The sequence below is a fragment of the Macaca mulatta genome, chromosome 12 (genome assembly GCF_049350105.2).
Source record: "Macaca mulatta isolate MMU2019108-1 chromosome 12, T2T-MMU8v2.0, whole genome shotgun sequence".
NCBI classification, from domain to species: domain Eukaryota; kingdom Metazoa; phylum Chordata; class Mammalia; order Primates; family Cercopithecidae; genus Macaca; species Macaca mulatta.
Window position 1 is genome coordinate 97,812,955 of NC_133417.1, and position 72,089 is coordinate 97,885,043.

At 34.6% G+C, this 72,089-nt stretch overlaps 1 long non-coding RNA gene across 1 annotated transcript; it reads left to right on the forward strand.

Moving 5' to 3' along the window:
• The first annotated feature begins 5,455 nt into the window (after positions 1-5,455).
• Positions 5,456-32,652, forward strand: LOC106992681 (uncharacterized). The gene is made up of 4 exons (XR_013402332.1): positions 5,456-5,639; positions 6,395-6,478; positions 8,901-9,019; positions 31,326-32,652. It is a non-coding gene; the product is annotated as an uncharacterized LOC106992681 (long non-coding RNA).
• Positions 32,653-72,089: the final 39,437 nt, after the last annotated feature.

Sequence of the window (72,089 nt, forward strand, 5' to 3'; positions counted from 1 at the left end):
ACAACAACCAAAACACATTTATGTTCATTTAGATACATACAATCCAAATAATCTATGAGGTTTGATTTTCCCAATAAATGATAAAATTAACTAATCACAAAGATAATTTTAAAAGGGAGGTAAAAGATCAGAAAAGAGAAAATATGCCACTCAGCTAACTTTGAAGATTGAGGATGGGACCATGAACCAAGAAACATAGGTGGCCTACAGAAATGGAAAAAGGAAAGGAAAAATTAACAGATATCTGCTAAAGTCTCCAGAAGGAACACATCCCTAAGACTTCTGACTTCTAAACCTATAACAATAAATACGACTGGTTTCAAATCATTAAGTTGTGGTAATTTATTTTAACGGTAATAGGAAACAAATACAAATTTCCTGAATGGAGACCAACTAGATTCCCTGTACATTTTCCAGTAGCTTCAAAAACTCTGTTGTGTAGTTCGAAAAACTGAAGGACTTGGTTTAGAAAGTGAGTGAATATATGCTATAAAAAATGGTGTAATATTTTGTATAACTGGTTTTCTCTGAATTAGCCAGAAACATAAAAAGATTCATCTAGGATTTTATTTAACTCTACTGAGGAAAGACTTATGGAGCTTACAGATCCTAGGAATTTGCAAGACAACATTGAAGGATTGTAGTTACAGTAAGCTTATACAGGTGAAATCCTGAGTTTGGTCCTCATTTGTTGCCAATAAAACAGATAAAATCCTTTGTACATTCATATTGTTGTTGCTGTATTTTAATATTGCTTTTGCAACTGCACCTATACTTTTTAACATCCAGAATCTCAGAATTTAAGGTTTTATGTTTTTTGGAGATCAAACCACCTAAAAAGTCTAAATTAGATAGAAAAACATTGTTCAAAAAGCAACTCTTCAGTCATTATTTCTTTAAAGCTGATTTAAACATTTCTCAGAATTTTAAAGTGTTAATGAAAAATTAATAGTTATTTAAGCCCAATTTACAAGAAAAATAATTACATGTTTTAAAAATTAGATTTCTAGGAGCAATGTGATTATGTTTGGATAGACTCATAAAAGTGCTACATTTATTATAATTTAGAAAACTGGTGGCACTTATATATCTAGGTATCACATATATAAATATTTCCCAAGTCCTTTCCTTGACAAAACTTCAAAGCAAGTGCAGAACCAACTTTAAAGATTCCCTAGTGGCACAATTAGCACTTCTAGATCTTCTTCTAATTAATCACGGGGGACACTTGACTAATGTGGATTTAACTCCTAATTCAAAAGTTGTCTTTAAACTATAGTACAACTTTAATTTTTTAAATAGTCACTCATTAGAATTGCATAGCTCAATACTAATAACTTTATTTTTGAAGAGGTGAATTCATGTTAACATTTTACCAGCTTAAATGTCAACACCCCTTAAAGCTATTGTGGTAACATCAATATCTACTATCTATGAAGTCATTTTTAAAAAATCAGAGTTAAAATTAGTATTAATCACGCATTTTTTCAAAGATGTAAAAGAACATATCAATTGACAGTTGATGAATTTTTCCTTCAGGATTACTAAAAGCATCACCAAAGAGATACAGCAACTTAAAATACATGTTTAAAAATTTGTGTTAATTTATTTGTAACTTGGTTAAAAAATCCACATGGAATCATATTTCTAAAATAGAATTAGAGTAATTATAAAATATGACTTATTTTGTACTTTCCATCATTGTACATATCTGAATATTAGATCAATATTTTTGTACTTAATGACTTTTAATCTGCTATTCAAAGTATGATTATATACGTAAACCGGAGATTGGTCCCTTATATCAATGACTTTCACACTTTTAAATATTCATTGATTCTATTTAGACTTTTATTTCAATTTTATATCCTCACACTAGTATATTCTGAGTCTTGAGGTTTAAGGTTACTCGTAAGCAGAGGCAGGCATAAGTTTGCAGCAACAGGATTGCCAGTAACTTGAGAGCAAATCTAAATCCATCAACTCAAGAAATAGCACCGACTATGTGAATGGCACTTTTCTACAATTTGGAGAAACAATGGTTAAAAAAAATAGAGCTCCTGCTTTTATGGATCTTATATTCTAATGACTGTGAGTGAGCAAAAGGACTCTCAGTAACAGATTTGAAGAGAGCTACTGACCTCTACATTTTTTCATGGATTAGGGCTTGTATGGGCCATTCTTGCTCAAACCACATATAGATGAATATGGAATACTATTGTAATTAATAACATTAATTTACATTTCAAAATAAGTTGCAAGATAATTCATATTAAAACAATTGCAGAAAAAATCACCTGTGTGAAGTACTTCAAGAACAGAATAAAACAATGTAATTACTGTGAGCTAGAACATAGCTACTGTCATCTAAACATTACTGCATATGTTAAAATAGAAGGCTATTTATGATTGAAGTCTGCATTATTCATTGAACCTTATACAATTTTACTATTTTTTGGAGATTTAAAGCTAGTTATATAAATTTCTTCTGGATAAAGAATGGAATCATATGTTGCAAGCCCTATTGTATAAGACAATAATCAAACAATAAATAGACATGTATTTATAAATGTCTAATGTTACAGATAGTGTTATTACTTACAAAGTATTTTTTTAACCTTAGATTTATATAGCATCTCAGCATCAAGTGAAATGAACTGAAAAGTAATTATTATCATTCTGGAGATAAAATTACGTTTTTGATAATATCTGCAGTTTATACCCTTAATAACATAAATTATCTGGAAAAATCCCATTAAAGATCCATGTTATTCAACAAAAGTGCCTTACCAGTTGTTCTGCTAACAACAGTTATTTAGCAGGTTACAAGTATAAATAAAACACCTGAGTAAATCTTAGATCATAATGTGAAGGAATAATCCAAACAATTATGTCTAGTATTTTGTTGTATCAGTTGGCTGCCCTGCAATGATTCAAATAAGAACATTATGTGCTTATTATCCAGCAAAGAAATGACACAGAAGAAATTTGAGGGCAAAGGGAAACTACATTACGAGTAAAAGTAAAGATTCACCCACGATAGAAAGAATTCCCAGTGCTTGGAAGAAGGATGAAAAATAACGTAATGAAGCTGATAGGGTGTGAAAAGACAGAGCTAACCCCAGTGGGACCTTGCCTTACATGATTTGAGTTAACATTCAGAGAGACTGCCCAGCTATAATTTTAGCAAACACCACTCATCTCTTAGTCTGTGAACTGCATGAGTTTCAAGTTAGAGAACACAAGCCATTTAGTCTTCTTTTGATGAGCATCAGACAGTGCCTTTACCAAAGTATTAGCAGAGTTAATTAATTGGCTTTTCTTTTAGCATCTCTTCTTTCATGAACATTGGGCACAACTTCCATTGGCCATTCAAAAGGGATGATACTTAAACACGTCTTGAAACTTTGCTGTATTCATAACAAAATTATCCCATGAGGACACCCCTCATTTCTGCTAAACTGCCACTAACACTTTTAAAGTTTCAGGATATTGGCAAGTATCTGAGATAAAGAGTGAGCCTATGTTCCTATTCCACCAGTGACGGCAGAAAGGAATGGCTCATGAACCTGTCTACCTGTGGAGCTAAATGGAACAAACTCAACATCATTCCCCTTCCCACTTGCCACACTAAAAATAAATAAATAAAAGATTTATATTTCTGAGTCATGTTCAAAATTAATTAAAATGATGTTTGTATGAGCCCATTATGGCATTAAACCAATTCCACTAAGTAGTCTGGGGAAAACCTCATGTTATCAGATCCCTCTTATGTTCTGCCATTTCTGAGAAAAAAGATGTTCATTGCAAAGTGATATGAACACTGGAAAGGTACTAATTTCAATTTGATTCTAATTGGATGAGCGACATGGGTAAGTGATTCTTAGCATTTGTTTCTTTTTCAGTAGTATGGAATTTAACTAGTTCTCAGCATGTTAGTGAAGACTGAATGAAAATATGCATATGTTTCCATGTATTATAAATATTTTAAAATGCAAAAACTTATTCTAATGCATATATAAATGTAAAGCATAACAATAATAATACAAAGGCACCCATAAAGTCATCATCTAATTTAAAAACTAAAACAGTAACACTTGAATCTCCCCCTGCAACATCTTTCCCGAATTGTGTGTTTTTTATTTCTGCTTTCAAAATTATTGTTTTATCATATGTCTGCATAAGATTATATAGCTTTCCTTGTTTTAAGCTTTTTAACTAATATATTGTAGTTGTATTATTTGTGTTTTGCTTTTTTTAACTTAACATTATGGTTCTAAAATTCAGTAATGTGTTGGGCAGGTATAATTTGTTTATTGTTAAACTCTTTGACATTCGACTATATAAATTTCAATTTGTTTATTGACTCCCTTGTCTATAGATATTCTGCTATTTCTGTTTTTGCTGTTACAAAAATAATGCTGTTTTAAATTTTATTTTGTATACTTTCTTGAGGCATGTGTGTGAGTTATTCTAAGGTAAAAAAATAGAAGAAATTGCTGGGTTATAAGATTGTCGCATGCTCGAATTTACAAGATAATGCCAAATCATTTTTCAAAGTAATTGTACCTATTTATCCTACCGGTGTGAGTATACTGACGCCCACAGAGTTGCTTATCCTGCCAAAGGTTAGTGTGATCGAACAATAATTTTTGCCCATCAAATGGCATAAAATAAAATCTCAGTGTGCTTTTAATTTGCATTTTCTCTGTTTAAAAATTGTTTCTTTTTTAACCATTTATAATTTGCTTTTGTTGAAATGCTTGCTTATTGTTTTGCCCTCCCATTTTTCCTATTGGATTGCTTTTCTCATTAATTTATAAAAATTTTATATGGTTTAGATACTAATTATTATATTACTGAAAATATCTGTATCACTTTGTTGTATATTTTCTACTTCATGTCTTATGATGGATGAAAGTTTTAAATTTTATTGTATTGAAGTTAACACTTTTAAATTTTATAGTCAGCATCTTTAGTAACCTCTTTATAAAATTTTCCTTTACATAGATATCATAAAGATACATCTCTATAATTTCTTCTGTTTTTTGGCATATGTACATTAAGTCATTTTATCTTTTTTTGTAATAAATTGCAGTTATCTATGAAATAAATAATTTTTAAAATTATATATGCTTTCTTTAAAAATTGATCTTGGCATGCTTCACTATGAAGTTTGAGGCTTCACTGCACATTGTACTGAAATTATGTATAAAACAGTGGTTCTCAAAATCTCTGAGTTCATGACAACTTTAGTGTCTCAGGTTTTTGGTTTTTTTCCACAAAACACCTAAGTTAAATAAAAACCAAGCACAAAGCTAACAGCTTCATGTATTAAATAGTAAGCTCCCATGTTAGTAGTTGTAACTTGCATGGTGCCCAATAGATGTCACTCTGTTTTCCTAGAAATTTTAAAATATCCCTCAGTGCTCCTGTTAATTCATGGTAGTGCCCCAAGGCACTTTGGCACCCAGTTTTGGAACCGCAGTTTTAAAAGTCATAAATTGAATGAAAATGATAGCAAAGGTGGAGGTTTTTAAAGAGCTATTTATAGGTCCCTGGACAGCATCTTTTTTCAATTAGGCAGCCACCTTTTTGCTCTATGCCATAACCTGTGTCTGTAACTTCCTCTAATTGGGGTAAGAGATTTCGTTATGTATATAATAGCTGAGAATATAGTAATAATGGCTTAAATCATGGTTATTTTTAAACTGCTAACATTTAGAAGACAAAATAAAAATGCTTTGCAAAGGATAAAGGTTTTAGTGTAATTAGCGGGGAATAATGAAATGATTTGATAGGGCCACTCAGTTTTGTATAACCTTGGTGCTTTCAGTCTGAATGCAGAGGATAGATGTTGTAATCCAGCCTTTATATGGCTTCCCTGAAGAAGATTTAATTTATTTGGCCTCTTGAGAAACACATTTGGCGTTGTAATATGGTTTGCTTCCAGGTTCTATCTCCAAGGATGATTTGACAAAATCACACATAAATTTATTTTCAGGGCACACAATTTCCCTTTTAGGGAACTCACAGAGGTAGAGAGTAATACAATAACCACATGTGAATATTCAGTAAGTGAGATCCTCATAGATCTTCTGTGTATGACACTATGTGTATAATTTTGTTAATCACTAGACGTATGAGACAAGAAATTTGAGGAACCTTAACTAGAGATTAAAACAGGGATTTTTATCAAAGAAATATTTAAATGCCTTGTTTACTATTTAAATACCGGCATGGTGAATCATTGAAAAAATGCAAAAAGCATACAATTTGGGAATATTCTAAACCAAGAAGAATTTGTTATTCTGGTTGATTTTTTTTTTTCAGGCTCCCACAGGCAACTTACCTTTATCTCTTTGTGATTTTTATTTCTTGTTAAAATATACAGGAATAGTTCAGCAGATTCATAGAACTGAATGATAAAATTGTATTACGAGATGCACTGGTACTCAACGTGACCTTATCAAGTGAGGTGAGCCATTTGTTAATTCAGATAATGGAGCTTATTATCACAATCTTTTGCTTATGCTATTGTTGAGCTTAACTACTTATTCATATTTGAATATGCATATTGAGATAATATCATTTCATTAATTTCAGTACTGAACACTAATCCTCCAAAGAGTAATTGTGAAAGTTTCAGATTGTACTATTTTTAGCTGTAGTTAAAATATACTTAAAATTGTATGTTATCTTCATATATGCTTGAATAACTTATAAGCAATTGAAACTTTCAATTATAGTATACTGTTGAAGCAAATCAACTAATATATACACACATCCATTAGCAATAGTAGATAATTTTTTTAGATGTCCAGCACAGTTCTTCATAGTCATCAGCTAAGTTCCTTTTCCCTCTTAATTATTAATATTTTTTCTACTGCTCTTTGTATACTTATTCCTTCCTCTTTAGCTCCAATCCTTACAATCTATTCTTAGCATAGCAACTAGAAGAATGTTTTTAAACATAAACCAGATGATGTCACTCCGCCCCACAAAACTTCCACTGTTCTCTGTCACACATAGAAAGTAAGAAAAAAAATATATTGAAAATCTCCAAAGACTTTCTATGATCTGGTCCAGGCTCTCCCTAAAATTTCATGTAATTTCCAGCTGCTAGGCCTTGCTGGCTCTCCTTCAATCTCTTTAGCCTTTTCACTACTCTAAGACTGGGTTTTGGCTGAGGTATTTCTTTTTTTCATAGTTTGCCTTTGTCTAGATTACTCTTCCAATAGATATTCACAATTCCATCATCACTTCTATATATGTGCTAAAAGGTTTCCTTGTCCAAAATAGCTTCAGTGACCACCTGATCCAGAGTAGTCGTGATCAAAACTTTCTTTTCCTTTTCCTCACCACTTGATATTTATATCAAACATTTATTTGTGTACTTTACATGTTTATTGGTTTGTTTTCTGCAGTAGCATTATGATGACCATATTATTTGATGCCCCCTAAAATACTTTTGTGAATGACAGGGAAAGCTAAAATAATTAAGTATATAATTTTGACATAGGCACTATTGACAAAAAACAATTGGTGTTATGATAGTGTTAAATCTATGAAACAGTACTATTCAAAAGTTATTTTCTAAAATGCAATTTTCTAAAACTAAAAACAGCATATGTATATGAAACACCAAAAAGTTCCCTATATTTATCATTGGAAGATTTACAATAGTGTAAGTAGTAATTTATTTAATATATTTTTGATTCTTTAATTAATTTTATAGTATCCAACTATAATATAATGCCAGTGGTATTTGTTCAAAATATTTTAATGTTGTCTATTTATTTTTAATTTGCCTAAAAATTATCTTCCACGAACATTTTTGGTTAATAAATTTGAAAATACTGAAACCCTCATCTCAATCTCTGTGAATCCTAAAGTTTTTAATTGAGAAAATAATTTTCTTCTAGAGAATAAAGTAGCTTGTAAGCTTGGAGATATTTCTGCTAAATAAATAATGTTATCAAGTCTATTTTCTTCAATTTGAAATATATAAATATTTCAGCTCATATATTTTTGCAGATGCTATACTTTTGCCTCCAATTATAATTTTTGACAAATATTTTAGAAGTCAAAACTTGTCTTCTATTTTGTTATTTAAAATTCTATAGACTACTTTTGTAAACCTTGACACTATCAAATCATAGTCAATTTCAGTTTGATTTCATTCTGGTGCAGAATATAAGTTTATCCAAGTAAAATTGGAGCCACTTCAAAGAATTCTTCCCACAGACTGAGATATTCCAAAGCCTACTTTGCAAAATTTCAGAATTGAATATTACACTTCTTTGTACCCTCATTTTATTTGTTCAATTTTTCTATGTGTTTGTAGAAAGTTTTAATATTTTTCTGTTTTCAAGTTTTGATTTTAATTTACATTTATAATTTTTAAAGATAAGTTTTGTGAAGCTACATTCATTACATGTTTTGAATAAATACATATAATTAATTTTGAGAACTGCAATAAAAATTATAAGACTATTAAAAATGCAGTAAGTGCACTACACTTAGGCTGCTAAAAATGCAGTATCAGTAGATTACACTTAGGCTACTTAAAGTTAGTTCTTCTAAGTACCATATACTTTAAAATGATGGAGAACAAAGACAGAAAGACTGTGTTCCCACATTCTAGTTGGCCATTTTGTTTTGTTTTGAGAGATGTCACATCAGCCTTGTCATAAAACTTATTTGGTGTTACAACTTTGACTGTGAGCAAAATATACAGAATAATATATAAAATAAAATATTTGTACATTTTCACAACTGTGTGTTTAGGATGCAATTTTGAGTTACATGTATAGCACAACCAATTAAGATTTCTTTCCTTCCTTCCTTCCTTCCCTCCTTCCTTCCTTCCTTCTTCCCTTCCTTCCTTCCTTTTCGAGATGGAGTCTTGCCCTGTCTTCTAGCCTGGAGTGCAATGTGATCTCGGCTCACTGCAACCTCCACCTCCCAGGTCCAAACGATTCTCCTGCCTCAGCCTCCCAAGTAGCTGGGATTACACGTGCCTGCCACCACGCCCAGCTAATTTTTAGTATTTTTAGTAGAGACAGGGTTTCACCATGGTGCCCAGGATTAGTCTCAAACTCCTGGCCTCGTGATCCCCCTGCCTTGGTCTCTCACCGTGCTGAAATTACAGGTGTGAGCCACCGCGCCCGGCATAGCCTAGTAATTTAGTTATTATAGTTTTATTACCACAGTGAATGCTATACCAAAATTTTCATTTGGATTATTAACACAAAAAGAAATAATTTTGTGTTAAACTTTTAAACTGAATTTTCAATAGCATTCACAATCACATTAAATGTTTCACCTTTTACAGAATAAACTTCCATGAGTTTTATTTGTTAAAATTTATTGATACACACAATTAATAAAGCCTGTAAGTAATAAACTGAAATTACTTAACTGGTTGAGAAATTTTTTTTTTTTTTTTTTTTGCCAGCAGAACCAGCACATTAACAGCAGTATCTTCAATTTTCACACATGAACAAGAAAACTTTGAAGTAAAAATGAGTCTATTTAATTTAGAACAATGATTTTTATTTGAAAAGTCATGTTGCACAGAATGGTATAGAATGAATTTTCTGAAGATATATATGTTAAATCAGGGGTTTCAGGCACAATCTGCTTAAAACTTTGGAAACAGATATTGTTTTTTATTTTTTGTTTTTGTTTTTTTTTCAGTACATTTGTGTCTTTTAATTTTCTCATAGTAATATCACAGGGTCCCCATAGGTGATACTGAATATGGGCAACTGTTTTCTTTTTTAATCTGTTGTCTTAGTGTTCCCTAAAACAAGGGTTCCCAAACCCCCCAGGCCACGGAGAGGTTCTGGTCTGTGGCATATTAGGAAACAGGCTACACAGCAGGAGGTGAACAGCAGGAGCAAGAATTACCACCTGAGTTCCACCTCCTGTCAGATCAGCGGTGACATTAGATTTTTGTGAGTGTGACCCCTACTGTGAACTGTGCATGTGAGAGATCTAAGTTACAGGTTCCTTAGTTCCTTATGAGAATCTAATGCCTGATGCTCTGAGGTGGAACAGTTTCATCCTGAAACCATCCCCCTACCCTGCCCACGGAAGAATCGTTTTCCACAAAAGCGGTTCCTTGTGCCAAAAAGGTTGGGGACAGTTGCCCTAAAATACAAACCCTAGGCAAAATTTTTATTGTAACTATGTTATTGATTGTGCAACCCAAGAAATTCTTGAGGTTGGGAAGAGGATGAGAAGTTAGTAGGGGAAGGAGGCAAAACAAATATAAGGAGTGGCATATGAAACAGGTCAGAACTTTGAGACAAACAATTTCTCTGTCTAGTGAGCCATCTTCCAAGGGGTTGCTTCTCTGAGTATTTACCTTGGGGGAAGCAGAGAGAAAAAAAAAAATATCTAGTTTGTCTCGTGCGTTCAGTGTTCATCCCAGAGAGCATTAATTCCTGTAGTATCTTATACTTCAGCAACAATCAGGAACCCAGGGAAAGAAAAGGAAGGACTTCCAATGTAGGCTGAAGTAAGGCACCCATAGGGCATATCCAGCAAGGTTTTCAGTCTGTTGAAATGAGAGTGGGCACAGGATGGGAATATTACCAGCCATTGAGTGCCACCCCATTTAGAAAGCAAAGCAAGTGTGCAGAGATGGGTCATGCATAATCTGAATTTGGTACAATCCATTCATTGTGCAGGTCAGATCTGCTCACACTGTACTACGATATTCAATCCTTACCTTCAATTCTTCCCTGAGAAGAAGCATAAAAATTCAATCTTTAAGTATTATTGTGAACTGCTACGTCCTTAAACAAACAGCAAACAGACAACTTTATATGATGTTATCCAATGAAGTTACAGCTGGCCACCTTCAGCTATAATTTTGGTTCTTACTGAATGAGGTGATCCAGACCTTGGATTTAGGGGTTATTATTCTTAAGTTACTTTGAGCTTCTGGACATGTGTTCTATGCAATTAACATTTTTGATTATCACTGGATAAAAAGCACCAAGACATATCCCAGTGAGTCTACTGGGTTCCAGACATATTTCTTTTTGCCCTCACTGTGTAGTAGCAACTATATCTTCTCATGATTATCAAGATCGATGACTCCCACTAGTACATTCCAGCTGCACCAGGATTAGGAGTTCAAGGTACTTCATACATTTCTTCTCCACTTGGAAAATAACATCTCTAAACTAGCAAAGTCTAAGGCGGGATGGAAAGCACCATATTTTGAGCATGGGAATATGCTAAAAATAACTGGGAATAATGGCAAGCAGGGGATCCCACTTCCACTCTTTGCCTCCCAGACCTATGCTTCAGTACATATAGTGTACACTAGAAGACAACACCCTGGTATTTTTTTCTCTGAGCTGGCTCCTTAACTGAGTCTTTATTCTATCAGTATGATAGAATACAAGTAGTAAGCCCCACGAGTCCTGTGATTATCTATTCGTCATCATACCTCTTTTGTAATAAAGTAGGCTCCTTGTTTTAAAGCAATGCCACATGAAATGCTCTGTTGAGATGTCAGGCATTTTTTAAGCCTTTAAATGATGATGTTGATTGAAGAACTGTGCAAAAAAGGCAAACTCATGTCCAGATTGTGCATTTTTTTTCTGAAAAGGACAATCATTATCCCATTTCTGGTGGAAGGGGTCTTATTTCATTGATCTGTCACCAAGTGGCTGCTTAAACTCCCGAAAAGTAGTGACTCTGCAATGATATACATTGCTCTCAGGCTGCACATTCAGCAATGGTAGCAATAGATCAGCCTTAGTGAAGATGAATACATGTTATCACCCTCATGCATAGCCTTAATCCTTCTGCTATGACCACCCTGTTCATGTGCTCATTGTGCAAGCATTGCAATAGTCATCCTGTCTACCTTGTTGAAGAGATGCTCCCTGGAAATGGGTTCTCTCTGGAAGAAATTAATATTAGTTACATATATGTGCATGTGTTGTGCCCACTCCTGTAGGATCTTCCATATACTTCCTTCCCAGAGTTCTTTAGCCCTGACTTATTAGTCTTTCATTTGAGGACGCTGACCATTGAGTCATGCCACTGCCACAACCCAGGAATCAATATATTATCTGTACCTTTCGTCATCTCTCATTTCATGCAAAATGAATGACTGAGTTGACTGCTCAAAGCTCTGTTCACCAGGAGAAGTTCCCTTTGTTGCTGTCTCTAAGGCCAACGCTGACTGGGGCTGAAATGTGGTAGTGGTCCACTGCAAGCTTGCCCCAACATTTTGGGCTGTCTCTTCTGTTAATCAGACCAATTTCTTTCCTTCTTTGATGTTGCACATGAGGAACTTCCTGTTGCACATTTTACCTTCTATGATTATATATCATTTGCTTGCTTAAAATATTTATTGCTTTTCCCTTTAAAATATAATGTAAGCTCTATGAGGGTTACTTTTTCAATTTTTTATTAACTGATAGGTCTTTCTTGCCTAAAAGGACCTGGCATATAGTGCTGTATACATTCAATAAATGTTTGGTAAAAGAAAGAACAAATTAACTCTATCTCCTTTCCCTGTTTCAATTTTGTTCATAGTACTATTCACTATGCAACATTATACATTATAATATAATGCTTTTTTTCAGTCTTTTCCTCCTCCACTAAAATATGAAACACATAAGAGGTTGTCTGATTTGTTTAAAGCATTATCCCCAGCACCTGTAAAACAGCCTGCTTTGACCAATCTTTGTTGCATTAATTAGCAAATAAACAATGTTTTTCTCATTCCCTGTCACCAGGTAACACCCAATGCCCTGTATGTTATATAACAGGTGCTCAGTGAAAAAGTTGTAATACAAAATAAATGCATCAAAATTCTCGCCTCTGGCTCAGAGGTGGCCTCTCTCAATACTACTCTGATCTTTCAGAAGTAGAATTGACAAGAACTAACAAGATAACTTTGCCTCCTTAAACTTGTTCCTCAGGAAGTTTCAAAGGAAAATTCAAATAATTTATCAGCCAAAAAAGACTAGAAATTCTCAGTTTTTTTACATACATAGCTTTTATATCGAATCCTGTCGATTTATAGTTTAAGGTTTTCATGATTCCTATTACCTTATTTCATTGGGAAAAAACAAAACAAAACAAAGAAAAAGCCGGAAGTCAATATCTTCTGACGTGACGTGGGAAGCTATGAGGCTCCTTTGTTACCTTTACTTCACCTCAGACATAGAAAGAATTACATTCTTAAAGGATATCACATTTTTAAAAACACTTGTATTTTATTATATGCATATCTGAAATAGAAAATCTGACAAGAGGACAGCCACGGAAAATTTCCCCTATCATTACGTAGAAGATGAATATGGAGTTAATTTTCACTTTTGACACATTATATTGAGATTTTAAAATTCATTCTCTGTAAGTTGGGTTTGGAAGAAGTCGAATCTCACAGTATCATTTGAGGACAGCTCTATGAATATTTGTGAAAAATGAATCTTTTATTTGCCTTGAAAATTATGATTCAATTTGATGAAATGAAAAAAATTTATGGATAATGTTTAATCACGACTGTCATATAAGAGCTAAGCTGTCAGCAGGATGCTCTGACACCTAGAGTTAGTCACTTCCAGCTGAGAGAGGAGCCACACAGCTTCTAATAACTTAGGAAGCTGTGACTTGATATTCTGGCTCATTTAATAGATTCATTGTGTTTCATGTTCTGTATGGAATTCTGTTTGAAACCAGCCTAAATATGTTTTCATGTTTAATGTCATTATGTTCTTTATACATCTACTTTTTAAAATGAATGCAGAAATATTTTCCCAAAATTTAAAAAGGCCTTAATTGACATGAACATCATTTTGACCATGAAGCTTAAAGAGATGTTTTGTTAAGTTTTTTTTTTTTTTTTTTTTTTTTTTCTGAGACGGAGTCTGGCTCTGTCGCCCAGGCTGGAGTGCAGTGGCCGGATCTCAGCTCACTGCAAGCTCCGCCTCCCGGGTTCACGCCATTCTCCTGCCTCAGCCTCCCGCGTAGCTGGGACTACAGGCGCCCGCCACCTCGCCCGGCTAATTTTTTTTTGTATTTTTTTAGTAGAGACGGGGTTTCACTGGGTTATCCAGGATGGTCTCGATCTCCTGACCTCATGATCCGCCCGTCTCGGCCTCCCAAAGTGCTGGGATTACAGGCTTGAGCCACCGCGCCCGGCCATGTTTTGTTAAGTTAATCAAAATGTGATTACAACGATAATGTTATATATTCAGTCTTTTGCTGGGAACTATAGAGTTATCAACAATATATGGTTCACGTCCTCTACCCCTGAAAAACTCCTAAGTGAAGAGAGAAAAACTATGAACTCTACAGTGTGGCGTATGGAACATATTTACTTGTGAATGTATGTGGCAAAGACTTGGAACGGTAGCACTGATTTTAAGTATAATAATTAAATAAAAGTGATTATTTTGCTTTTTTTTTCTCCTTATTGTCTAGGAACTTTTGGTCTTCTTTCCTCCCATTTATTAAGCTACATGCTTATTATTTCCTTGTTTCTTAGCAATAGCCAGACTTTAATCCAATTGGTCATTTATTACTTTCAATTCAGTGTGATTCTTTTACTCTTCTCCTACTCAATATTTTTCAGTATTTTGACAAAAATTTAGACAGTATGCCTATTAACTTTGTAGATGCTATAAAACAGTAATTTTTACATTTTATAACAAAATTCAAATTTAAAAATGAACAAGCAGTTTGCAGATATTTAAATAGCAAATGTGCATTTAACAAGAGTAAGTTTTGTACTTGGTTACAAAATACCAATTTCTCATGTAAATAAAGGATTTTTTAACAATAGCATTGTGAAAAAGAATTGAACCTGAGATCTCATATTCAGTTTAAGATAATATGATATTTTGTCCAAGAAAAAAATGTATGTTATACAAATGGAAACTGAGTGTTTAGAATACTGAGGAGGATAATTCTGTTCTACTATAGACTGAATATGTTATACCTGAAGTCTTATGTTTGTATATGGACACTCTACTTTCAAAACACAGGAATATAGGATTATTCATTTAGAGGCTCAATATTATTAGTATAAAATGTATGGTTGAAGAAAATATAAGTATACGGTTGAAAAAGAAAATTATAAAGCACTCTAAGCACTGAACTACAATTTTAGGCCCAAATAAGGAAAACTTTTATCAAGAGCCAGAAATATTCAAAAACTGAGTTGACTACTGGAAGAAAATATTAATGTAGTGATCTTGGAGTTTTCAAACATGGACCAGAAAACCAAATATTAGATCTGTATTGTTGGCAATGTTTAGTTAGTTGAAGTAAATGTTCTTAAGTATGAAATTCAGTGAGTCTATCATATCACATATATATATCTATATACACACACATATATAAATATCCCTTTTATTTTCCCCCAACCAACAATAAATATGTCAGTTCTCATATCAGAACTGCAATCACTTGTTCATCTATTTGCTTTTTATTATTTTTGCATAACATTGTTAAACTGTTTTTCAAAACTATAGTTACAGGGTAGAACACTAATACACTTCTCTCTTCCAAAACCACCTTTGTAATTTATTATGTGAAGTTTGTTTTCTTTATAATGCACAGTCTTTGCAACTTAGTTTCCATACTTTATTTATATTAACACTTGAGTCATGCTAACTCTCTAATCACTGGTATTCAAACCCAAAATTTAATTTTTTGTTTATCTTAGCCTATTTCACCTCTCCAAGCCCTCTGTCTCTATATTCAACCATGCTTCAAGACCTATCTTCGGTTGTACAACTTCCAGAGAACCTTCGGGGATACTGAAACCAAATTTTTTTTCTCATTTTCGAATCTCTACCATGCTTAATAAAACATTATTACCACCCTATTTACTTTCATGTACAGATCCATGAATAAAAAATTATCCCTGAACTTCATGTCCAGAGACCTGGGTTCTACTTAGGACTCTACTTCCATTTAGCTGTGTAGCCTCAATAAAGCATTGACACTTTCTGTATGACAGGAACTTTATCCATACAGTAAAGATATATTTCAATTATAATAAATATTGAATGAAACTTTTTTGCCTTAGGAGTATTCTTATATTGTCGACTTGTTTAATTATTATAATATAAATTCCTCATGAGAAGAGTGGTCTTCCATTGCCTTGTTTCCCCATAATACTTAGCATTTAACTATTCACAAAATTTTTGCTTGTGTACTTTGAACAAGTACAAGGTCGAATAAATTTAAAACTAACAAGTGTTTTATAGTTTCATTCAGTCTTTGTATTTGCTGACACTTTGATATATTTTCATTCCTCAAAATAATTTCAGTATCAAGACTTTTAAGTATTTTTTCAGGATATTAATGAGATGTCTCAATCCTAAATATTGTTTTCCTTATAAATGTTGTGTAAAGAATTTATTTTATGTATCTTAAAATTATCCTTACAGTATAAACAATGGATTATTTCCCTAAACTTACCATATGACCATACTGAGCAAATAAGAGAAATGCAATGCATTGTTTTACTCATTGATCACATGAATTGCCTCCAGTTTCGAATCTCTGTCCTCGTTTATTTTTTATTTTTATTTATTTACTTTTGAGACAGGATCTCTGGGTCTTGCTGTCACCCAGGATGGCGTCCAGTGGCACGATCATAGCTCACTGCAGTCTCAAATTCCTGGGTTCAAGTGATCCTCCTGCCTTGGCCTCAGAGTAGCTGGCACATGGAACCACAGACACACACCACCACTCCCTGCTGATTTTTTTTTATGTGTTTGATTTTTAGTAAGAGGCAAATTCTCATGACATTGATCAGGCTGATCTTAAACCCCTTAGCTGAAGCAATCCTCCTGCCTCAGCCTCCAAGTGCTGGGATTACAGGCATGAGCCACTGCACCCAGCCTGGCCTTACTTTTTAATTCAGAAATTAAGTATACCACTTTCACACAAGATAATATATCAACCTCTAGTAACAGATTTCTTCTGAAGAGGTGCTCCTAACAAAACCTGGAAATGACTCTACCCTGGCACTTGCCAAGGGGCTCTGCTTATTAATGACGTGGCTTTCACTGGAACTCGATGATAAGAGACACGTGATTATCCCTATGTGATATCCACTATCTAATCCTGTCCATTCTAGGTGCTTCTGATGTTCCACCTTAGAATAATTGAATCTTAATGGATAATGACCAATTACTTTTCACTCATTAGTGTGAGGAGTGGTGTCCTCACTCATATGAAATGGAGAGCTTGCATGCTTGTTTTCAATAAACTAACAGGCATGGCTACCTGTCACCACTACTAAGGAGGAGTCTTTACCAAATTAGAAGTACTATTTCAGGTATTTGTGCATGTAGATTCACTGTTGAAAGAAAATGATCTATTGTCATTCCTGACATCCCATCTTGCTTCTGCATAATATTTTCAATCTACAGAAAAGAATAAAGAGAAGATAGATCTCTTTAGTGTGTTGTTCTTTTATAGCTGCCTGATACTAAAGCAGATTTCAAAAGTTGCAGGCCATCCTTTTTTTCAAACATAATTAGAGGAGTTAGTCAAACGTGTATGCATATTGTAGCTGTCAACTATTGCCAAAAACACAAAATTTCAGAGGCACAAAATTTCATTGGCCTACAAAATAAACATTTGCTTTTGATCCACCCATGGTCAACTGGGACAGCTCATTCAAATCCCACTCTTGGAATGGTTCCACAATTCCACTGGATGGCTCTACTATCTGGTCTGAGTCTACCTGAGCTTGGTTAGGGAAGCTTGGCTTCACCTAAGTTCATTATTCCTGAAGGGATAGCAGCTACCCCAGGGTATCTTTTCTCACAACGATAACAGAGCAAGAGGGAAGAATGAGATGTCTTTGAAGGTTTAGGCTAAAAACTGGTGCACTTTCACTTCCAGCAATATTTTTTGTTTAAAAATAAATCAAATCGAACAACAGTGAAGTAAAGGGACAGGAACATTTACTCCAACTTTAGTGGGAGGAAGTTAAAGTGCATGCATATGGTGTTTGTTTAAGGTTTAAAGATCCTTTTGATAAAAACAACAAATCATAAAAACACTCTAATAGATGAAAGACAGATTCTTGTTACTTACAACTCCAAATTTTCCAGGCAGGGCCACCTAGGGAGCTGCATCCAGAGAAAGGGTAACAGCAAGCTGAAGCTATGGCGGGGCAATTTATGTATAACAAGTATAGTGGATTCAGCTACCTTCCCAGGATGCTTCTGTATTGGCTAATTTGAACAATTTCTCAGGCTGGAGGGCTTAGGGAGTGTGTCTATTTGCCTGATACCTGGCCCTGGGGCTACTGAGGGGTCTACGTAGTGGCCAAGAGTTTGAAAGCTCAATAAGGGCAGTGGTTGGCTTGGGGAGTGGACTTAATCAGCTGCCAAGAAGGAGAAGTTACTACCCTCTAGCCAGGGCCTCTAACCTGGTTCCAGACAGTGGTTAAACAACAGCAAAAACTGTTACAATCTACCCCTTAAAGTCTTGACATCAGTTTTGAGCTTGATTACTTGGTGTATTTCAATGGCCAAGTAGGAGTAAAGACTTTCACCAAGTAGAGTATAAATTGTCCAAAAGAGCATAGAAAACATTTTATTATGGGAGTAAATAAGGGAAAAACATGTAGAAGAATGAAGAGTCCTTGTAGGCCAGTCCATCACCAAGGTCTCCATTTTAAGGCATTACTAAGAAAACAGAGCTGGAATTTCTGGGGGCCCTAACAATATCTTGGGGGAGTTGTAAAATGTTTTAAAAGTATCAATTATGTGGTTTTACCATAATAATACCTTGGGTCAAGGTGGTAGTTCCAGTAGTTATCTTGTAGAAGGTATATAGTTAGTAAAGCATATGTAAAGGTTAGTGATATTTGTTTGAAACCAAGGGGGAAGAGGTGGTTGTGGTCATGTTCAGAAATGCAGAGTGGGAGGTCATGATGGTGAGTTGAAGTGGGAAAAGTAGGAGAGGGCACTGGGAAATGGGAGTTTCACTCTCCAAGGGATTCAATGGGTGGACTGATATGAGATAATTTCCTTTCTGGGGAAAGTAATAATCTTCATTAATGTTTAGAAAGGTACAGATGGTAGTAACTGCTACGAGTTCTTCCTTAAGGCATAGGAGTTTAGGAGTGTATGTTTTTACAGAGAGCCATGAGTACACACGGAAGCCAGAGGTATCTAACTTTCAAAATAGCAAAGGGAATTGGGAACAATATTTAAAATTAGTGTTACATATGTTGGGCCTTGAATTAAAAAATTAAATTCTGGGGCAAAATACAGATGCATTTAGGAATTCATTTGTCATTTTGTAACTTATATAGGGGTTCTTTGATAGGTCCAATTAAGTCTCCCAATTAAATTAGCTGTTTGGGACCTATCTCAGAGAGAAAAGTTCCATTGAATGCCTTTTGTAAGAGCCCGCTATTGTGCATTCTGGGATGCGAAATGTGTGACTTAGTCACCATTAGTAATGTCTGACACTTCAAAGGGAATAAGAAGCATCCCAGGAAGACTCTGTATTGTGGCCTTAGTATAAACAGCAATATGTGTAACCTTGATTTATATTTTGGATACTGGTGAAGCAAGAGATTTTCAAAGTTCTTTACTCTGAAGGGGACAACTCTCAGGCAATGGTTCAAAAGCTTGCAAAAATGTGGAGATAGAGCCATTTGCTGACCATGGTATCTAAGATGTTAAGATGACATAAGATATCTAAGATCTAAGGTGTAAAGATGACTACCTAGTTTGACCAAGTGACCAGACCCTTGGGTTTCATTCTTTATCTGGAACATTCTGGGTAAAAATTGGAAAGCAGCAATATTTCCCTGTACTCCATAATGTATGATAGTGCCAGTACTATTGTACACTCTACGAACTCCCACTGCTGTTCACTCAGTTAATCACAAGCGGCTCCCAGATATCCAAAGGGCTTGGAAAAGGGGTAACTTCCAACACCATGGCATCTGGCAAGCGACTGAGGACATTGGAGGCCATCCGCTCTTGCAAGTGGAATATGCCAGAGGGCTGAGATTTACTCCATTCTACATCGAGAAGTCCTTTGTAGCTGTGCCCAGCTTGTCTGGTTCTGCTTCTGTGACTCAAAACATAATTGGCAGCTTGATATAAAGAGTCACAAACTTAAGGTCTATAAAAGACTCTATTTCCAGGAGATACCAGTATGTGGCCAGCATGTTCCTCTCTAACGGAGACTAGCACAAGAATGAGTAGGATTGGCCAATTTGCATAATTTCATTGGCTCAAGGACATAAAGGCTGTCTCTAATTGTCTGATAGCTGGCCCTAGGGTGATTTAGGCAGGTGCTTACTGGGCTCAAGTGTGAAAATACAGTAAGGCAAATACTTAGCTGTTCGAAAGCGGGAACTGACCCGGCTCTAGTCAAAACAACAAAATTGGGTCAAGGTAGCATTTCAAATGTACTATATTACATAGGGGTATGAGTGAACATTTGGAGCCAAAAAATCAATCTGTTATACAATAGTCACTACTACAAAGATTCTTCAGTGTCCAAATTATTATAATTTAAGCTGAAGAGTATGTTGGGGATAGGGGTAGAATAAACTCACCAAATAACTAATAACTAATGGCTACTAGGTAACAGAAACTATGTGAGACACTGAGCTGAAAATGACTGCTGCTTAACAATGAGATCTTTCCTGTTTTTCATAGCCCTTTTGAAAATATGTTATTGTTAAATTTTGTATACTATACCGAAAATTAACAGGTTTTAAATATACATAATTATAGCCACTTTTAAAGTAATAGCTTAATTGACAGCAGTAATATGTTTCCAAAACCTATCTAAACTATGCTTTCTTGGCTCCTTTTTTTTTTTTTTTTCTCTATTTTGACTTTTTAAAACTTCTGTATTCAGTCCCTCAATCTAAACAACTATTACCTAAGTAGACTTGCAGTCAGGTCTTTATGTTCTTGTAATTTGAAACTTTTACATTTTAACAACTATTTGGAAAATCATCATCTCTTTTATTTGTTTACAATGAGTTACTTACTATAAATTTGTTTATATTTTGTCATAATCAAATGTCAAAATGACTTTGTTTAATTATCCTTTTCACTTAATAATGTTTATTTCATTTTTTTCTTTACTAAATTAATTAAAACTTCTAGGCTTTTATTTACTGAACATAGTTTGAAGATTATACAATCACATGTACCCATGTTTATTTGTATTATGAAAAATTACATGAAGTCTGTAACATGTGTTTACTTTTGAAGTGGGAAGCATGGGAAATGACAAGCTTGCTTTATAACATGTTATATTACCATGTGTCTAAAGACATATCTTCCTTTCATTCTATCAGAGACATATCTTTCTTTAATTTCATAGGCTTAGTTAAATGTCATAATTTCCAGTAATTCTAGTAAGTACTCCAATCTATCCACCAGTTCTCGATATTACACCCAATTTTCTATTTTTAAATAAAATATTGAGTTGAATATATTTCCAAACAAATAAAGCATTTATGTATTTCAGTTTAAACATAGCATTTATTCATGGTGAAAAAGAAAAATGAAGATGTGTCTGGAATTCTATTTGTTCTTAATGACCTGGGACGAAGAAAACTTTCAGTACATGGGTTTAATTATCGATACAAAGATGTGCTGCTCAGTCCTTCAAGGAAGGACTTACAAACCAGCTTGAAACTCCTGCAGGGTGTGCCTCAACCACAGACAACCTATTAGAGGTCACACACGGGTCAGGGCAGCTCCATCTGGTGAATGAATGAGACAGAGTACAAAGGCCTTTGCCATTTTGACCTTAAGAGTGTCACTTCCGCAGGCAATACTGCATAACTCCTTGCTAGCTTTTCTGATGTTTTGTCAGACCTGCATCTTGGTTTGACTTCTTCCTTAGTCTGATACTGACATCTCTCTTCACATGTAGTGAGTCCTAATAAACATCCTGTACCCTACACTTTGCTTCTATTTTCAGAGAGCACAATTGGTGACATATCAAAGTATGAACACTCTAGAGTCTATGATTACAGTCCTAATTCATGTCTTGAATTTCAAGCATTAGCAACTTCAGGAAACTCAAGTAGGTCAGCATATTTTCACTATAAATCAAATATGCAGAGTTGATGTACAATCGTTGGCCCTTGTTGGAATTATTTAGAAAGTCCAAAGTCTCTTAGAAACCAGAAAACATGTCTATGGATTTCTGTTTATTAATGCATTAATTTAAACATCTGAACATTATTCATTCATTCACCCACTCACTCATTCTTTCAACACATTTTAATCACAGCTCTATGCTGGCTGTCTTGTTAAGTGCATGGTTACAGAGATAAATACATGATCTCTGTCATTAAGACACCTGATGATGACAGAGATAAATATAATACATAATTTAAAAAGTATGTGTATTAGAATTACTTTTAGTGTTTTATCCTTTTTTTGTTTTGTTTTGTTTTTGTTTGGCTGCTGTAACAAATTACCACAAGAATAGTGGTTTAAGACAACACAAATTTATCGCTTGCAATTCTGGAAGGATGGAAGTCCAAATTCATTCTCACCTGGCTAAAGTTAACAATTTTGTGGGGCTGGCTCTTTCTAGAGGCCTTGAGAGAATAATCTGTTTTCTTGTCTTTTTCAATATTCAGTAGCTATCTGCATTTATTGGTAAATAGCCTCTTCCTTTTACTCCTCCAGTCTTTCTTTCACTGTCACGTCTCTTATTCTTACCCTGACCCTCTTGCCTTCTGCTCATATGGACTCTTGTGACTACATTGGGCCTACCTAGATAACCAGGATGATCTCCAAAACCAAAGATCCTTAATTTAAGCACATCTGCAATGTCCCCTTTACCATGAAAGGCAAAATTTGTAGATTCTGAGGATTAGAACATTAACCTTGGGGGCCATTATTCAGCATACCATGCTACTTAACTAGGTGGGTAGAGACAAGGGCAGGTACGAAGTCAAAATATTGCTGCTAAGAGCATCCTAAGGTATTGAGGAAGGTGCTGAATAGTAGGTCAGTCAACTTTGCCAAAACACAGCTTTTAAGTAGAGTGTTGAAAGATAACTAAATGTTTGTTAGTGAAGGGTACAGCAGAGGTGAAGTATACCTTCTAGGATGACAGAGTAGCTTCTGCCAAGGCATGGAAATGACAGGAAATGTAAGTGTTCATGGAATTCTAGCTGTCAGCCACAAGACACATACTTTTCTTACACTTTATTTCAGAAAAATAGCATGTTTCTTACAATTACTAAGTACATTTAATGTAGCCATTAATTATTCCTATATATTTTATATTTTCTATTAAAATATGAATATAATGTAATTTAATAAACTTGGTTTATATGATGCTAAGAAAATATTGAGAGATGAGACCAAGGATCAAAACATGTGTCAAACGCATTACAGGTTGTAACCATGATAAGGAACGTTTAAACCATACTGGTGATCACACAAAGTTTTTGATTTCCTTGAAGAAGTTACTTCATATAATTTGATTTTCATTTTAGAGAAACCACACAGACGACATAGAAGAAAAGTATGGGAGAGGAGCAATAGTATAGACAGAGAAAACAGATGTTCGCCACAATCTGGCAAATATTGAACCCTGAAGGAAGAAGGTGGTAGGCTGTTGATTGAGAGGTGGTGGGACATAGAAACAACCAATTTTGGTAAATGATTTGTTGCAGGTAGTGGGGAGGTAAGAAAAGGTACAGTAATTTCAACAGCTCCCTGATTTGGGCAATTAGGAGAATGATTGTACTTTTTGTTGAGAAAAGAATCGAGGGACAGATTTTTTTTTTCAGAGGGGAATGGGTGAATAACAATATATATGCATTGTATTTAGTTTTTGAGGCATATGTGAAATACATAAGTTTAAATATTCATCAGCATTTGTGTATAAGAGTATGAAGCCCAGGAATGAGTTTTTAGATGAAGATACATGTTGAGCAATCATTCAGTGGTAATTTAAATCTAAAATGAAAAGCAAACAAACAAAAACTGTTCTATGTGCTGTCAACATTTTGACACCAAATATGTGGGTTTTCCAACCAACCAATTATGACATTGGCTGCTTACAGTTAACACAGATCCCATAGGCTCAGACCACGCACACGCAATTCAGATGCCAACTGAAATTTCAGGGTATCATCTGTGCTTCTGAGCAACTATCTCTAAATCAAAGGTTCCCATGACCTCCTCCTTGGGTTGAATAATTTCATAAAACAACTCACAGAAATCAGGATAAAAGCTTACTTGCTAGCTTATCAGTTTATTACAAAAGGATACAACTCAGAAAGAGTCAGATGGAAGAAAATCACATGGCAAGGTGTCCAGGAGAGGTGTGGAGCTTCCACGCCTTATCCCAGCACCTCCACAGGTTTGCCAACCCGGAAGCCCTGTGCCTTTGGGTTTTTATAGAGCCTTCATTCTTAGGCAATATTAACTAAAACCACTGACCTTTGCTGAATAGGTTCCCATAGTCCCTCTTCCCTCCCAGAAGGTCAGGGGTTGGGGCTAAAATTTCCAACCTTCTAATCACAAGATTGGTTCTCCCGGCAACCGGTCACCATCCTGAGGCTATCCTGGAACCCTCAGCTACTAGTCATCTCATTAGCACACAGAAAAACACTTATTATTTTGGAGATTCCAAGGATTTTAGGCACTTTGTGTCATAAATGGAGACAAAGACCAAATATATATACTTCTTAATATATCACAAAATTACAAAATCTTAAGCAGTGATAAGACAATATGAAAGAATGGCATGAATATTTCACATTGCTTATTTGGGCTGTTCTGGGTCTGCTTTCTCTCGTTTTGCAGGACTGTCCAATTTCGTGTATTATTATGAGATGCAGTGTCCTGTTTCTCACCATGGTAGTATAAGTTGGACTAATTTTTAGTTCTCTGCCCACTGATGACTAAAGTTTTGGGCATGTGACTTCCGCTCAGCCAATCAGTTGCTCCCACACAAAACTTTAATCTGGAGTTAGAGGCACAAAGAAGAAGGGTTAGGGCTCATTTATAACAAATTTGGTGTTTTTCAGTGAGAGCAGCACCAGGACCGTAGTGTGAGGTTTCTACCGTGGTAGGGACAGAGTCCCAACCAGACTGTCTGATACTTATTTCCTGACCTCCTTTTAATTTTTTACCTCTTTTCAAAGTTTGATCCTATAGTTTGTCATTAATTCTCAAATTCTTAACATTATTCACATAAAAACCCTTTGCTGCCTCATCTAGCTATAGTTGACTTTTCTTCTTACAATTATGATTATTAAAGAAGACATATAGAATGAAAAATAGGAGAAATTAAAAAAATTTGATGGTTATAGATAATACGAAGAACCTCATATTTGATGGTTACAATCAGTCTGAACCTTTTACATTTTCCAGTAAGAATCTTTTACTTTTAACCTAAAAATTGTGAACTGCCATACTTCCTTCAAATAAAACAGCTTCATATGCAAAGAAACAAGCAATGATAGTCTTGGAATTTTCCAAGTTGGTTTGATGAAAAAGTGCAACTGGCACTACTGATTTTACTGCTTAGGAAGGGATTAATCTCTTTATCAGTTTGCTTTCACTACCCATGCATATATTGACAAAAGTGGGTGTTTTATTCAGTTTAATAAAGAATTGTATATGTACTTGTGTGTGTATATAAGTACAAAAAGGCTTATGTAATGTATTTATATTTTTCCAATTCTGAAAGACCTTTGTGGACTATAAATATTGATTAAAGTAATATTTTTTCTCAGAAAAAAATTGCTTAACTATACCCATAAAATGGCAATTTGATGGAGTGTATGGATCTTCTGCAAATATTGCTATATAGGATTAATTTTAAAATGTAATCCAGCTCATATATCATTAAAACTTTTTCTTCAATAGTAAAAAGGTTCCATTTTCACATTACAAAGATCAAAACACATAATTTTCATATTGTTTTAAATGGAGATGAAAGATTTCCTAGATAAAATATAAAGAATACCAAATTGGAATATAAATTATTTCATGTTTATGAAAGTGTCAAAACATAGTATGAATTTTCTAGTTTAGTAGATCATGTTGAGATTTTTGCCCATAAATAAACTTTTGGGTTATTTAATACGAGTATATGAACATCTAATCATTCCTCTATTCACTTCTGCCAATTTTACTTTGTGCCTTCCATGTGGCAGTAACTGCATTAAGTGTAGAATGATACATAATATAGAGATTTTTCCAGTGAAGGGCTCAAGGTTTGAGTTGATGGTAGAAATTGATTCAGTTATAAATAGGTATAAGGTAAAATAGAGAATGAATGTATAATGAGAAATTAAAAAAAAATAGAGTAAGAAACTGTAATATAAAACTTAAACGGTTAAAAGGATTTTAATAGTCCATAAAGTCAAGGATTTGTCTATTTAGAAAAGGAGCAGGCTATACCATTTATTGACATTTTCCTACTTTAATTTCAAAATAATTCACATTTATTAGAGTGGATATAATATATTAGCACAAAGGAAACTTAACATGAGGAAAACTCCTCAAGAATTATAAAGTATTATTCAATCACAAACCTGAATGACCTAAAAGGTGAAGTGCAGAGAAAGCAAAAGGCGGGTGACCTAGAAGGTAATATTACTTAAGGGAAATATTCCATCAATTTCTAGGTGCCCTTGAATGCTCACACTTTTATGTTTTTGCCGTGAGCAATAAGCTGGAGACTCTATTTTTTGTTCTTTCTATCAAAACAAGACTGATTTTCTATGTTATAATTCCCATTGCCTTAGAATTTCATTATCTGAGTTATAGTAGTTAAGCAAGTCTTTTAATTATAGCGTAAAATGCTCTAGTTACAATAGCTTAGGGAATATATTAATCACTCACTGACATTTACATATTTAAATGTCTTTTGCTCCACACACAATTCTAAAAAGAGAAAAGAGGTTTTTTAACATTTCTTAACTGAGTTACTTTAAATAAGATGATTTTAAGAGCAGTATCTGTTTATATCAAGCACCAAAACATATTGGTAGTGACAAGTTATATGTTCACTTTTATATGAATAAAGGTTAAATGTCAATTTTATTTTTTAGATTTAATAAGTAGATTTCAAGAATAAAAAATCATTTTTGAATAAAGCCACATATTTTAAAAGTCTGATTAATACCTCCACTGACAGTCTACATTTAAGTGGAGAAGTAAATACTTAAATTTCATAATAAACAGACAATGCTTTACATTTGATTCTTAATTCTCATATAGTTAAAATTAAATGTAATATAAAAGCTGTGTAAATGTTTTTAAGTTTACATAATGAGGCAAATGAAATTGAGTACTGTGTATGCGTGTAAATGTACACATGTGTTTTGGTTGCTGTTTATTTTTTGTTTGTTTTTCTTCAAAATCAATAGACAAATATCAAAGCTTTCAGATTCACTGATGTGATAACACTTGATATTTCACTTCTATGTGTAAATAATTTGACTACAAATTTATAAGTGTGTTTTATTCAAGGGTTTTCTGATCTTTAAAAAATTCTTGCTGGGCCACAAATATTGCCAGGCTTTGTCACAATTTTTTTTTTTTTTTTTTTTTTTTTGAGAGGGATTCTTACTCTGTTGCCAGGCTAAAGTGCAGTGGCATGATTTCGGCTCACTGCAACCTCCGCCTCCCAGGTTCAAGTGATTCTCCTGCCTCAGCCACCTGAGTAGATGGGACTATAGGCATGTGCCACCATGCATAGCTAATTTTTGTATTTTCAGTAGAGATTGAGTTTCACCATGTTGGCCAGGATGGTCTCGATCTCTTGACCTCGTGATTCACCGGCCTTGGCCTCCCAAAGTGCTGGGATTACAGGTGTGAACCAGCATGCCTGACCTGTCACAAGTTTTTAGTGTTCTATTTTAATACCGAAATCAGATAAATCCCAAGAGAAAGACATTTCATATGTAGTAGAGTTGTCAGAAGAAATGAGAGTCTTATAAATAACTCTAAAAATTTGAAGAAATAAAGACAAAATAGTCCTATGCAGTTTGACTTAAATATGTATTCTTAATAACAGCTACTATTATGAAAACCAGAATATTGAAACATGTAGATATGGGGCCGGGTGCGGTGGCTCAAGCCTGTAATCCCAGCACTTTGGGAGGCCGAGATGGGTGGATCACAAGGTCAGGAGATCGAGACCATCCTGGCTAACATGGTGAAACCCCGTCTCTACTAAAAATACAAAAAACTAGCCAGGCGAGGTGGCGGGCGCCTGTAGTCCCAGCTACTCGGGAGGCTGAGGCAGGAGAATGGCGTAAACCCGGGAGGCGGAGCTTGCAGTGAGCTGAGATCCGGCCACTGCACTCCAGCCTGGGCGACAGAGCGAGACTCTGTCTCAAAAAAAAAAAAAAAAAAAAAAAAAAAAAGAAACATGTAGATATGGATTTTCATTAGTGACTGACATAATATATTGTTATATTACTATTTTATTGTATCAGCCAACAAATATTGATTGAGTGCTTTGTATATCCTAAGCACTATGCTAAATAAACACTGTACCAGTATTACCTGATATAATCATATAAATATTTATTATTTCACTTTTCATATAAAAAAAATTGAAGCACAGATTAAGACACTCTTAAATCATACCTCTATTGATTATCAGCACCAGGATTTGAATTGAGGTACTCTGATCCAGAGAAGCTTTTGTTTCCATGAAGTTTATGTTGGGGAAAAATAATCAAACTGCCTGTACTCAATTGTATAAATATAGGTTAGTCATAGATGATTCTGGCTGATTCAACAGAAAAGAAATTTATTAAAAGGATATCACACAGTTTTCATAAAAGTTAAGCATACAGAGGAAGGAGGGCACCAGGGTAAGTGCAGACCAAAGTCCAAAACCACTGTAAAAGTGGCAGCAAGGAGAACAGCACAAATTTGCTTGCTGTCACCCGACACTAGATGCTTGTGCTTGGAGCCTTGAACTTGACTTACACTGCCACTGACATCAGCACCAGTGCTCTCTGTGTACTAGGAAGTGGACCTTGTGACTGTTGTTGAACTCAAAAAATCAGATGTCTCTGCTGTGAAATAGATACCTAATACAGAAACTGCTTCCTCATTCATTCTCTTCCAAATCATACGTTTGTAGGGTGGCTAGAGTTTCTGTTTCTCCTTGGTTCAGGCAGAATTTATGAAGCTTGCTATTTATCGTCCTAAAGATTAGAAGAATATTCATAAGGTATTGGATTGCCATAAGGTTGAACAAATCTACATTCAATTTCAAGGATTCAACATTGTTTTGTTTTCTTTTGGGATACCTCTGCAACAGTTCAAATCTTATTTCTACCCTTGGATGACCAGGTTTATAAATATTGCAGATTCTCCACTGACTGCTTTGATCCTATCTTATATATTTATGTATAGTACTTAGCATATAATAAAAGATTACACTATAGAATCTCAAAATTAGTAATTATGAATTGAGATGGTGTTATACAGTACACTAATATCTAGTGACTTGATTATTCCATGGAAAATATGTAGAGATATTAAGTGATATTTCTATCCTTTAGACATACACATTTTTTAGCTTACAAACTGCTTTCAGCAAGTAACAGACTCTCAGGATCTGCTCCTACCAGGGTCCGACCATTTCCTCCCAGTTTTTAAAGAAACAAATTCAAGTAACATTGTAACTTCCAGAGGAAAGTTCAAGCTCTTTTACAGTATTGTTTAAATAGTACAGCTGAGGAAACTAAAGACAGAGAACTTAAATGCCTTGGCACTTAGTCAAGATTTACAATATACTCCTCTCTATTTAGGACCCACCAACAGGGGCTGCATTTGCATCAAAACCATGAAGGTGGCCCAGGTCATCACTGAGAAGTAGTACAAGCACTGAGGGAACGACTTCAACAAGAACAAGCAAGTGTGCAAGGAGATCCCAGCAGGAAGCCTCATAAGAAGATAGCATGCTACGTCTTGCATTGGATGAAGCAGGTTGAGAGAGACCTAGTGACAGCTATCTCTATCAAGGTGCAGAAGGAGAGATCACTGAAGTAGATTTTCATGCCAAGAAAAAAATGTTGAAGCCTTTGGACTTCGGCAGTCTGTCCAAACTGCAGGTCACTCAGCCTACAGTTGGGATGAATTTCAAAACACCAGTTGAAGCCAGTTGAATCTTTCTGCTCTGCTGTAATATTTCCAGTAAACCTGGAACAACAACAACAAAAACAGAATGGAGGAGAAGAAGCCAAATCTCTTGGTTCACAGAGTAGCTCCTAATACCCCTTGCTGTCTGTCTCAGTGCCCAGTGGGAGAATAGTCAAAACAATATTCACACCTGTGATTCATCTCTCTACATGCAGTGAGTGTGAATATTTATATACTGTATATTAAGGATCTGTCTTTACAGATAAAGACTAAAGCATTGAAGGAACTCCTTGTTTTGACTTACCAAAGTCCTTAAGAAAATACTAGAAAATCATAGCCATTGTTTCCAATTTTAGCTTTATATTATCACTTGAAATGTGATGAAATGTGACTGATAGATAGTAATTCACTTATACCCTACAGACAATTCCCATCTTAAAATGGAGCACTGGATTGAAGAATTAAATAAAATTGAGGGTTTTCCTTACATGTTTTGTTTAAAGAGCAAAGTAGAAACAACTGTTCATAAATCTTCACTGAGGATTCGCATGCGAAATAAGTACTCCTAAACATAAACAGTGACTTGTCAGCCAGTTCCATAAATCATGAACAAAATATTTGTCCCGGAGAGACTATTTTTCCACCACATCTCTTGTAATAAATATAGAGCCAGTTCAGTTAAAATAGTTTAAGGGTGGGCAGTTCAGGTCTTACTGAGTGGCACTCAGTAAGAAAACCCAGCAGAACACTTACTTCTCTCTTTATTTGAGAGCATCAATGGCCAAGGCTGGCAGATCCCAGAACACTGAACAGACATTTGGTCTCCTATGGCCTGCCAGTTTTCACAGTGGGTTCCAATGCTTTGGGTCAAACCAAAACAGACCTGTTCAAAAAATGTCGGTTGGAATAGGCTAACAATAAGACAGAATAAATGTAATTATTTGCCTCATTTTTCTAGGAATTAAGTAATTTTATTATAACATTCTTGAGGGCTGGAAAATCTGAGTGTTAGGACACCAACTATCTCCAGAAAACAAGTTTTACATTTCTAATCCTGCATAATAATCCCGGGGCCACTCTAGGCCTCATTAATAAAAACCTAATGGTAAAACAATAATGAAGAAATGCCAATGCTGCACAAATCTGTTGAGACTAAAATATTTCTCACCCCAGCAGGCTTGGTGCATTTGACACTTCATGAAATCAGCCAAAGTGGAACTAAGAACAGCTCCTGGAAGAAGACTATGACATCATCAGGTTGGGAGTCTCCAGGGACAGCGGACCCTTTGGAAAAGGACTGGGAAGTGCGAAATCTATCAGTCTTCGAAATGAAATTCTCTAGCTCCATAAACGCATTTCATACTTACAAGACACTAGGCCTACTCCTAGGGCAGCAAAATGTGGCAGCAGGCAAGCAGAGGGAAAAGAGATCATGAGGCATTTCAGAGTGCACTGTCTTTTCATACATTTCTCAATGCCGTATGTTTGCTTTTATTTTGGCCAAGCATAACAATCTGCTCAAAAAAAAAAAAAAAAAATCTGGAGAAAACAAAGGTGCCTTTGCCAATATTATGTTTCTTTTTGACAAGCCCTGAGATTTCTGAGGGGAATTCACATAAATGGGATCAGGTCATTCATTTATGTTGTGTGCAATTATAATTTAAAGATACAACCTTTGCAGAGAGCATGCTTTCCTAAGGGTAGGCACGTGCAGAACTAAGGGTAAAGCATTCTTCAAGATCAGTTAATCAAGAAAGGTGCTCTTTGCATTCTGAAATGCCCTTGTTGCAAATATCGGTTATATTGATTAAATTTACACTTAATGGATACAACCTTTAACTTATAGATGAACAAACCCCACAAGAGCAAAAAATCAAAAGCCCTACCTATGATTTCATATTTTCTGTGTAATTGGACTAAAGGATTCCTGCTTCCTTTTGGGCATAAACAATTATGGAATACTTCCAAGTATTATTTAAAATGAGGACCAATCTACAAATTCTTAGCAATACTTCGGATAATTCTAAAATTCAGTTGGACATTGTCTAATTGTTTTTTATATACATCTTTGCTAGAATTTCAAATTTTAAATATGTGAATTTGGTTAATTAGCTGTGCAGATCAATTCAAAAACATTACTTGCCTAAATTTTAGACTATGAAGGTCATATATTCGACAAATATATCTAACATACAATTATAGATTGTTTTTCATTACAATGTCTTCATCTTATCAGAATTGTCTTTTTGATTGTTTTTAGAAAACAGAGTTTTAATTCGTAATTACACAATAATAAAATTGTGGGAACAATCCAGCATTAATTGTATGCGGCCATTTTTACGTACATAAGGAGTCTTAAGCTTGGCCCCTTGAAATCTTTTGTACTTAGTCCCATGTCTAAAATTACTACTTTATATGTAAAGCATTTATGTTTTTCTATTCAATTTATATGATGCTAATTACAGCAATTATAACAAATATTAAAGGTTTTGAAATAGAATATGTGAGTTGTTCACATACATAGAAATGAAAAGTTTATTTCATAAAGTAGGATGCTGGGTGAAAGACTGCTTTTGATTGAAAGATTACTAGATTAGCAGAGGGCAAGATTTCTAGTCCCTAATCTACCCTTAATAGCCATGTGGTCACGTGTAAGTCAGTGAACCCATCTCATTCTCCTCATACTTTTTTCATCTCTAAAATGAAAATATAATTTCAGCTTTTCATTTTTTTCTTTCTTTCTTTTTTTTTTTTTTTTTTTGAGATGGAGTTTTGCTCTTGTCACCCAGGCTAGAGTGCAATGGCACGATCTCGGCTCACTGCAACCTTCGCTTCCTGGGTTCAAGTGATTCTCCTGCTTCAGCCTCCCCAGTAGCTGAGATTACAGGCGCCCGCCACCACACCTAGCTAAGTTTTTGTATTTTCACCATGTTGGCCAGGCTGGTCTCGAACTCCTGACCGCAGGTGATCCACCCTCCTAGGCCTCTCAAAGTGCTGGGATTACAGGCGTGAATCACCACGCCCAGCCCAATATCAGTTTTTCTTCTTTAACACAAGGCTAACACAATCAAAATACTAGTTAGAAGAGAAAAAACAATAAGGCACTGTTGATGTGGAACAGGCTATTGTTATAATCACTGGCCAGACAATAAATAATAATCAATCTCTTTCATATATCCTTTTTGCAGAATACATAAAATCCCACAAATGACTATCTTCCTTCTTACGGTATTTGGAGAATTGTAGCTAAGTGCTTGACCGTATAGACCACAAAGGACTTTGTTTGATGACGGTTTGCATAAAACTATACCTTAGTTTTTACTTTGTACGTTACATGTTAGATTTAGAGTCTGAAAATTAGTAGCGAGGATTATTAACAAAGAACAGAGCAAGAGGAGAAGAATTAAACCTCTTCTAATACCTATGCACAAGTAGGCTTTTCAGAAACTCTACAACCTACCTAAACCGAATAGTTAGAAAAGCACACTCCCAAGGAAAGTGATTATGCATTGCAGTTTGAATCAGAAGAATAGAGCTATAGCAATCTTCATTGTATAGTAAGATTAAAGAGCCCGGTTTATATTAAATTATAGCAGATTTATTAAGATTAAAAACTTATACCTTGCCATTCTTCTTACTCACAGATTTTCAAGAAGTAATGTAATGATCCATGAAGTGAGAATCACTGCCTTTTATAATTTTGTTAAATTGCATGAACAAAGTTTACAGCAAATAACAGTAATAAAAAGAAACATTAGTATTAGCACGTAATAAGCCAGGGGCTGTGCATTAATCCATGAACTGGTAAACTGGTACTAGTATCTCTATTGGACATGTGAGGAAACCAAATGGAGTTGATAAAAAGTAGAGTCAAAAGTTACCCTCCATATATTATATTGCCTCAATCTCCCAGACATCTCTGCTACCAAAAGCTATCATACCTGTTTATGTGGCAAAAGGATTCCTTGTGGCACACTAGAATTCTGTGAGAGAATTCTAGCAAACAAATATTTACTTATTTCTACAACAAACCCAGCATTTTATAGGTTTTATTTTTAACTACAAAGTATTGCTATCTGTATCTTTCACGTAAGTGTGTCCGGAATTTATTTCTTCCGGTGGGTTCTCCGTCTTGCCCACTTCAAGAACGAAGCCGCAGACCCTCTCAGTGAGTGTTACAGTTCTTAAAGATGGTGTGTCCGGAGTTTGTTCCTTTAGACGTTCAGATGTGTCTGGAGTTTCTTCCTTCCGGTGAGTTCCTAGTCTCACTGACAGGAGTGAAGCTGCAGACAATTTGCAGTGAATGTAACAGCTCTTAAAGTCCGGGAGTTCAGAGTTGCTTGCTCCTCCCGATGGGTTCATAGTCTCACTGATGTCAGCAATGAAGCCACAGACACTCGCGGTGGGTGTTACAGCTGATAAAGCTAGTACGGACCCAAAAAGTGAGCAGCTGCAATATTTATTACGAAGAGCAAAAAAACAAAGCTACCCACAAACGAACGGCAACCTGAACCGGTTGCTGCTGGGTACAGAGATCGGCTTTTATTTCTTTTTTGGCCCCACCCACATCCTGCTGATTGGTCCATTTTAGAGAGTGCTGACTGGTCCCTTTTACAGAGTGCCGATTGGTGAGTTTTTACAGAGTGCTGATTGGTGTGTTTACAATCCTTTAGCTAGACACAGAGCACTGATTGGTGCATTTACAATCCTTTAGCTAGACACAAAAGTTCTTCAAGTCCCCACCCAACACAGAAGCACAGCTGGCTTCACCTCTCATAAGGAAATTGAGATTCAAACAAGTTTCAAAGTTCTAAAATTAGTTTCTCATTCTCCACAAATGGATTTCCACTCATGTGTCTGACTCCCAGGCTCTAGGACTTAACTTGCCATTCTGTGACTTTATGTTCCTGCAATTTAAGCAAAGCCACTATCTGTCAAGTGTGCGATGTTAACTTCAGACTAAACTTCTTTTTGATTCACAATGACCACACACTTTTTAGTTGGGGTTTTGCTATCAGGTTATTGAACTGGTTAATAGAGAGCTTCCAGAAATTTGAGTAGATGGAAGAGGAGGAAGTAACACATTCCTAAAAATGTAGCATGCCTTTCAAGTCACAAGCATCCCTATCACATGGCTGGCAAGGCTGGCTCAGAATATGTAGAGTTAAGAATTTAAAGTAAATTGGTGTAAGCGATGAAAGCGTCAATTAAAAGCTTACATTACATCAACTGAAATATAAAATAATTTGAACATTTTCCAGGCATCCCTGTTATTTATTTGTCTCTCTTTCCTTGCTTGTCTACTTCAAAAGTCATATGGCATGGTGACTAGAATTGTCCTGCCCAAGAGTTTGTCAATATAAGATTCCTTTCTTTGTAAACATTCTACCTTGGGGCTTCATTTATAATCAAAAGGAGTACTGTAACCTGTCAAAAAAGTTACCTATGACAATATATTATGTGATGGTAACCTGCAGTAAGGTGGTGGCAATAAATAAATAAATAATCAGGGAATGCAACCAAGCAGAACTGTCAGAGAAATGGTGAGAATTCACACTCTGAAGAATACGGCCATACGGTAATAGTCATAATAAAAAGCCACTCAATCCAAAACATCACTGGGTGACTTACTTGTCACATATATAATCAGTGGAGATGTGATTGAAGCACAAGGCTTAAGTGAATGTCTAGACAGCTAATTGATTCATTTTTATGGAAATTTTACTTATTTTAAATGTCATCCCTGACCATCTTGAATTTTTACTTGAATTTTTTTTTAAATATCACTGTTTATTAGATTTGGGTGTTCTGGTCTTTGTTTTTCATTTTTATCTATGTATGATTTTTATTTTTTTATCCCGTGTCCTTAAGATTCATCAGTGAGAAGAAACGTATTAAAATCCATTCGTTTATTCCTACCCTAATTCTTATTAAATAAGATTAATTTTTATAAGATGAAGTCATTCTTATGACTCATTCGCTATTATTTTTAAAACAAATAACATTTTTCCTCAAAATGTAATGCCATTATTAGATCTGTTATTGGCAATTTTATTGGGTCCTGTTCATTTTGATAAGATAATCAATCATTAGTTTATGGAAATATACAAGTGAAACATATATCATTGACTTTTTTACTATAGCAAAACTTTTCCTGTTGGTAGTTACAGTTTTTCTGTTTAAAAAAATTAATAGTAGTTTTCCCTCCTTCTAGATGTGTCTGATTTCACTATATATGTCTAAACTTATGTTTATTTTAGCATACTATCGTTATACACAAACTATGATGAGTCTTAAAATTATCAGGTGAGTTAAGTATCCTGTGTTTAAATATCTTCTAGGAAATTAACCCAAGGAATTCAGGTGGACAATGAATTTAATGATGATATCTAGGAAAATAGAAATGATATCTTAGAAGAAGAAACTACTCTGAATCATGCATATAGGTATATAGCACAAAAGCAGTAATTCATTTAAAAAGGATAAATATTATGACATTCAAAACTACACATACTACTTTATAAAGTTATTAATTTTTATTTTAGAAAATATGAAAATGCATAGTTCTAAATGGTGCATGTATCTAATTTAAAAATGGTCAAAGTTATCAAGATTATAAATATGTAGCTTTACAAATAGCACAATTCATTGAAACATCTTGAAATTCCATGTACTGTCAATACATTAAATAAAAATTTTAAAAGATGTTACAATACTTAAACAAATAAGAATAAGTTCAAGAGTCACTCACCTCCAATTTACATCTACAGCTTTGTTTCTTCTCCTTTGGTTAACTGAACTTTCTCAAAGATTTGTTCTCATTTACTGTCTTGATTTCTACTGTTTTCCTTCTATCAGAAAAAACCTATGCTTATGTTTTTCTCATCATGACATGAATTAGTCTATATGGACAATTTTAGAACAACGTTGAAAAGTGTAAAGAAAAAGGACCAATTAAAAGGCCACCCATCCCACTCTATCCAGTGTTAATGACAATAGGATATGTAACAGATATTATAAAATATATTAATAGAAATCCAACTTCCTGCTGGATATTTTTCATTTGATTTTTGGTCATTTCTCAAAGTAAAATATCTGATTCTGAACTCATTATCAGTTCTGTCCAAATTACAATCCATGAAAGATGAACTTTTAATTCATTTTGCAACCCATCATTTTCAAGTCAGAAACCTGTGTTTCACTACTTTCTTTACATTTCCTGCTGTATAATCAATGCCTCTTTTCACTTTCTGCTGCTCTGCATTCATTCTAGGCTTATCATTTCTTGCATAAACTTGTTAATTAGTTCCAAACAATCATTATTGCTCTTCTGGACAATATTTCAAGATTTTCCCAGTGAAAATTAGTTCTGCCCTAGTATATGTTCCATGTTTTATAAAACTTACTACATTGTGGTAAATATGTATGCTATAATTTTATTGCACACTAGAATGTGAGATCTACATTTAATAAAAGGGAAAATGCCTTTTACATTATCCGAAATCATAGCTCAGTGTCTGGAACATACATATTAAGTAAGTAATAGATTTATGTTGAATGAATTAAAACATGGATGAGGAGGTGAATAGTTTGGAATTCATGTGAGGTCATGTAATGAAAATAATGCATTGGAATACAAAAGAAGAGGTTTAACAGAGCGGATGTTAAAGTGTGAACTAAGATGACAATAGTAAATTCAGGTTGGTGGACAGAAATACTAAAATTGACACAGAGGTAAGTAATCTGAAAAGCAGTATACCCTACTAAAAAGGAAAATTGTAAATTCACATATTCATTAATGCAACCCATTTTATTGTGTATTTATTGAGTGCCAAACAATATTCTAAGTGTTGAGAATGACTTAAAATAAAAGTCTGCCATGCATGGAAGTTATTATTACATTCCAATTAGAGTAAAACTGAAAATTAACCAACAAATAAATATATATTATGCCCCATGACATAATGCTATGGAGGAAAATAAAGTGCTATGCAGAAAATAGAAATAAGCAATTTGCATTAAATACAGAATGATCAGGAAGGGTCTCTCTGATAGGTGACATCTGAGAAGAATACTGAAGGATGTGAGAGAATGAGCTTTGACAAAACATTCAAAAAATTGTTCCATGGAGAACAGCAAATTGCAATGCCCTGAATGGAAAGTCATTTGGGATGTTCATGGAAAACAGCAGGTGTCTGTTGTGGCTGGAGCTGGAGATAGAGAATGAGTGTAGGAGACTGGTGGAGAACCACAACCTTATACAGTCCTAAAGGTAATTGTAAGGTTTTGGAGTCTGAATGAAAAACGGTTCTCTCATTTGAGGGCAGTGAAGTGGCAGTTTCTGACTTTCCCTTTAAGAGGCTGACCCTAGGAGCTCTGTGGAGAATAAATTTTAGGATACAGAGTTTGGAAACAGGGAGAGTAATTGGAAGGAAGTTATCCTAACAAATCAGAAAGGAGATGGTATTTCAAACAACTGGTAGCAAGGAGGTGAAGAGAAACTATTAGATTTGGGATATACTGTAAAAGTAGAGCTTCCAGAGTTTGCTGGTCAATTGGATGTGGAATGGAAGAAAAAGGAGGACAAAAAGATAGCTCTAGTGTTTGTAACCTGAGAATCTGGAAAAATACTGTTTCCATTTATTCCCGGTTTAGAAAGAGCAGATTTGGGTAAGGATGATCAAGTTGTTGGTTTTGGATTCCTATGAGATACAAAAGTAGAGATGTTGAAAATACTGCTAGTGGCTGGGCACGGTGGCTCATGCCTGCAATCCCAATACTTACAGAGGCCAAGGCAAGAGAATCACTGGAGTTCACAAATTTAAGGCCAGCCTGGGCAACATGGAGAAACCCCATCTCTACAAAAAGTACAAAAATTAGCAGGGCATGGTGGTATGTGCCTGTAGTCCCAGCTACTCAGCAGGCTGAGGTAGAAGGATTGCTTGAGACTGAGAAGTGGAGGTTGCAGTGAGCTGAAGTCACGTGACTGCACTCCAACCTGGACAACAGAGCCAGACATTGTCACAAAAGAAAAGAGAAAAAAAAATGCAGTTAGAAATACAAGCCTGGATACAGGAGAGACATTGGTGCTAAAGACCTTTGAAAGATTTCAGCATATGCTTGAATAAATAAAAGCAGGAGAAAGTAAAGGAAAAGCTACAAATAAACTAGAATAGACAGGAATGTACAAGTTCTAGGGCAGGTGTTGGGAAACCACACGTTGAAAGCAAATCCACTATCTGTTTTTGTAAATAAAGTTCTACTGGAATGCAGACATGTTAATTTGCTTCCATATTGTCTATGGCTGATTTCACCCTAGAATTGCAAAGTTAAATAGTCGCAACAGAGATTTTATGGCCCACCAAGCATAAACCATTTATTATCTGGTCATTACAGATAAGTTTACCAACTCCTGACCCAGGGAAAGGTAGTTAACATAATAAAAGTTGGATTAATTTTTACCATGGTTTTCCCAGTACAGCCCTGGTTTATACCTACTATCCCAGCTTTTGGAACAAATAAATGACTTCCTTCCTTCCTTCATTCCTTCATTCCTTCCCCTCCCTTTCTCTCTTTCTTTTTTCTTTCTTTTATTTAGATAGAGTCTCACTCTGTCACCCAGACTGGAGTGCAATGGTGTGATCCCGGCTCACTGCAACCTCCACCTGTCTGGTTGAAGTGATTCTCCTGCCTCAGCACCCTGAGTAGCTGGGATTACACGTGCACGCCACCACACCCGGCTAACTTTTGGATTTTTAGTAGAGATGGGGTTTCACCATGTTGGCCAGGCTGGTCTTGAACTCCTGAACTCAGGTGATCTGCCCACCTCGGCTTCCCAAAGTGCTGGGATTACAGGCCTGAGCCACTGTGCTGGGCCTAGACTTTTTCAATTTCCAATGGGCTTTTGGTCAATATACTATACAATCACCCAAACTAAGATTAAAATAAGAAAAATTACACCTAGAACACAACACTTAGTACTATACCAATATATTTTATCTTGGCTAAATGGCCAAAAAAATGTAAAATCATATGTAATAATAATTTTAATAGATGAAATTAACTAATTATCCTATTAAATTTAGTCAAGTGTTGACAGTGTCTGCATGCTATGTCATAATAGAAAAGAAGGAAAAGCACTATAAATGAAGTCACACAATAAGGAAAATTAATAAGCCTGAAGTTTTTACCCTGGAAAGCTCCTATCATTTTGGTACTGCGATGTAGCAACAGAGAATAAAATCAAGAAGACTGTGAATATATTAGATAGACCCAATTATTCGGTTACAACTTAGAGTAACTTAAACTATATGAATTAGCCTTCATTTTATTAAAATTCAAAATCCAGTCTTCTATTTCAAATTATTCTTGTTATATTATGTAGGACAAATTGAGAATTCTGTGTGTGTTATTGGGTTTCATTTATGAATTTCCCTTCAAACTGCTACCCCAGAAAATAATTTCTACTTCTAATGTAAATATATTTGTATTAATTTTGTATTATATTTTAAGACAGAAATGGAAGGTAAGATAAGTAAAATTTAAAGTTTTAAAATATATAATAATTTCATGTTTTTACCTATACATATTTTTAAACTTTGGGGTATAGGTTGTGTTAGGTAGTTAAATAGACGTTAGAACCTGGGAGAGGGTAAGAAAAGAGAGAAGAAAGGCTATCACTAACATAGTCCCTGGCCCACCTAAGTTCAGCGCCAGAACTGCCCTAACTCCACCCTAATGGATAAAGAACGTGGTAAAGTCTGTAGCCAGCACATCCCGAAGGTGGAGAATGTAGGACACAGGTAGAAAGCCCCTAAAATGGCGCATGCCCAGTAACACAAAACCATGCCCCCAGGTCACCTCAAGCTCATAATACTTTCATTATAATAGAATTTACATGTAGCTTTTCCCCCTACACCCTATCCTCCTGTGGGTTTTTTCTTAACAAATTATGGGTAAGACCAAGCTCAGTTTTAGTTATATAACCATAAACTCCCAATCAAATGATATCATCTTGTCATTCAGACACAGCCCAAACCTCAACTCCTTTCCCTAGAACCCCATAAAAGTCCCCTGAGTTTTGTAAAGCAGGGCTGATTTCCCTTCACAGGAATCAATCTGCTCTCCCTCTAAGAGTGTATTACTGTTCTTCAATAAGCTTTGCTTTGAGCTTGCACTTTGGTGTTAGTTTGCAATTCTTTGTTCACTATCACAAGAACCGAGATTGCTGGTCCAGAGCTCCAACTCTGTTGATCTCGTTGGTTAAAGAATCTGCCCAATGCAGAATTCCTGGTAACAGTTTGAATAGAAAATATGTTAACATAGTCATATGGCCATATTTATTTAATAGTTTTGAAGGAAAAAAAGCAATGTTTTTTAGAAAATCATAAATAGTTTCAAATGTCATGAACCAAATAATATGAAATTTTCTCAGTCCATCAAAGGCAATGGAATCTATAGCAAACTAATTGACCTTAAGCTATAATTTCCCAAAAGATATTTACAAAGCAGTTCACAGTATGAACTGGCATAGACAGTAATAAATGTTAGTTTTCAAAAACTTATGTTGAAGACTATTTTATTCAAACTGAATTGTGAAAGTTCTGTAAGTCAAGCAAGTCAGATCAATTCTGCAATATCATTATATGCAGTATTGCCTGCTGGGCCCGTGGTGTAGGAGCTGTACAAGAGGGCTAGAGGATAAGCTGTTTAATGTTATGATATCACGAGTTTACATTACTTGAATTATTTGGCAAGAAACAGAAAGGGAAAATGATAGTGTTGGTCCAAAAAGACAACTAAAAATAATGAGTATATGAAAGAGAGTGATGGTCCATGGAACACTTTATGAGATATGTTCAGTAACCTTAAAGTAATTAAATATTATAAGACAAAAATTACTAAACAGCAATTACATGTCCCTGTGTTGTACAATTTTTCATATAAAATAATTTACATTAGAATTCAATAAAATAGAACAAGACTTTTGAAAACATTAAGGTTATCTTTTAAAATTTATATGAATCTGCAGTTTGGCAGCAGTATACTTTTGTGTATTTCTTTTAAATTTGTTAAAGTCATATTAAACCCTTGTGTATGATAATTGAGTTTTTTTTTTTAATTTATTTATTATTATTATACCTTAAGTTGTAGGGTACATGTGCATAACGTGCAGGTTTGTTACATATGTATACTTGTGCCATGTTGGTGTGCTGCACCCATCAACTCATCATTTACATCAGGTATAACTCCCAATGCAATCCCTCCCCCCTCCCCCCTCCCCATGATAGGCCCCGGTGTGTGATGTTCCCCTTCCTGAGTCCAAGTGATCTCATTGTTCAGTTCCCACCTATGAGTGAGAACATGCGGTGTTCGGTTTTCTGTTCTTGTGATAGTTTGCTAAGAATGATGGTTTCCAGCTGCATCCATGTCCCTACAAAGGACACAAACTCATCCTTTTTGATGGCTGCATAGTATTCCATGGTATATATGTGCCACATTTTCTTAATCCAATCTGTCACTGATGGACATTTGGGTTGATTCCAAGTCTTTGCTATTGTGAATAGTGCTGCAATAAACATACGTGTGCATGTGTCTTTATAGCAGCATAATTTGTAATCCTTTGGGTATATCCCCAGTAATGGGATGGCTGGGTCATATGGTACATCTAGTTCTAGATCCTTGAGGAATCGCCATACTGTTTTCCATAATGGTTGAACTAGTTTACAATCCCACCAACAGTGTAAAAGTGTTCCTATTTCTCCACATCCTCTCCAGCACCTGTTGTTTCCTGACTTTTTAATGATCGCCATTCTAACTGGTGTGAGATGGTATCTCATGGTGGTTTTGATTTGCATTTCTCTGATGGCCAGTGATGATGAGCATTTTTTCATGTGTCTGTTGGCTGTATGAATGTCTTCTTTTGAGAAATGTCTGTTCCTATCCTTTGCCCACTTTTTGATGGGGTTGTTTGTTTTTTTCTTGTAAATTTGTTTGAGTTCTTTGTAGGTTCTGGATATTAGCCCTTTGTCAGATGAGTAGATTGCAAAAATTTTCTCCCATTCTGTAGGTTGCCTGTTCACTCTGATGGTAGTTTCTTTTGCTGTGCAGAAGCTCTTTAGTTTAATGAGATCCCATTTGTCAATTTTGGCTTTTGCTGCAGTTGCTTTTGGTGTTTTAGACATGAAGTCTTTGCCCATGCCTATGTCCTGAATGGTACTACCTAGGTTTTCCTCTAGGATTTTTATGGTATTAGGTCTAACATTTAAGTCTCTAATCCATCTTGAATTAATTTTCGTATAAGGAGTAAGGAAAGGATCCAGTTTCAGCTTTCTACTTATGGCTAGCCAATTTTCCCAGTACCATTTATTAAATAGGGAATCCTTTCCCCATTTCTTGTTTCTCTCAGGTTTGTCAAAGATCAGATGGCTGTAGATGTGTGGTATTATTTCTGAGGACTCTGTTCTGTTCCATTGGTCTATATCTCTGCTTTGGTACCAGTACCATGCTGTTTTGGTTACTGTAGCCTTGTAGTATAGTTTGAAGTCAGGTAGCATGATGCCTCCAGCTTTGTTCTTTTGACTTAGGATTGTCTTGGAGATGCGGGCTCTTTTTTGATTCCATATGAACTTTAAAGCAGTTTTTTCCAATTCTGTGAAGAAACTCATTGGTAGCTTGATGGGGATGGCATTGAATCTATAAATTACCTTGGGCAGTATGGCCATTTTCACGATATTGATTCTTCCTATCCATGAGCATGGTATGTTCTTCCATTTGTTTGTGTCCTCTTTTATTTCACTGAGCAGTGGTTTGTAGTTCTCCTTGAAGAGGTCCTTTACATCCCTTGTAAGTTGGATTCCTAGGTATTTGATTCTCTTTGAAGCAATTGTGAATGGAAGTTCATTCCTGATTTGGCTCTCTGTTTGTCTGTTACTGGTGTATAAGAATGCTTGTGATTTTTGCACATTAATTTTGTATCCTGAGACTTTGCTGAAGTTGCTTATCAGCTTAAGGAGATTTTGGGCTGAGACAATGGGGTTTTCTAAATATACAATCATGTCATCTGCAAACAGGGACAATTTGACTTCTTCTTTTCCTAACTGAATACCCTTGATTTCTTTCTCTTGCCTGATTGCCCTAGCCAGAACTTCCAACACTATGTTGAATAGGAGTGGTGAGAGAGGGCATCCCTGTCTTGTGCCAGTTTTCAAAGGGAATTTTTCCAGTTTTTGCCCATTCAGTATGATATTGGCTGTGGGTTTGTCATAAATAGCTCTTATTATTTTGAGGTACGTTCCATCAATACCGAATTTATTGAGCGTTTTTAGCATGAAGGGCTGTTGAATTTTGTCAAAAGCCTTTTCTGCATCTATTGAGATAATCATGTGGTTCTTGTCTTTGGTTCTGTTTATATGCTGGATTATGTTTATTGATTTGCGAATGTTGAACCAGCCTTGCATCCCACTTGATCATGGTGGATAAGCTTTTGGATGTGTTGCTGAATCCGGTTTGCCAGTATTTTATTGAGGATTTTTGCATCGATGTTCATCAGGGATATTGGTCTAAAATTCTCTTTTTTTGTTGTGTCTCTGCCAGGCTTTGGTATCAGGATGATGTTGGCCTCATAAAATGAGTTAGGGAGGATTCCCTCTTTTTCTATTGATTGGAATAGTTTCAGAAGGAATGGTACCAACTCCTCCTTGTACCTCTGGTAGAATTCAGCTGTGAATCCATCTGGTCCTGGACTTTTTTTGCTTGGTAGGCTATTAATTGTTGCCTCAATTTCAGAGCCTGCTATTGGTCTATTCAGGGATTCAACTTCTTCCTGGTTTAGTCTTGGAAGAGTGTAAGTGTCCAGGAAATTATCCATTTCTTCTAGATTTTCCAGTTTATTTGCGTAGAGGTGTTTATAGTATTCTCTGATGGTAGTTTGTATTTCTGTGGGGTCGGTGGTGATATCCCCTTTATCATTTTTAATTGCGTCGATTTGATTCTTCTCTCTTTTCTTCTTTATTAGTCTGGCTAGTGGTCTGTCAATTTTGTTGATCTTTTCAAAAAACCAACTCCTGGATTCATTGATTTTTTGGAGAGTTTTTTGTGTCTCTATCTCCTTCAGTTCTGCTCTGATCTTAGTTATTTCTTGCCTTCTGCTAGCTTTCGAATGTGTTTGCTCTTGCTTCTCTAGTTCTTTTAATTGTGATGTTAGAGTGTCAATTTTAGATCTTTCCTGCTTTCTCTTGTGGGCATTTAGTGCTATAAATTTCCCTCTACACAGTGCTTTAAATGTGTCCCAGAGATTCTGGTATGTTGTATCTTTGTTCTCATTGGTTTCAAAGAACATCTTTATTTCTGCCTTCATTTCGTTATGTACCCAGTAGTCATTCAGGAGCAGGTTGTTCAGTTTCCATGTAGTTGAGCGGTTTTGATTGAGTTTCTTAGTCCTGAGTTCTAGTTTGATTGCACTGTGGTCTGAGAGACAGTTTGTTATAATTTCTGTTCTTGTACATTTGCTGAGGAGTGCTTTACTTCCAATTACGTGGTCGATTTTGGAGTAAGTACGATGTGGTGCTGAGAAGAATGTATATTCTGTTGATTTGGGGTGGAGAGTTCTATAGATGTCTATTAGGTCTGCTTGCTGCAGAGATGAGTTCAATTCCTGGATATCCTTGTTAACTTTCTGTCTCGTTGATCTGTCTAATGTTGACAGTGGAGTGTTGAAGTCTCCCATTATTATTGTATGGGAGTCTAAGTCTCTTTGTAAGTCTCTAAGGACTTGCTTTATGAATCTGGGTGCTCCTGTATTGGGTGCATATATATTTAGGATAGTTAGCTCTTCCTGTTGAATTGATCCCTTTACCATTATGTAATGGCCTTCTTTGTCTCTTTTGATCTTTGATGGTTTAAAGTCTGTTTTATCAGAGACTAGTATTGCAACCCCCGCTTTTTTTGGTTCTCCATTTGCTTGGTAAATCTTCCTCCATCCCTTTATTTTGAGCCTATGTATGTCTCTGCGTGTGAGATGGGTCTCCTGAATACAGCAGACTGATGGGTCTTGACTCTTTATCCAGTTTGCCAGTCTGTGTCTTTTAATTGGAGCATTTAGTCCATTTACATTTAAGGTTAAGATTGTTATGTGTGAACTTGATCCTGCCATTATGATATTAACTGGTTATTTTGCTCGTTAGTTGATGCAGTTTCTTCCTAGCCTCGATGGTCTTTACATTTTGGCATGTTTTTGCAATGGCTGGTACCAGTTGTTCCTTTCCATGTTTAGTGCTTCCTTCAGGGTCTCTTGTAAGGCAGGCCTAGTGGTGACAAAATCTCTAAGCATTTGCTTATCTGTAAAGGATTTTATTTCTCCTTCACTTATGAAACTTATTTTGGCTGGATATGAAATTCTGGGTTGAAAATTCTTTTCTTTAAGAATGTTGAATATTGGCCCCCACTCTCTTCTGGCTTGGAGAGTTTCTGCTGAGAGATCTGCTGTTAGTCTGATGGGCTTCCCTTTGTGGGTAACCCGACCTTTCTCTCTGGCTGCCCTTAAGATTTTTTCCTTCATTTCAACTTTGGTGAATCTGGCAATTATGTGTCTTGGAGTTGCTCTTCTCGAGGAGTATCTTTGTGGCGTTCTCTGTATTTCCTGGATTTGAATGTTGGCCTGCCCTACTAGGTTGGGGAAGTTCTCCTGGATGATATCCTGAAGAGTGTTTTCCAACTTGGTTCCATTTTCCCCCTCACTTTCAGGCACCCCAATCAGACGTAGATTTGGTCTTTTTACATAATCCCATACTTCTTGCAGGCTTTGTTCATTTCTTTTTCTTCTTTTTTCTTTTGGTTTCTCTTCTCGCTTCATTTCATTCATTTGATCCTCAATCGCAGATACTCTTTCTTCCAGTTGATCGAGTTGGTTACTGAAGCTTGTGCATTTGTCACGTATTTCTCGTGTCATGGTTTTCATCTCTTTCATTTTGTTTAGGACCTTCTCTGCATTAATTACTCTAGCCATCAATTCTTCCACTTTTTTTTCAAGATTTTTAGTTTCTTTGCGCTGGGTACGTAATTCCTCCTTTAGCTCTGAGAAATTTGATGGACTGAAGCCTTCTTCTCTCATCTGGTCAAAGTCATTCTCCGTCCAGCTTTGATCCGTTGCTGGCGATGAGCTGCACTCCTTTGCCGGGGGAGATGCGCTCTTATTTTTTGAATTTCCAGCTTTTCTGCCCTGCTTTTTCCCCATCTTTGTGGTTTTATCTGCCTCTGGTCTTTGATGATGGTGATGTACTGATGGGGTTTTGGTGTAGGTGTCCTTCCTGTTTGATAGCTTTCCTTCTAACAGTCAGGACCCTCAGCTGTAGGTCTGTTGGAGATTGCTTGAGGTCCACTCCAGACCCTGTTTGCCTGGGTATCAGCAGCAGAGGCTGCAGAAGATAGAATATTTCTGAACAGCGAGTGTACCTGTCTGATTCTTGCTTTGGAAGCTTCCTCTCAGGGGTGTACTCCACCCTGTGAGGTGTGGGGTGTCAGACTGCCCCTAGTGGGGGATGTCTCCCAGTTAGGCTACTCGGGGGTCAGGGACCCACTTGAGCAGGGAGTCTGTCCCTTCTCAGATCTCAACCTCCGTGTTGGGAGATCCACTGCTCTCTTCAAAGCTGTCAGACAGAGTCGTTTGCGTCTGCAGAGGTTTAGGCTGCGTTTGTTATTGCCCTGTCCCCAGAGGTGGAGTCTACAGAGACAGGCAGGTTTCCTTGAGCTGCTGTGAGCTCCACCCAGTTGGAGCTTCCCAGCAGCTTTGTTTACCTACTTAAGCCTCAGCAATGGCGGGCGCCCCTCCCCCAGCCTCGCTGCTGCCTTGCCGGTAGATCACAGACTGCTGTGCTAGCAATGAGGGAGGCTCCGTGGGTGTGGGACCCTCCCGGCCAGGTGTGGGATATGATCTCCTGGTGTGCCTGTTTGCTTAAAGCGCAGTATTGGGGTGGGAGTTACCCGATTTTCCAGGTGTTGTGTGTCTCAGTTCCCCTGGCTAGGGAAAGGGATTCCCTTCCCCCTTGCGCTTCCCAGGTGAGGCGATGCCTCTCCCTGCTTCAGCTGTCGCTGGTCGGGCTGCAGCAGCTGACCAGCACCGATCGTCCGGCACTCCCCAGTGAGATGAACCCAGTACCTCAGTTGAAAATGCAGAAATCACCGGTCTTCTGTGTCGCTCGCGCTGGGAGTTGGACACTGGAGCTGTTCCTATTCGGCCATCTTGCTCCGCCCTCCAAGTTTTTTTTTCCTAATGAAAAATATTTCCTGTCCTAATGAAGGTGAAATAAGGCTTTTTAAGTAAAACTCACAGAACATTTCTATTTTTGTTCTGCTTTGTTTTCTCAAAAAGAGTATGTTTTTAGTTATATTCACTGTCTAATTTTCATTTACTGTACTCTTCCTTGTTGATACATTTAGTTGCAATTTTGGTGATGGGCGTCTTTCAATATAAAAAGGTAAACTGGAATAGGATGTGTGAGTTACTAAAGAATCTAGAAGTAAATTAAATATGTAAAACTCATGTTTACATATAATATAAATAACCATATGGAGCACATAATAGAAAAAATATATTAAGGTAGCATAAATAAACATAAAGAATGATACAAAATACATGTATAGAAATATTGATTATTTGAAAAATTATCCAGGTATATAAAAATATTTTTAGTAGTATATAAAATGATATAACATGATTTGTTGTAAATTGTCTCAAAGGCTTCCTGAGAGGTTAATTTTTAATTTGGTTGTGAATTTTACTTGTTAAAAACTGAAACTTTTTTTTAGAAAGAAGTATAATGAGGTGAAAACTTTGCACACTGATTATTAAAATTATTTATAAAAATTACAATAAATAAACACAAATTCTACTAACAAAAAAAGAGGAAAAATAGTAACAGATAATTGATAGTCCTGAAAGAGTACTATCAATTGGTACATGTGAAAATATCATGTATATATGAATATGTTTCATAGGTAATAGTAAATGGTTTGGGGACAAATCATTCCCTAATCATTACAGAACAAGTAGTTTATATTCTTATTAAAAAGACATTTTAAATAACTTCATACATTAATGTAGGAGAAAAACCATCATTATCACGAAAAAGCATACAGAGTGCCTGGACCAGTGTGAAATGTAAAGAGCTGAAAGAAATCAAGCTTGCCTTTACAAGAAGAAAAAACAACACAAGCTGAAAATCAATGACTTTGCTTTGAGAGAACTGAAATCACAAGCCACTATGGCAAAATTTGAAAAGACAGGCATCTACCTTAAAACACAAGACCTGAGCATTTGTTTATGTGAAGGCACCCAAAGCCCCATAAACTAGTAGGACATTAAAAGAGCACATTTGACAAGTTGCTGGAGGTTAAATGTGAGCTGGTGTGAGTGAGAAGGTCTCCTCGGGGCCACGCTCACTGACAGTCCTCACACTTTCATACCTTTCCTCCAGGAATCCCTCCAGATTCTTACAGGGCAGATAGAAAGAATCCAGAGAAAATTTCCCCAAGGTTCAGGATGGAGAAGAGAAGAGCAACGCCCATGAAATCCACCACAACTCCTCTCCTAAAACAAAAGCTTTACCTTGTAGGGAAAGGACATCACAGAAAGGTACATGTAAAATACTGTGGGTAGGAGATGGGAAGTTCACCCAACCCTAGCCTCCCTTTCTCAACTAAGGAGGGGAAAGAGCCTTAATCTCTTTTATTTCTGGGAACAGAATAGGAAAAATGGAAGATATCTGCTGAGGTTAGGTAAGGTATTGGGAGGAATGGAGAGCAAGCTCCACCTCTGGAAGAGGGGCAGAAACTTTATTTAAAATTTCTGTGGAAAACGACATTGCTATTTTAATAAGAATAGCATATAATCTGTAAATGGCTTTAGGCAGTATGGTCATTTTAACAACATTCTTCCAATCCATGAGGGTGTAATATTTTTCCATTTATTTGTATCGTGTCTGATTTCTTTCAGCAGTGTTTTGTAGTTCTCCTTGTAGATATCTTTCACCTCATTGGTTAGATGTAATCCTAGGTATTTTATATTTTTTGTGGTATTGTGTTCTTGTTTTGGCTCTTAAATAAAATGTTACTGGTACATAGAAATGCTACTGAATTTTGTACATATATTTGGTATCCTAAAACTTTACTGAAATAGTTCACCAGTTCTAGGAACTTTTTGGCAGTCATTAGAGTTTTCTAGGTTAGAATCATGTTTTCAGTGAAGAAAGATAGTTTTGAGGTATGTTCCTTTAATACCTAGCAGCACATCAAAAAGTTAATTCACCGCACTGAAGTAGGCTTTATTACTGGGATGTAAGTTTGGTTCAACATACACAATCAATAAATGTGACTCAACAGAATCAAAAAGAAAAAGATAATGATCTCCTTAATAGACACAAAACCTTTGATAAAATTCAACATGCATTCATAATAAAAACCAATTACTTTTGAAATAGTTATTAGAAAATTATTCGCCCCAAATCATTTGCCATTAACTTATGAAACATATTTATATATGCCCTGAATTCTTGTGTGTACTAAGTTCTCTTTCTGAATTATCGGTTATGTTTGTTGTTGGGAAGTGGCCATTTCATGGCCTCTGTCAGTGGATAAATGGTATTTCAGCAGCCCAACATGAGTGATACTGAGTTGATTGGCAGAGTCATGGCTCCATAAAGATATTCACATCCTAATCTCCATAACTGATGAATCTCTTAGGTTACATTGCAGAGATGAAATTAACATTACAGATGGGTAAATTACTTAATCAGATGACCTAAAAATAAAGAGATTACTCTGGAATAAGTTGGTGGGACCAATTTAACTACAAGAGTTCTTAAATGGGGACAAAGAATGCAGAAGAGTCAGAATCAGAAAGAAGACATTTTGAGAACGACTTTGCTGACCACTGCTGTCTTTGAAATGGGCTAAGGCCAGGAGCCAAGGTACGCAGGCAGCCTGTAAAAGCTGGAAATGGTGAGAAAACTCATTTTACTCTAGAATCTCCAGAAAAGAATACAGCCCTGCTGACACTAATTTTACTCTGGTGAGACACATTCTGGACTTCTGATTTACAGATATTTAAGATAATAAATCTGTGTTATTTTAAACCACAGAGTTTGTGGTAACTTGGTACACTACCAGTAAGAAATTCATTTACTGATTTATTTCACTTTGAAAACAAACAAATAGATGTAGAAATGGATGTCCTTTCTCTAGTATCTCTTCCTCTCGTTTGATGACCTTGGAATTCATGTGTTGATGATTTGGTACCTGAAGGCATTCTTCTCAACATCCTCTTGGACTTGGTATGAATGGGAAATACACATCTATTTTGTCAGGCCACTAAGATTAATAAATTGCCTCAATTGATGAAATCTCCAGTAAGGTCATAGCTTTGCTAATATCAATTAGGAAAATCATATTGTAAAATGAGTAAGTTCAAAATAGAAAACATCCCAGTCAAATATCTTTAAAAAGTAAAACAATAACATCTTATATATGAAATAGTTATCAAGTTATTAAGTTTATGAGCCCAAAACATTTTAAGTAAACATAAAAGTCTTTTATGTAGAAGTCACATGAGAGAGGAAATAAAGATCTCAGTAAAGTTAAAACCAATGAGTATAAGTGATTGATTATAAAGGTATGATACATACTCCTAAAGTACTGATAATTTAATATTAGATATTTATAGAGACTGTGTTGCTTATATATTAACTTTAACAATTGATTTGTTAACTTTACCCAGATTACTAAAGTTTAAGGTTAAGATTATTTTAATGGTACATTTCCTAGAACCAAACATTATTAGTATTACACATTAATCTTCAAATTATAAGCTGGTCTTCAGACAGTATTAAATAATCGAATCTGTACTATTGTAAATAATGCAGAATCTTCTCTTACATTCAAAATTATTTTAAACTTAACAGGCACTATAAGTTGTTTTGGGAAAGATTTTGTTTCTAATAATTTTGATATTTAACTATGAATAGTTTACATCCCATTCCTTATTGTTCATCAATGTGTAAAATCAACATTCACATTTTCACTATGCCGCCATTTCCAAGTAGAAGAGAACAATTTCAGGCAACATATGACCAAGTCAATGGAAAAGCTTTAACTTACTGTTTGATATAGAATGATACTAAACCAATATTAAAACTACAGATATCACTACATCACTGAAAGCTCTCTCAAATAAGTAAAACCAAAATTTGCAATAGTTTTTTTTCTCTTGTAAGTCCCAGGCTGTAAATAGTCATTTCACAGATCCAGCTAACAGAAATACTAACAAATCTAGTAAACTGGGGAGTATCTTCTTTTTCCCAGTTTTAACAGGCAGCAGAATATATTTAAGAGATATGTGTGGTCATCTTTTGATGCTTGGGTAAGAGACAGTGAAATGAAGTAAGACAGAGGGAGAAAAAATAGGGTTGCAAAGACATCACACAGCCAAGCATCATGCTCTGGGGTCACTATTACAGGACTACCAAATTCACATCTGTATGGAAATGTGTCATTTGTAAACAGCAGACATAGGGAAGCAATTTCTGCAAAGCAATATTGCCAGAGGGCCCTTCAGTTTCAACAGGTACATAGAAAGCTTAAAGCTACCTGCTAGAAAACACCTAAAACTAGCTAGATTAGACAAAAGAGTTTATGGGGTTAAACTAAAAGGTCTGATATTATAAAGAAAAATGTTCAAATGCACTGTGAAGATTTTATAAATGTAACAAACAGACAAAATATGCCATAGTTCTTTCATCTCTAATCGTTTAATTGTAGAGTAAATTATGTTGTTCTGTTTTCAGCATTTAATTTTTAAATTAGCTTTTGGCTGCAATGTCCTTGATTACAGAACTTAATTAGCTGCGCCCGTTGAAAGGAATTATGCTATATACAGGGGACACGATCACATGACAAAGCTTAATACAAGCAATCAGAGTCATAGGCAAGCCTGGCTGACTGGTTCTAAAAGGTGAAAGAACAGTTGCAAAACAGTCTGGATTTAAAAACAGAAGATTCAAGGGAGAAAGAGCAACAATAAAATTAGATAAGTCTGTATTCAATTTAGGCAAATATTATGATTAAATATAAGAATTGAGTTATAGAAAAAAATGACTTACTATTTATGTTTTTTGTATTAGTGCATCTGTAAAAAGAGTAAACAACATGAATACTCCTTGATGACAAAATTGAACAAACACATTCTGATTTTTAAAAAATTTTTTAATCTATGAGCTTCTTAAAAAAATACCATTTTACCCACCTTGTGTAAACTTCTTTGTGTTTCCACTAGTCAGTAATGCTAGCTTCTGATATTTTATAATGCCAATTGTATACATACATACAAATTTTCTACAGTAAATTACATCTAAGCCAGAAATGGCATTTTAACAATATCCTATGAAGTGGATGAGTTCACAGAGCTAATTACATCTAAGAATTTTTTTCTCTCCCACAACCTTACGGAAACTTTGTTTGAGATCTTAGCTAAATGTATATATTCAACACAATTTCCAAGAGAATATCATAAATTTAAGGCAATCAAGAAGTTGTGTAATGTTAAAAAGTTTATTTTGGATAGCTTAGGTGAAATAAAAGAATAGTTACTGTAGAAAAAAATAGATTTGAGCACTAGGAGAGGGTAGAGTTGGTACACTGGCAGTTATTTCTCCAAATTAGTTTTTAAGTTTGTTATTTATGTAACATGGAGTAGTCATCTACTCCTGCAAAAGTAAACAACCTTTTTTTCTATTCCTTGCTCACATCACATCAAGGCTGTAGGCCACCTGTGTGGCAGGTCAACTGAGCTCAGCTGTGCTCAACTGGGTTCTGTTGGGCTGGACTTAATTCTACACTAAAACTCATTGTTTACAAACACAGGTAGAAATAATAGCCACTATCTGGGAAACATATTTTCACGGTGAAGGAAATGAAAAAAAGAGTCAGAGCCTAATTATGCAATTTCATTTAATTCTTCTACTGGGATGTAGCAAACTTTAATCTTGCTAACATACCATTGGCCAAAGCATGTCATATGACCGAACCAAAGTTTAAGGAAGTGGGAGAAGGTAATTTTTCCAAAGAATACATAGACAATTCCCATGAATATAGTCATGGATGTATTATTTTTTAATAAAGACAGAGTAAAGAACTAGGAAAAGTAATCCAATATGCCACAAGGATAGACGTTCTAGTGTATTAGAAATAAAAGATAATCTGCTTCTAGTAATCATAATTATATCAGGAGGCTGGAAGAAGAATGTTGAAACCACACAGAAAGTCACATCTTGATTGATTGGTTATCCTGCCATATTTATTGGCTGTCTAATTTCCTTTGAATAGGATGTGAGCACAACGAAGGCAAGTCTTTCCTCTGTTTTGTTTCCCTTTGTATAACCTGGCATGTCATAGGCACTCAATAAACCTTGACTGACTTAAGAGACGTGTAGAGCACATTTAGAGAGAAATGTTACTGGAGAAAGAATTATGGCAGAATCTAAAGCAAGAAGCCAAAACACGTCTAGAGAAGATGTCTCTCTTTTATACACTTTTTACATGTTATAAACATTTTCAAATGAGAAGATAGGGTAAAATAATAACACAGCCTACTGAAGTATAAAACAGGGAAGAAGTACTTGCATTGTCTGGATTTATACAGGATGGTTTACCAATAACACTGAATGTAACACACATTTGTAGGAGAATTAAGATGTTATAAAAGGATGACCTCCATCTTTCTAGTAAACTATTAGAAGCCTCATTAGATTCTGCTAAATTTAAAAGTAAATATAGAATAGTGCATAAATTATAAGAGTACATTTTAATCATCTTCCCAAAGAGAACACCTCCATGTAAACATCCCACCACAGTGAGAAAGAGAATTTTAGGAGAATATTAGAAATCTTATCGTGCTCCCTCCATACCACTATTTTTTCTAGTAACCACTATCCTGACTTCTCAGTCACTAGGTGAGTTTTGATTATTTTTGAACTTTGTATAATCACAGAACAAATTATATAGTGTCTGACCCTCTCACTTGAAATAGTGTGTAAGAGGCATATATTGTGTTTTAAGTGGCAGTAGTTCATTCATTTTTCTTGCTGTACAGTACTACAATATGTAATCTATGATTTATTATGAATATTTAGGTTTTGATCTAAACATTTGGACGCATGTTATTTGATGCACAGATGTACATATCAGGGGTCTAAGAGTGATATTGTTTAGTTATACCAGTGTGCATGTGCATATACATGTGCAGATATGAATATCTACATTTCTAGAAGAAAATGTCCAAACATATTCCAAAGTGCTTCTACCAATTTATATTGCCAACAACAGAGAATGAGAGGTACTGTTTATTATATCTTAAAATTGGACTATTTAAATAACTAGTTTGATGAGTATTTAATAAATTAGTTAGCTCTTAATACATAGAAAGTTACCCCAATATTTATTGGCCTTAAACTACAACCAATTATTTGGCTTGAAACTATGAGTGTCATCAGGTCAGTCTTAGTGATTCTGTTCTCAGCTAGGCTCACTAATGCTTTTGCAGCTGTCTGGCAGTTTGAGCTGGTTGATCTGGGATCTCTTCAGCTGGGACAGTGACAGACCAAATTCAAGTCTGAGGAAACGGACTCTAGTTTTTGATAGGGGGCTTTAAAAAATATCATTGTGAAGTAGCATGAATATAAGAATGAAAATAATTACAACTAACTTTACAAACAGCCTACAATAGTACCTTTATCTAACTGTAGCTTTACTTTGCATTTCCCTTGTGGATAACAGTTGGAACAACTTTTCATATTTGTATAGGCTTTTGAACAACCCCATTATGAAATGCCTGTTCAAATCTCTTAACCATTTTTTAATCACATTACCTGTCTTTTCTTTGATGTACAAAATTTTCCTTTATTTTCAGATAATAATATGAATCTATTATTCTCTAATTTTGACGTATATATTTTTTCTTTTTAGTAGTGCTAAATTTTAATTTTAAAATGTACCAATATTTTCATTTTGGGGTAGAATTTTTTCTCTTTCTATTTAAATAAAAAATTTCTTATCACAGGCCCAAGTTTTATCTTTAATTCAACAAAAAAATATAAAATTTACCTAGAAGTAATTTTATACATGATGTAAAATAGTGGTCTAGCTTGTTTAAAAAGTGTTTATAGTGATATTGCAATTGACTCAGAATATTTTAATGAAAATACTTCTGTTTTGCTTTATCTGGACACTGCTATGAAGGTCAATATTTGTCATAAATCAAATGTTGATATTACATAGGCCCCTTTTGAATTATTTGTGGAGTTCCATTGATGTATATGTCTTTTCTATGGCAAGACTACACCACCTCCATTACTTTAACATAGCAATATATTTGTTACCCAAAGTCACACGTCCTCCTTCATTTTTTCATTCTCTTTATTCTCCTTATATTATTTCTTCAACAATTTTTGTTATTCTTGGTATTTTGCTTTCGTATATAAATTTTAGACTTGACTTGTTAATTGCCAGAAAACTAGTTAGAAAAACAGTTTCTTGAAATTTTAATTCAGATTGCATCCAAACTAGAGAACAATTTCAAAACAATGTTTTTTTTACTAGTTTTTCCAGACTTTTCTGCTACAAATTCAGTCTATTTACTTAGTCTTTTTTACAAAAAAAACTTTTCTTAATAATGTTAGTTTTCTGTGAATAAGTCTGTGTCTTCCTTAGTATTTTATATTTTTAGTTGACACTTGAATGGTATATACTTTTGCACTATATATTTCCTATTTCCTGTAGGATATAGAATTGCACTTGATTTTGTATATATTGAATTTATTGAGCTAGTTTGATAAATTTACTTTTTAATCTTATTGTCTTTGTGGAGATTATTTTCAACTTTTGACATATATAATTCTCACCTACAGATATGGAGAGTCATTTCATCTTTTCAATTCATTAACTCCTTTTTGTGCTGTTTTAAAATGTATCCATTCTGTTCTAAAATCACCAGATTTTAAAATACATTTTCATTTCCTGAAAATACATACTGCCAATAATTTTTTTATGCTGTTTATTACTTGATAGTGTCAAAATCATAGCTATCTTAAAGTTCAATTATGATAACTCTTTTTAAGTCCCTTGTGTTTCTTATTCTTCTTCTATTAACCTGTTTTCATGAAGTTGTTCTAGGTTGTGTTGTCTTATTTTCTCATGACTACGTTTTAAAATTTTATTCCATATATTATATATGAAAAACTGCTGTGGTAAATAAAATTTATTTTATAGTTTTTTATGAGAGATCGTTTATTTTAATACCTGCAAATTGGCCAGGCTAGAAGCATCTGCAATCTAAAATCACCTTTAAATAAATTGAAATGATTCTAGAAATGGGCTTTAGCCCCTTATTAGCTCATATTATTTCCAGCTTATTCTCACTACTACAGTGTAAATTTTTCAGGTTCCAATTCAAAACCTGGTGGATTATTGGTCCTGAATCCTCTTCCAGTCTTGAGCTCCAAAATGTATCCCTTGGATTTTGTGAGTTTGTTGTGATAGAATATTCTAAGCTCTCACCTCTGATATTGAAAGAGGCAAATATCTTTAGGCATAAGCAACCTCTGAGTTTTACTTCCCTCTCTGAGATACTGCCCTTTCCCAGATCTTGGTCCCACAATTCTTCACTGCTTTAATAGTTCTCTTAATTCCTTGAAATATACCCCAGTGTGCCCTTGTGTCTGTGTATTCTTGGGTATTTCTGGTTGTTCTTTGGGATGGTTGTTCAAACACCACTTAAACTACCACTTAATTATCAAAACTATATTTGTATGAGGTATTAACCCTTATTCTAGATATTGAAGTACATTCATTCAAGTTTTGGAACTTGTCCAAAATTATGTAGTTAATAAAAAATGGGTCCCAGATTTGAAGTCAACTATATTAGGTTATAAAACTCATGTACTAAGTAAGCATTCTGGAGAACCTCTGGTTTATAGCCCATCACAACAGGGTAGATTATAAATACAATCATTTTTAATATTTTTATTTACTGCATTTATCTATAAACATTAAAATTAACTCATATTTCATGCAAATATACAAATATATTACACTCTAGTTTAGATGGAAGTCAGCTACTGTAAGATAATAAATATTTCTGGAATAAATTCATATTCTCATAATTTCATTTGAATTTCTACTATAAAGGAATATTATATGTATTTGTTTGGGGATATGGTACACTTTTCTCATTAGACCATGTGCATATCTTTTGTATTTGACAAGGCAGTCCCAGATAAAAGTCTCCATTAAGTAGCATTATGACTTCCCATCTTATTTACTTTTCTAGTAAGATGTGTGTATATTTGCATGTCAACATTTATCTTATGTCGATATAAATATATATTTTATATATATATATTATTTCAAGACTTTTGTATTACATAATGAAAGAATGCTTTATTTCTTTCATTATAAATATATATAATAAAACTCATAAAAATAATGAGTTTTATTCTCCCACTTATCATGCTTATTTTATGAAGTGCAAAGCACATTTACTGTCAATTTGATCTTCATTTGTCTACCTATAATCCTATAATATAGGGGAAGACAGCATAAATACTTGGCCTATTGTAAAACTACTTCACCAGTAGTTTTCAGAATTTAGGGTTATTGCTAACTTATCTACATTAGAGACAAAATCAATTATTTTAGATATATAATCAATCTTTATTGCACAGAAAATGCAGAATTGCATTTTCATAGAAGAATTTTGTGGTCTGTAGAACAGCAGAGACAGTTTTAATGAAAATGTCGATTCCAGGCAACAGATGTATAAATATTGTACCATCAGAGAGGAAAATTGTGAGTATTGTAATGAAAACCTTTATTTTTCTTAGTAGATTACAATAACTAGTTCAGTGACACCTTTTTTTGAAGGTAAAGTGACTAATTTCTACAGATGTAGTAAGGTATTTGGACCATTTCTAATAGAGCCACCACTTTCAGACAGAGTGATGAAATGGTTTCATATCACTTCGTAGAAAAAATGAGTAGAATGCATTAAACATTGCATTAGATATAGTTTTCTTCACAAACAACTGTAAGTTAATGAGCTCCTGGAGTTCAAAGGCCATAATTTATTTATGCATTATTATGTCAAATTATAATTGGTTAGTAATATTTCATGTTAATTAATATGAATTATTGATTAATAAATATTTATTGAGTGTATCTTATCTGCCAGGTTCTGTCCTAGATATTTTAATGCATGTTCATATTGAACTTTGCTCAAAAAACAATCAGTTTAAGAATGTATCAGTTTCTTCATTCTACAGCCTAGAAAGATAAACTGATATACTAGTCGCATTGACTTCGGAAAATTTAAAGTTTTGATCTAAGTTTCAGATATAAATCTATTTCCATTTTAGTAATAATCATTTAGAAAAATTTAATTGTTTTTATTGTCATATGATATTATGAGAAAGAATATTTCTTTTTTTTTTTTGAGACGGAGTCTCGCTCTGTCGCCCAGGCTGGAGTGCAGTGGCCGGATCTCAGCTCACTGCAAGCTCCACCTCCCAGGTTTATGCCATTCTCCTGCCTCATCCTCTTGAGTAGCTGGAACTACAGGCGCCAGCCACCTCGCCCGGATAGTTTTTTGTATTTTTTAGTAGAGTTGGGGTTTCACCGTGTTAGCCAAGATGGTCTCGATCTCCTGACCTCGTGATCCGCCCGTCTCGGCCTCCCAAAGTGCTGGGATTACAGGCTTGAGCCACCGCGCCCGGCCAAGAAAGAATATTTCTAAGTATATCTTGTTTTCAGAAAATATTTATAACCGTACCATATAGCTAATAACATTGGAGCACAGGCTATCCCAGAAATATAAGAATATCAGATATTTGTTTACTCCCAAGAAAAACCATACATTGTTTACATTCTTATTTACAAAGATATATATATATATCTCTCAAATAAAGTAAGCCTCATATTTCATTTTCCTGTTTAAGTTATAATCTTGATATGAATTACCTACCTGTTTGTGACTGGGTTGTTCAAGATATAATTATTTCTCAACATTAAGCTTTATAGCTAATATGGCAATTGATTTAACATTGGCTTTTAAGGCTCTTACCAGTTTTTAGTATTTTATTAACAGAAGGTAATGGTTGTGTGAGTGTTTGTAATATCTATAGACTGAAGGATGCTGCATCACTAATATTATTGCTAATACTTTTAACTAAACTGAAATCTTACAACCCGAATAAGGCCAACACCCGAATAAGGCAAGAAAACTCTCTTGCAGCTTATTTACTATTCCTGTTAGCGGCGTTTATGTTTTGCTTTTGTTGTTGTTATTGTTGTTGTTGTTTTCCTGGCCCTTTTGCTCAACGTTCTTCAAACACCATAAACCTGAGAAATGTAAAATATGTCTAAATTATGCGCCAGTTCTGATCAGAGGACAGTACAATTAAGCATAATAATAGTGTGCCTAAACACACAGCAATTAGATATTGGAAAGCTTGAGTGAACCCACCCAGCATTTAAAAGTCAAGTTATTATCAGAACCCATACGCTTTTCATCAACACATGCAAAGCACACCTGTGGTTTGTTAGTAATTTTTCTTAGACAAGAAGATTGAGCACAAAATGATGCTATTTTTCAGAAATACATGGTCTGCATATTCTCCTGTGCTTATTCAGTACATTTTTAAAAGACTGAGATGGATTTAAAATAAATATTATTTTTTCATTTTAAATATAGAGTTACTTTACGAATGTAAGACATCATTACTGCAAGAACTGTTACAGAGTTTATTTTTAAATTTTTGAATTATTAAAACCCAGAAAAACTGATATTAATTACTTTATCTACAGTTTCACTGAGTGACACTTGAAATATAAGATTAACAAATATAAACATATAAACAGTTTAAAAATCATCAGTATTTTAATATTCATTTTACTGTGGAAGATAAGTGTACGAGTTTTCAAGATTTTTAAAACATTTACAATAGAGCCAATAAATGCGTCAAAATTAAATTAATATATTTTTAGAAGGTTTATAAACACTCAGAATAATAAGTTCTTATACAATTGCAGAGATATTATCCTGGTATTTCAAATTTACTTTATTTCCCCCCAGAATATTCCTAAAATGATCAAGTCTAACATTCATTTCATTAGGCTGTAGGCAAACACTTCTATGCTTACTCAGGATGCACAGGGCACCTGGAATTCATTGTGTCCTTTGCAAGATAACGTAAAATGTTAATTGATTAAAATAACTAAATATAAAATTTAATAATGATTACATTTAATGTTTTACTAGATTCTAGATCACAAATATCAATATAGGGTGAGGCAGGGAGAGATAAAAGATTAAACTTCACTTTTAAAAGTCTTTTGCACTTCTGTATTTAGCCTTGACAGGGTGACAAAGATCACATGTGACCTCCTAACATAAACAACTATGAAGCTGAATAAAATCTACAAAATGCTTTCAGACTTTGGATTCAGTCATTATAGAACTGATCCATTGGAGAAGGTAGACAAATGAAGTGAGTTTTATAATCATAGCACCTTGGCTTCCTGAGGAAATTTTGGGATTACTTTGCAGACAGAAGAAAAGCACTATTCTTCCAGGACATTCAATAGAGAGTAGACAGGAAAGGTACACCTTAGTGAACTAGATTGAAAACTTCTTTAGATCCAGAAAAACAAAGCTTTCAAATAGGCCTCACAGTGATCAAACTGATATTAATTTAATTGCACAACAAACGTAAGCCAATTATTAAAAAACAACAACTTCAAACATTCAACAAATTAACAATAAAAATCAGTAAGCATGGCAAGAAGCATAAAAATAGTTCCATAAGCAACATAAAAAGCAGCTAATGGACACAGAGTAAAAATGATAGAGAGGATGTAACTAGAAGAAAACAAAATTTCAGTATTGTAGCACTCATATCTTAGCTTAGACATATACAGAGATGAGACTATAATCACATATACCTGTAAAAAAAGATAGGCACATTTCATGTTAATGATTTTATTTTGAACTAATCAGAGAACTGAAATTTAGGACAAAAAACTAACCTGAAATCTAGAGAAAAACAAAACCATGCAGAAATAAGCAAGACTCAAGCACTGACTGTCATGGAACAAATATTGCTGAACGCCATATAAGCCAGGAAGAAGATTAAGCCATAAATTGTTAACAATTTGCTGGAGGCCACGTGTGGATTAGAAAGAAATTTTGAAGCTGATGTGGTCACAGACATTGAGATATTTCCAGTTTCTTGCAGAATTTCCTGTAGAACCCCATCAGCTACCTAGGGTGGCTTCCCATGGTACTAGCCATGATTCCTCTTATCTCTCCCATGGGAAAAATAACTTAATTTTCAGGTGCAAGGGTAGCAAAGGTGTATATTGAGAATGTCATTAAAAACAATTGCAGGAGAATGGGGGCTCGGGGTGGACTCTACACATAGAAAAGGGGCGGGAATATGTGCTAATATGTTAAACCTAGCATTACCACTCAAAGAAGTGCATAAACACTTTTGAAGACCATGCCCCTGAGATCCAAATTAACTGTGCCTGCTTAAGACTGAGGTTCAAACATGGCACCAGAGAACTATCCTTAACCATGCTACCAGATCTCAAATTGAACAGTAGAATATAGCTCTGAGACAAGTAAGAGTTGGGTTTTATCTAGGGAATAGGACAATAGTAAGGCCAAAACCAACTGGGGAGAAATAAACAAGGTTTCACTAGAATTTGAAATCTCTAGTTATAATAAAGATAGCTGTAACATCAGCAGGCTTCAGTCGTAGCCTGATTTCTGATGAGGTTAGTACAAACCTTTACACCAAAGATGTAGAAAGAAAGATGTGCTTTTTTTTTTTAAACATAAAGCATCCTTACCTCAGCATCTACTCTACTACCACAACAACTTTCATCAAAGAAACAAGACAGGAAAAGAGGCAAAAGAAATGCAGTTTAAAGAAATAAAGTGGTCATCAGAATCAGACTCAGATATGAAACAGACGCTGGAATTATCGGACAGAGAACATAATTGTGATTAATATGTTTAAATGACTATAATGTAAAAGGTAAAACAAATGCAAGATCAAATAGGTAATTTCAACAGAGAGATGGACACTGAAAGTAAAGATAAAATGGAAATGCTGGAAATCAAAAGCACATTAATAAAAATGACATGTCTCACCAGGCTTATCTGCAGACTTGACACATCCAAGAAAATAACCAGTGAACTTAAAGAAAGATCAATAAAAATTGCCAAAATATAAACACAAATAGAAAAATAAAGAATAAGAAACAGAAAACAGAGTCAAGCATCCAATTTACAGAGATAATAAAAAAGGGTATAATGTGCATAATTACAATTCCAGAAGGATAAGAAAGAGTGGCATGAAATATTTAAGAAAACAATAGTGAAGAAGTTTTCAAAATTAGGGGCAGAGGATGTGTTCAAGAAACTCAAAGACCACCAAGCAGGATACATGAAAAAAAAAATCTACATTTCTTCATATTATTCAGACTGCTGAAAAGTAAAGATGAGGATAAAAATCTTGAGGAAAGATGCAGGAAAGAGGTATACATTATATTCAGAGGAACAAATATAAACAGTACATAAGAAGCCTTATAAAAACCAACTAATCAAGAGGACAACATAATGATATATTTCAAGTACTAAAAGAAAAAAATAGTATCAACCCATAATTCAATACCTAGTGAAATATTCTTCAAGAGTGAGGAAAAATAAGCAATTTATTAGATAACCTGATTGCCAGCAGATCTAGGCTACAAGAATTAAAGCAAATGTTTAAGCACAAAGTATTTGAAATGTCTGAAATCTACTCAAAGATATTAAGAGCATCATGGATGAAATAGATGAAAATTAAAAAAATAATTTGTGTCTTCATTGGCCAGAACTGCAGTAATAAACCACCATAGATTGGGTGGCTTAAACATCATGAATTTATTGTTCTATAGCTCTGGAAGCTAGAAGTTCTAGATCAGGGTACTAGTAAGGTTGATTTCTGGTGAGGTCTCTCTTCCTGGCTTGTAGACTGTCCCCTTCTTGCTATGTCATGACATGCATGGAATTTCTTTTTGCATATGTAGTGGGAGAAGATAAAGTGCTCTCTGGGTCTCTGGTATTCTTTCTCACAAGCACATTAATCTCCTTAGGTTAGGGCCCTACCCTTATGACCACATTTAACGTTAATTTACTTTCTTAAAATCCCTGTCCCCAAAAATAGCCATACAAGGGGTAAGGACTTCATCATATGAATTTTGGGGGTGGGGCATATTTAGTCCATAATATTACCTTTTCTTAATTTAAATGCTCTAAAAACTGAATTTTTGAAGCAAATAATAGCAAAAAGTACTGTGTACTTGCAGTATATGTAAAAGTGAAATGTATGACAATCAGGCAAGGAAAAAAATTAAGACTGAAAGGTTATAAGGTCTGTATGCTAAACATGTAGTGGTACAAATTATTTTGAAGGTAATCTCAGATTATTTAAAGATTTATATTGTAAATCATATGTCAAACACTAATATGGGTTTTAAAAAGTATAAGTAACAAGTTAATAGAAGAGATTAATAGAAGAGATAAAATGGAATATGTTAAAACTATAAAACAGAAAAAGATGAAAATAAAAACATAATTAATAGAAATAGCTAGTAATATTCTACATTTTACTTCAAATATATCAATAATTGCTGTAAATGTGAATTGTATAAATATACCAGTAAAAATTCAAGAATTTTCACTTTAAATACAGAAAACAAGACTGAACTATATATTAGCTATAAGAAACCTACCTTAAAGATACAGATATGTTAAAAGTAAAAGAACAGTGAAGGTCATACAAGGCAAATACTAAACAAAAGAGCCCTGGCCTACCTATATTAACTTCAGATAAAGATTAATTTGAGACTTCAGAACAAGAAGGATTGTTTGAAACAAGAAGGTATTAACTAATAATGAAGCCGATTTTTAAGGAAGACCTAGCCTAGATGTATATGCAACGTGGAAAGTAAAACAGTGACTGATAGAATAAGCAACCACAGAAATAGTAAGAATATAGATGACCTGAACACCAGTTGTCTCAAGGACAGAACATCCTATCCAACAACAGATTACACATTATGTTAAGTACACATGGAACATTTACCATGGTGAACCATATCCTAGGCCATTAGAAAGAAAAAAAACCCTCATATTATTTAAAGTACTTTTACTCACAGTAATAGATTCAAATTATAAATCAACAAAACCAAAATATGAAGTACTTATATATAAATCTAACAATATACCCAAGGTATTTATGCAGAAAACTTAAAGTTTATTCAAGAAATCACAGATTTAAATAAATGGTGATATATACCATGCCTATAGATTTGAAAAATCGTTGTGGTTAAGGTGTCATTTCTCTTCAATTGGAACTATTGACTCATAATAATCCTAATCAAAACCTCAGTAAGCTTATTCTTTTTTTTTGGTAGACATTGGAAATTTAACTTTAAAACTTACACGGAAAGGTAAAGGATCTAAAATAGCTTAAAGAACTCTAAGGAAAAATAACAAAGTTGAAATTCACATTATACAATTTCAAGACTTATTTTAAAGCAACAGTATAAACTTATATATGAAAACAGTGATATTGAAACAGAATAGAGCACCCAGAGTCACGCACATATAGTCAACTACTTTTTTTAATATGGCAATGACAAGGTGAAAAAATAATCTTTTCAAACATGTTGTGAGAACAAAATTGGAATTCCATATGAAAATAAATTGAACCATGTCACATATCTCATGTTCTACATAAAAATTAACTCAAAATGAATTAGATCATAAATGCAAAATATAAATATAGTTCTTAATATAAATGTAAATTTCATTCAAAATTTTAAAAATCTGAAAGAAATTATAGAAGAAAATCTACGTGACCTAAAGTTTGATTATGAATTTTTTAATATAACACAAATCACATGATGTATGACATGAGAGAAAAAAAGGTTAATAGACTTTATTAAAATTGTTTAAATTTGTTCTGTGAAAGACATTGTTATGAGAATGAAAAGCAAGAAACAGACTGAGGGAATATATTGCTAATCACATATCTGATAAAAAGACTTGTATCCAAACTGTAGAAACAATACTTAAATCTCAATAACAAGAAAATGAACAACCCAAGTTAAAAAATGGGTCAAATATCTTAACAAAGAAGATATCAAAGGAGATATATAACTGGCAGACACATGAAAAAATGCACATTATCATTTGTCATCAGGGAAATGCAAATTATAGCCAAATGAGATTCCATAATACACTCACAGAAAGACAAAATCCACAAGACAGACAATGTCAAATTATAGCTATGAAGCAATTATAGCTATCATTCATTGTTGATGGAAATGCAAAATGATGCATAAAGTTAAACGAATGACCCAACTACTACAATACTAGATATTTAAGTGACTTGAAAACTATTTACACAAATACTTGTATGCAAATGTTTACAGGAGATTTATTTGTAATCATTAAAGTTAGAAGCAACTAAAATTTTCTTCAACACGGAATCAATAAACAGTGGCACAACCATACAATGGAATCCTAGTCAGTGATACAAGGGCAGTGATACGTGGAGGAGTCGTAACTGTATCTTACTAAGAACCTACATCAAAAGGTGGTATGTTGGATAATTATTTTCATATGACATTCTGGAAAATGCAAGACTATAGAGAAGAAAAACAGGTCAGTGTTTGCCAGAGATTATTGGTGACTGGTTGTGTTTGACTCCAAAGGAAACACAAAGAGAAATTTTTACTATGTTGGAACCATTCTGTATGGTGCTGGGGTACTAGATACATGATTCTATGCATTTACCAAAACCTATAAAACTGTACTTCATAAAAAAGTGAACTTTGATGATTGAACTAAAAATTATAATACCTTTTGATATTCACAGCAATAATATATAAGGGTGGAAAAAGGAAAGGGACATAAACAGAAGTAAGGTTTCTCTCTTCAATCAAAATGATTACATGTTGATAACAGTAGTATATAAATTGTTTATGTGTGTTGTAATTCTCAAAACAACTTATATGAAAACTATACAAAGAGATACACACAAAAAAACATAAAAAGTCAATATAAGATGCTGAAAAAGAAACCCACAAGAGAAACAAAGTAAGAACTAGAAACAGGACAAGAGGTAAACCTAACATATTAACAATTACTTTAAATATAAATGGACTAAATCCACAAATCAAAAGCTTGGCAGAGAGGAAAAACATAACATTGCCCAACCATATGCAGTTTAAAAGAAATTCACCTGATATTCTTCAAGTTAGTTGATGTAAAGATATGCAATGAAAGTGTTAATGGTAATTTAGAGTAAAAGTAGCTCTATTAATATCTGATGAAGTAGACTCAAAACAAAAGAAAATTATTACAGATAAAGAGGTACATTACATAATGAGAAAAGGGTCAATCCACTAGGAATACATGAGCATCCTTAAAGTTGTATACACCAAAATACAGAGCCTCAAAATAACTTGAAGGAAAAACTGATAAGCTGAAAGATGAAATAGACACATTCAAAATTATAGCTTGGACTTTAACTCTAAAATCAATAAATTTCATGCTTCAAATGAAATTGACTAATTTATTAGTAGACACAAATTACCAAAACTGATGTAAGAAGTGTTAGAAAATCTGAATACCCCTATAGCCATTAAAGAATATGAAATCTTAATTAAAATTCTGCACTCAAAGAAAATCCCAGGCCCAGTTGCCTTCAATGAATTCTAACAAAGATTTAATGAAAAAATATTATAGATCTCTACTACATTCTTTCAGAAAATAAAGTAGAACATGAACATCCTTAAAAATGAACTCTGCCAAATGTTAGCCAATTGAATCAAGCAGTATTTAAAAAAATAATATACAATAAAACTGTGATTTATCTGAAGTATGTAAGCTCGGTGTAACATTCAAAAATTAATAAAAATGATGTACATAAGGACAAATCATAAAGGAATACCAAAATAATCAACTCAATAGATCCAAAAGAAAAAAATGTACAGAATTCAGCACTCATTTACAATACACAAATTGATTGCAGATACATTGAAAATGACTGATTCTGCATATGCTGAGTTTCCATACTAACGTTTATAATTACAAACAATTATATAGCACATGCTGTATGTCAGACTCTTGTACATGTTCGTATTTAAGTCATTTAATGCTCACAAAATTACCATCAAATAGACACTATTATTTTCAATGTATAAATGGAGAAACTGAGGCAAGCGGAAGTTGAATTATTTCCTCAGGGTTAAAAAGTTAACAAGTGGTTGAGCCAGCATTATATGACCCAAATTGATTTTCTTAATCATTTAGCATGCTGTCTTTAAAATATTGACCTTGATTTTTGCTCATGTTACCTAATTACCATTTTATGTTCTTACCTCTCCAATACTGGGCACAGGTTTTGTGGGAGAGGAGTTTAAGAACACACACAAAAAAATATTGTTGCTGAATATGTTTCATTGTTTAGTCAAATTACATTTCTCAGAATTACAGTGATTTAAGTTGAAGTTAGAAACACACACTCTGGATCCTTTTTATTTTTTTTCATTCCAACTTAAAAATTTATGTTTAGTGTTCTCTAATCCAAAAGAAAAAAAAAATGTAAGCAACACTTTATCAATAAAACACAATATTAAAAACAGTATCTGGGGTTCTGTTACACAATATAGGAAAATGAATATCACCAGTGCCATTGAATAGTCTTTATGTCCTTCATGGATTTTATTCACTGAGAATCAAAAGGTAATCAATATAAGCAATTTGAGTGAAACCAAATGATATACATATTTTAAATAGATATATGTATGGTAAACTTTTATATAGAATTTGTGACAACTTTGGTGATTTAAATGATATAATGTAGTACTGTATCATATATAACATATTGGGATTTGAACAAAACAATAACTGTTTTATGTATTTTCAAGCATATATGTCAAAGCTCTAAAATTTTTTAAATAAATATGTCAATTTACTCATTCTCTTGTCAATGAACAAGGTTTGTTTACGAAATAGTGCTGATAATAGTATATTTGTAGATGTAGTTAGTTACATATATGATAAAAGTTTGTCTAGGATGTGACAAGATAATTTCAAATTGTTTTCTAGATTGGCTATATCAACATTTTTGCCTGCAGTGTAAAAGAATGAGTTTGCTTCTTTTCTTTGCAACATTTAATATTCTCAGAGTTTTAAATTATTACCCATCTGAATGGTGTTTGACTTTTATTTCCTTGCAATTAAGCACATTTTCATAGGTTTATTATTATTTTTTCTTTTTGTGAAATGTTTATATAACACTCCTGAGTAGCTGGGATTATAGGCGTGTGCCACCACTCCTGGCTAATTTTTTGTATTTTTAGTAGAGACGGGGTTTCACCATGTTGGTCAGACTGGTCTCAAACTCCTGACCTCGTGATCTGCTCACCTCGGCCTCCCAAAGTGCTGGGATTACAGGCATGAGCCACCATGTCCAGCCTAAGGTTGGATTTATTAGGCGACAGAAAAGCTCTCAAGGAGACGGCATCAAAAGAGGGTTGCTTGCTATGAAGCTGAGTTCAGGGTTTTTACAGACTGGGAAGGAGGAGTGCGCTGACTGGCCTGCAGGTCATCCTGGAGAAAGTATCACTCAGAAAGAGGTATGACAGTGTAAGGAACCAATCGGAGGCAGAGGGAAGGTTTGGCCGGGACCAATCAGGGCTGCAGTGAAGGCTTGACCCACAACCAATTAGAGGATGTAGTGACGTTATGCTTTATGTAAATGAAAATTCAGCCTGTGGCCAATCACAGGGATGGCAAAAAATAAGGACCAATTGGAAAGAAGTGTGTGAAATAAGACAAGGGCACACCAAGGAGAGAGAAATGTGTCCAAAAAAGGACTGGAATTTGTTCACCTGGGTTCAGAGAGTACGCTTTTCCATTCAAGGATGCGGGCTTTTTCTTATCTGGGGTCTGCAGCTTGATTTTCAGGCTGTTCTTGGTGTGAAGGAGTTTTGCTGAGGACTCGCCCTCACTGCCTGCCTGAATGGTTTCTTCCTTCCTCCTCTCTCATTAGCTCATAAACTATACAAAAACAGGTGACAAGCTAGATTAGTTCCACTGACCACAGTTTCCTGATTCTCCTATTTCAAATTACTAGTTGCTTCTTTGAATTATCCTTTTATTTCCTCAAGATATGGCCCATATATGCAGTAAGTAACTTTTTTAGCCTGATTTTCATCTGTAGAAATGTGAAAGGCTTCTTTTTATTTTACGGCTACATTCTTTACTCCTAGTTGTAAAAGTCTTCCAAAATATTTTGAGTTTCCTATTCATCAGTGCATAATGCCTCTAACAGACAATATCTTTAATCATATCTTTGTCCCAAATAGGCCCATCTCTACCTTGGACTATCTGTGAGTATGTTTGAGAACAATACCTTTAACAGTTTTAAAAGCCTTCTTGTTTAAGGTAGGCTTAATCTATGCAATTAAGATTAAGAGACTTGGAAGTACTATCAGGCATGGCCTTATCTTTCTTTGAGATCATAATAACGAATTTTGTAGCCACATACTCAAAACCATCTTTAATCAGAAACCAAATCTTAGTGATCCAGTTGGTTGTTTCTGTTGAGGCCATTTTTTTATTTTGAAAAACATGTTCTCCAGGAGAGGGAGATAGAGTTTATTTTCAAACATAATAAATACTTATTCCCTTATAGTTTTTCTAAACTGTGTTCAGTAGCTGAAAGTTACTTCTCTAATTCATTTCTCTTGTCATATTTTCTCAAACGCTTCTAAAAGAAGAGGTTGGCACTCTCAAAAACATTCTTCCAGGTGGTCTCCTCAACCAGATTCATGAAGTTCTTAAATATCTATTCTTCATGTTATCACAATTATAATGCTATCTTATGGAGTGTCCATACATAAATATGCCTTTTTATCTCCAGACTACAATAACAATTTTCTCACTGTCCTTCAAGCTTTCGTTCCCCACAGCATATTCCCACATTTTCATGTGGCAATATCCCAATCCTGGTTCTATATTCTGTTTCGTCTATCTATTATTGCACAACAAATTATCTCAAACGTGGTGATCTAAAACAACTATTTTATTTTGTCCACAATTTTTCAGATCAGAATTAGGGAAGAGCTTCTTTGAACACAGTTTATGATTCACTTTCCATCAGCTGGAGAAACTTGTTCCTAGGGAATCCACTTTCAAATTGGCTTCTTCAGAAATAGGAGTTTAAAAAGAAAATTGTATCAGTGCAAGGGAAGGTAAACCTGAAGTAAAAAGTAAACTGTTACAGAATGATACATACATTATAACACTGCTTATGTAATGTTTAATTCCCACATCAAAATACTATGTATTGTTTGTAAAAACAGACACATTTAGGAAAATGTGAAAACACTGGGAAGAAATTATATCTGCAAGTTTTTGAACAATGACGACCACAGGAGAGAGGGCAAGGAGAATGAAACTGAGAGGAACACATAGAAGACTTCAACTGTATCTCTAACATGTATAATTCTTACTATCTGAGCCCTTGTTATTTTTTTTCCTGGAACTGAATAGATCCTAGTGATTGATTGATTGATTTCTCCTTCCTTCCTTCCTTCCTTCCTTCCTTCCTTCCTTCCTTCCTTCCTTCCTTCCTTCTTTCTCTTTCTCTTTCTTTCTTTCTTTCTTTCTTTCTTTCTTTCTTTCTTTCTTTCTTTCTTTCTTTCTTTCTTTCTTTCTTTCTTTCTTTCTTTCTTTTTCTTTTGAAAGAGGATTGCTTGGAGGAAAGG